The 72089-nt window shown below is 37.8% G+C and overlaps 1 protein-coding gene across 1 annotated transcript; it reads right to left on the reverse strand.

The window, feature by feature from the left end:
• Positions 1-10846: 10846 nt before the first annotated feature.
• Positions 10847-53175, reverse strand: DAW1 (dynein assembly factor with WD repeats 1). Its single transcript, XM_036757681.1, has 13 exons — positions 53100-53175; positions 45035-45107; positions 37646-37790; positions 33487-33545; positions 32003-32125; positions 29730-29829; positions 24193-24300; positions 21279-21385; positions 19171-19273; positions 18257-18371; positions 17058-17134; positions 13744-13906; positions 10847-10881 (listed from the first exon to the last, which is right to left on the reverse strand). The coding sequence occupies exons 1-13, from the start codon at positions 53173-53175 to the stop codon at positions 10847-10849; spliced, it is 1284 nt and encodes a 427-aa protein (XP_036613576.1).
• Between the last annotated feature and the right edge of the window lie 18914 nt (positions 53176-72089).

A 72089-nucleotide genomic window follows, 5' to 3' on the forward strand; every position in this document is an offset into this window, starting at 1 on the left:
AACTATAACTACAAAAATTTTCTTAATAGTTGTATATTAGACCATAAATGATTATAATTATGACTATAAATCATTTTGATTTCTTCATCTAAAAACTGCCTGTTCATAACCTTTGGCCATTTATTGATTGTGGAATAACTTGAATTCTTATAGATCTTACAGTTCTTTATACATTTAAGATATGAGACCTTCATCTGAGAAACTTTCTATAAAATTTTTCTCTGTTTTCTGCTTTTCTTATGATCTTTGCTACATTTGTTTTATTTGTACAATTAAAAAAATAATTTAGGCTAGTGGTGGGGTGGAGCCAAGATGGCGGCTGAAAAGCAGGGACTAGCATGAACTCCCCACCGAATCCCTCCAAAAACCTGTAAAAAATGGCTCTGAACCAATTCTAGAACTGCAGAATCCACAAAAACAGCAGAGGGAAGCAGGGCTCCAGCCCAGGACAGCCTGGATGGTCTCTGGGTGAGGTGTATTCCACACGGAGCCGGGAGCTAGGAGCTGGGAGCTGAGCTGAGCAGAGCCAGCCAACCAGACCAGAAGTGGGGTGGAGCAGGCCCTAGCGCCCTGAATCAGTGAGCTGCAGCAGTTACCAGACTTCTCAACCCACAAACACCAAAGACAGCGGAGAAGGTTAGTGGGAAAAGCTGCGGGAGTGGAAGGAGTTTGCGGTTCGGCCACCACCCCCGGGGCAATGGAAGTGGGGCAGCTACAGCTGCTGTTGCTTCTGGCTCCAGGCCCACCTGGTGAGAGGAATTAAGTGGCAGATCAGAGCAGGAGTGAAGAGCCTGCTGAAGATCTAAGCCCAGTCCGGGTTGGGGGTTCTTGGGAAAGGAGGAGTGCTGGTGTGGCAGAGCTGGCGCATCCCCCCCAAACGTGGAACATAGAACTCTTTAGTCTACAAGCAGTCATACCCCACTGAAAAACTCAAGGGTCAAGTTAGTTGGTTGGGAATATGGCCAGGCAGCGAAAACTCACCCATATTCAGTCTCAGACTTTGGATTCTTTCTTTGGTGACAAAGAAGACCAAAACATACAGCCTAAAGAAGTCAACAAAGTGCAAGAGCCTATACCAAAAGCCTCCAAGAAAAACATGAACTGGTCCCAGGCCATGGAAGAGCTCAAAAAGGATTTGGAAAAGCAAGTTAGAGAAGTAGAGGAAAAATTGGGAAGAGAAATGAGAAGGATGCGAGAAAACTATGAAAAATAAGTCAATGACTTGCTAAAGGAGACCCAAAAAAATACTGAAAAATACACTGAAGAAAACAACACCTAAAAAAATAGACTAACTCAAATGGCAAAAGAGCTCCAAAAAGCCAATGAGAAGAATGCCTTGAAAGGCAGAATTAGCCAAATGGAAAAGGAGGTCCAACAGACCACTGAAGAAAATACTACCTTAAAAATTAGATTGGAGCAAGTGGAAGCTAGTGACTTTATGAGAAATCAAGATATTATAAAACAGAACCAAAAAATGGAAGACAATGTGAAATATCGCATTGGAAAAACCACTGACCTGGAAAATAGATCCAGGAGAGATAATTTAAAAATTATTGGACTACCTGAAAGCCATGATCAAAAAAAGAACCTAGATATCATCTTTCAAGAAATTATCAAGGAGAACTGCCCTGATATTCTAGAGCCACAGGGCAAAATAGAAATTGGAAGAATCCACCGATCGCCTCCTCAAATAGATCCCAAAAAGAAATCTCCTAGGAATATTGTTGCCAAATTCCAGAGCTCCCAGATCAAGGAGAAAATACTGCAAGCAGCCAGAAAGAAACAATTTGTGTATTGTGGAAACACAATCAGAATAATCCAAGAGCTGGCAGCTTCTACATTAAGAGATCAAAGGGCTTGGAATACGATATTCCGGAGGTCAATGGAGCTAGGATTAAAACCTAGAATCACCCACCCAGCAAAACTGAGTATCATGCTCCAAGGCAAAATATGGATTTTCAATAAAATATAGGACTTTCAAGCTTTCTCAGTGAAAAGACCAGAGCTGAATAGAAAATTTGACTTTCAAACACAAGAATCAAGAGAAGCATGAAAAGGTAGTCAAGAAAAAGAACAAGAAAAAGAAATTGCAAGGTCCTTACTAAAGTTGAACTGTTTTGTTTACATTCCTACATGGAAAGATGACATTTATGATTCATGAGACCTCAGTATTAAGGTAGCTGAAGGGAATATGCATATATATATGTTTATGTATATATATATATATATATATATATATATATATATATATATATATTTATATAAGTGAATGTGTATGTATGTATGTGTATATGTATATATGTATATATATATATATGTATATATATATGTATATATATATATATATATATATGAAGAAAGAGAGAGAGAGAGTGGACACAGGGTGCGTTGAAGATGAAGGGAAGATATCTAAAAGAAATAAAATCAAATTAAGGGATGAGAGAGGAATATATTGAGAGAGAGAGATAGGGAGAGATAGAATGGGGAGGATTATCTCGCATAAAGGTGGCAAGCCATTCTGTGGGAGGAGGGGAGAGGGCAGGTGAGGGGGGAATGAATGAATCTTGCTCTCATCAAATTTGGCCTGAGGAGGGAATACCATACGTACTCAATCCGGTATCTTACCCCACAGGAAAGAAGAGGGAAAAAGATAAAAAAGGGGGTGGATGATGGAGGGGAGGGCAGATGTGGGTGGAGGTAATCAAAAACAAACACTTTAGAAAGGGGACAGGGTCAAGGGAGAAAATTCAATAAAGGGGGATGGGTTGGGAAGGAGCAAAATATAGTTAGTCTTACACAACATGAGTATTGTGGAAGGGTTATACATGATGATACACATGTGGCCTATGTTGAATTGCTTGATTTCCTAGGGAGGGTGGGTGGGAAGGGAAGAGGGGAGAGAATTTGAAACTCAAAGTTTTAGAAACAGATGTTCAAAAACAAAAAAAAAAGTTTTTGCACACAACTAGAAAATAAGATACACAGGCAATGGGGCGTAGAAATTTATCTTGCCTTACAAGAAAGGAAGGGAAAAGCGGATGGGAGGGGAGTGGGATGACAGAAGGGAGGGCTGACTGGGGAATAGGGCAACCAGAATATACGCCATCTTGGAGTGGGGGGGAGGGTAGAAATGGGGAGAAAATTTGTAATTCAAACTCTTGTGAAAATCAATGCTGAAAACTAAATATGTTAAATAAATTTAAAATAAAAAAATGATTTAATAAAAATTAAACATTTTACCCCTCACTCTGATCTCTATCTCTTGTTTATTCATAAATCCTTCACCTATCCATAAATCTGGCAAGTAATATGTTCCATGTTTCATTTATAGTCATACAAAAAATGCTCTAAATAATTATTGATTAGAGAATTGCAAATTAAAACCACCTTGAGATATCATTTTACACCTATCAGATTGGCTAAAATTAGTGAAGAGGAAGGCAAAAAAAATGTTGGAGGGGAATGTGGAAAACTTGGGACACTAATTCATTGTTGGTGGAATTGTAAACTGATCCAACCGTTTTGGAGATCAATCTGGAATTATGTCCAATGAGTTATTAAACTGCCTGTACCCTTTGACCCAGCAATACCACTACTGGGTCTATATCCAAAGATGATTAGGAAAAAAGAAAAGAAACTATATGTTCTAAAATATTTATAGCAGCTCTGTTTGTGGTGGCAATAAACTGGAAATTACAGGGAAGCCTGTCAATTAGGGAAGGGCTGAACAAATTGTGGCATATGATTGTGATAGAATACCATTGTGCTCTAAGAAATGATGAGCTTGGTGATCTTAGAAAAATATAGACTTGCATGAAATAATGAAGAGCCAAATGAGCAGAACCAAGATCATGTAGACAGTAACAACAATATTATTTTGAAAACATATTTGTGTCTGATGTTAGATGCCTTGGATAGGCTACTGATGTGAAGTAAGTGATATCGTGATTATCAACCACTGTGAGTTGTAAAAAGAAGTTTTAAAAGCATAAGCAGATAGATCTTTTCCTATTCTCCCCCTCCAACTCATTTGCCTATTGAAATCTGTCCCCACTAGTAAAGATAAAAATATTTCTGTAGACCCTCCATATTAATTACACTTGTTTCGTGCAAATCAAGGATTCCTTAGTCACATTAGAACTGCAACATTTTATCCATTTCCCCCATAAAGACAATCTCTACTAAAAGCTTTTCTCTATCATATCAATCCCAAGCAATGTACAAAGGTACACTACTCCATTAAGAGCCTACCATGATGCCAGTAGATAAACAGCGCCACCTGGTGAGACGAAAGGACAAATAAAAATGATGGGTGCATCTCATTCTTTAAAATTTTTCTTTATCTTTTTAAATAGAGAATAAGTGATTTTATTCAATGTATTATTTTAAAATCTTGACTCATTTTTACAGGATTAGAATATGGTTGAAAGGGATAAGAGGTTCAGAGATAAAACTCATTATGTTTCACAGGCAGCTGCTGTACAGAAATATCAGTTCCCTAAAACTCTTAAGCTCCAATTCAGGCCACATAGCGAAAAGAGAAGAGTGATCACATACATTTGTTCCTTTCAGATATACTCTCTTTTACACTTACCTTTGAAGATAAGCATATAACAAATGAATTGTTGGAGGTATAGTTAGAAGGAAATATATTAATGGGAAAAGGTAATATTGAAAATAATGAAACTATCTATACACCAGGTAGCATTTGGAAAATATCTCCACTTCCCACTGGCAAAGGTTATATAATAGAATCCCCTTAATTAAGTATATTTCTCTATTTGTCACAATTCTCATTACATAAGTCTCCCAGAGACCTGTAGTGCTCTAGCATATAGGAGCCTTGTCTTCTGCCAGACAGCTCCAAGTTATGAAAATCTTGCTGTAAAAGCCTTCTGCTTCCCAGTGAGGTTGAGATGTAATTAATAAGGCAGTGGCTGATGATTTTACACGCCATGCCTGGCATGTTGATATCTGTCAATGACAGATATTCCAAAGTTATTTTTGAAAAGCTCCATTGGCAATGCTTTAAAATCCCTAAGTGTTAATACATTTTGGGAATCTGAGGCAAGAATGTTGCAAGAATTGTTGGATTGTCAGTTGCTATAGTTGTACTTCTGGCAGGGAATCAGCTTCACCTTGATTCTCAACCAGAAATAAAAGTCATTTTCTAATTTCGATGAAAACTACACAGAGCTAAGATCATTTCACCGCCCAACTCTTCTCCCCTCTCTAAATTTGCCTTCTATTTATTTTGCATATATTTTAAATATAATTCTAACAAGGGACTAACCACTAAGCTAAGTCCTTAGGAAGAAACATACAATGCCACTGGTGCAATTCCCCGTGTGGAATGTGTAATGGAAGGGCCCAGGAGATCTGTGGGGCAGGTACAGATGTTCAGTTAATGTTTCCAGCCTGCTAACCATGTGGTGGAAAGGGATCTCTCTGAAAGGCTCTGCCTGCATGTGGGGCATTTGAAAGGCACTAGTGGCTCTTACCTTTTGAGACCTGACTTTTTCCCAGTCTGGCAGCATTCTAGTGAGAAGTGATGCCATAGAAGGGGAGGTTATCTGATCCACTGCAACATATGGCCTCTGAACACATGGCTTGTTTTGTTTCAGTTTGCCTTCATCTTTTTTCTTTCACTTTATGTGAAGGAGTTTGGAGATGATTACAGCCTTGTGAGTTTCAAGAGGTCAGGATGGTGAACCACCAGCAGATATAGAAGTATAGTCGTTGCCGAGGTTTGCAGCCAGCCAATCCAATTTTGGGACCCTGTGAAGCTAGGAGCCATAAGACTCAACCGAGTAGTAACTGAGATGAGGGTTCATCCAGAAGTTATGCCTCATTTGGACATGAACTTGGTGAAACTACATTAGGTCTCCCCATAGACCAAGACATTATAAGGGAGAGTGTGATTTATACTTCTTTTCTTGCTATGCCTGTGACGTAAATATCCCTCTGTAACAGCTAATTGATATTAATTGGTTAAACTGAACTGACAAGTTAATCACTGGTGGCTAACAGGGCAGTAGGACACTAGAAGGGGTCATGAGTCAACAGCATTATAGAATGGCACCCAACCTATCAGTAGCAGCCCTAGAATCCTGAGAGGGAGACATAGCTGTACTCTAGTCCAGATAGTGAACAAGAGACCCTTTGCTACACTGTTTATATGTAGTCTCCCTTATAGAATATAAACCCTTTGAGGGCAAAAACAATTTCATTTTTGTCTTTGTGCCCCTAGCAGAGTGCTTAACACAGAGTAGGCACTTAATAAATGTTTGTTGATTATCTTTGTGCAGAAATATAAACATAATCACCTTTTAAATTTTTTTGGAGGGGGGATGGCAGGGCAATTAGGTTTAAGTGACTTGCCCAAGGTCACACAGCTAATAAGTGTGTCAAGTGTCTGAGGTCGGATTTGAACTCAGGTTCTCCTGACTCCAGGGCCAGTGCTCTATTCACTGTGCCACCTAACTGCTCCAATATTTTTTAATTAATTTATTTTTAGTTTACAACATTCAGTTCCACAAGCTTTTAAGTTTTAAATTTTCTCCCCCTCCCTCCCCTTCCTCCTCCCCAAAACAGTGCGCAATCTGATGTAGGCTCTACGTATACATTCATATTAAACATATTTTCACATTAGTCATGTTGAAAAGAAGAATTATAACCAATGGAATGAACTACAAGAAAGAAGATACAAAACAAAACAAAACAAAAAAGGGAGAGAGCAAATAGTATGCTTCAATCTCCATTCAGATTCCATAATTCTTTCTCTGGATGTGGATAGTATTTTCTGTCTTGAGCCTTTTGGAATTGTCTTAGAACCTTGAATTGCTGAGAAGAACCAAGTCTATTAAAGTTAGTCATCGCACAGTGTGGCCGTAATTGTGTACAATATTTTCCTGGTTCTGCTCCCCTCACTCAGCATTAGTTCATATGTCTTTCCAGGTTTTTCTGAAGTCTGCCTGCTCATCATTTCTTATAGTACAATAGCATTCCATTACATGCATATACCACAACTTGTTCAGCCATTCCCCAATTGGTGGTTTGTTTTTTTTTAAGGTCAGGAAAATGACTTTCTATATACTGTGCTTATTTCCTCTCTTTGCAACCCCTCACCAAATTTTGAATGTTAAAAAGGAGCTTCAGTGTATGTTTTCCACTGGTCCTCCTGAGGTAAAAGATCATTGAATGACAGTGGCTAGGAAAACTGACACTTGTTTGGTTTAGACATAGTGCTACCAGGAAGCAGGGGTGCTAATTAGAAGACATCTTGAGGAACTGGATTGGAGGAACTGAGGTCTACCATATTGAAGAAAAGTAGTACTATATTATACCAGAAGGTGGCATTAGGTGGACAAGGCAATAATAGGTCCACTTCCAGGTTCCAGGAGCTGTTCTTCGAATTCTTCTCTAAGATTTCCAAGTCTTCAATGCCCACAAGGAGACGCTAAGATCTATGAGGGCGAGATTATGTCTCAATTGTGCTCCAAGGAGACACTTAATATTTAACTGAATTTAATGAGCAATGAGGTAGATGCTAATTGCTTAGCACAGTACCAGGTGCATAATAAACATTTAATGATTCTTGCTGACTAATGTTTTTCTTATTCAGCAACTGTGGCATGGCCTACATCCCACGAGTTAGGGGCATATTTGGGAATAACACAAGTATGAAGGAGTTGTTTCAGCCTTCAACTTACCCAGGCTTGATACATGGAGATTCATGGAGAATTGAGACTACTTAAATTCCTAATCTATCCCTAACCCCACTACTAATCTTGGGGGAAGAGTTGCAGGGAATGAATATAGAGCCCCAATCTGAAAAGGGGAAAGTGAATGTAAACTGAGGCAAACCACCCTGCTTAGAGGAATCTAGGGGCAGTTAGGTGGATTTGAACTCAAGAAGATGAGTCTTCCTGTCTCCAGGTCCAATAGTCTATCCACTGAACCACCTAACTACCCTAAAACCAAGAGCCAGAATTTAGAAACAAGGGAACAAACACTAGAAAGTCAACTGAAAAGAGAGTCGGGTATTCCTAGAGGTAGAAGGTGAAGATGGAGATCATTCTAATCTTAGGTGCAAAGGCACTGAGGTGGGAAATGGGATATCATGTATGGAAAAGAACAATTAGGCCAATTTGACTGGAATGTAAAAAATGTGTGTGAGAGGGTGGCACAGGGTAGGAAATAAAAAGTAATTAGTGTCAAAATGAATGAAATATGTAGAAGGGAAGCAAAATAATTTTGTTCAAGTGGTTTTTCTGTCATCCAGAAATGTTCCTTTCAGGTTTGAGTTCAATTTCCCAGCTGTGAATTGTAGAGGAAATGAAGGAAATTTCCATTTCGATATGTTAAATTGCACTTGTTTTTATCTCTCAATGAAAAATTAGATGATTCTCTAAAATGTTACACTTAAAGAAAACCCAATCTATCTGAAAGCTTGCTTTCTCCTGAAAAGAACTATTTAAAACATTTAAAAAACAGAGATTAGATTAGATAAAGCATTTTCTATGAGCTAGGCACTGTACTAAGCACTAGGAATACACAAACAATAAAACAAGATGATCTCCACTCTCAAGATACTTGCATTCTAATAAGATAAGACAACAAACGAAGGGAAGTGTAGTGAGGGTAAATTCTATAATCTTCATAAGACAGTTTGGCAATTTAGCATAACTGATAACGAATAAATTCTAATACCTTCTAGTAAAATAAATTATATAACCTTAATAAGATAGTTTGTCGGTAGCATAACTGATTCCATTTTTGCTTTATGTCTCCATTTTGTGATTAAACTGTCTTACATATGTTCTTTTTCAACAATGAGATAAGCATCTCTATGCTATGATGTAGTAAGCCAGTTTAAACTGGTTTGAACTGGTTTTGGTAGGTTACAACTGGCTTTAACTGGTCTAAGCCAACTCAGTTTAAACCATCCAAAACCAGTTAAAACTGTTGAGACAAGTTCAAACCAACCAAAACCAGTTTAAACCTGTTCAGAACAGTTTAAACTGGACAAAACCAGTTAAACCGGGCCATAACCAGTTTAAATGAGTTCAAATTGGCCAAAATCAGTTCAAACTGGCCAAAAGCAGTTTAAACCAGCCAAAAGCAGTTTAAATCAGCTAAACAAGTTTAGACCATTTCAAACTGGCCAAAACCAGAGAGACTACCAATAAGAAAATATTCTTAAAAACTTGAACAATTATTTTGAACAAAATTACCAAGTTATATAGTGAGTGACTTTGACTGAAAGTATAAAAACTCACCTACTACAGTATCTTTAATACAGTATGAGCACAATAAGTATTATACGATTGATGAGTGTAATTCAATGTAAAGTTAATAGCTATATAGCTCCAGCATTTCTCTTTTTAATCCATCAGAGAAATATTATTTGTTGGTAATAGGCATCTAAAAGGATGTTAAAAAGCACAAGGCCAAAATTCAATCTCCATGTTCCTACATGGGAAGAACCCTGGAAAATGACCTATGAGGAACTGGGTCAATAGGGTGGCTATTATGGTTCTTACTGTAATATTGGTAGGCATACCTGCCCATGGGTAGTGCAAGAAATTACTAGCCCTTGGACAACATACCATTTCTTTTGTAGCCAACTTAGTGGTGGTTCCCCCGAGAACACTTAACCAGAACTTGAATTTCTTGGTCTAAGGTATACCACTTTGCAAATTACTGGGACTAGCTCCCAGAAGGAAAGGCATCCATGGTCCATCCAAGGCTCAATTCTTTCCCTGAACCATACAGAATTACTTACCACACAGGATTCTTATGGGTAAAGGACTTTGAAAACCTTCAAGTACAATATAAGTATGAATTATTATGATTATTTCAGTAAAAGCCATTAAGATTGGCGAGAATTTTCTTATTGTAGGTAAATCTTGCTTAATTAAAAATTTCCTTGGTGAGATTCCAATGTTCCTGTCTTTGTTTTTATGTTATCACTTGTCTTAAAGTGGGCTTTGTATTTTTATTGCAGAAAAAATGCTAACTAGCAGCTCTGGAACTAGAATCCAAATGTCTATCTTATTAGGACTCTAGTTTGTTTGTATTTTAACAGAACTCATCTGATGCCTGCTTATATTCATAAGTTAACCATTTATGTCTCTGGATAATTGACCTAAACGTTTAGGTTTTAATGTCATGCTTCTCAAATTCTATTCACGTCTATACAGCTGAACCTTCCTATATTCTTACTGATCCACTGTCAATAAAGAGTATGTTTACTTAATAATGGAGAATATTCTACTTTCCATATACATATTATCCTGAAGAGAAACTGAAAGGTTGGAAACCCCTGCTCTCTATAGGCTGTCTGACTAACCTAATATTATTTGCAGAATCCCCGGCTCTTAGCTGAAAACTGCAAATAAAATTCCCTACTTGCAAATCAATACCTTTCCCCAGTGACCACTATGAATATACGCATACAATGTTTTCCTTAAAAATTTTATTAAACAAAGTGTTACAATGGTACTTGAAAACAGAATCTTGGAGAGACTCAGCTAAATTAGCCAGTTTTCATTGAACAGTAACATGATACTATTCCTAACTTTTTTTAAAAAAGAAGAAAAAGAAAGTAGTGACCCATGTCAAAACATTCCATTAGTCTTGTTTTCAGTAATTCCCATCCAATAATATACACATAACTACCAAGCCTACTTATTTAGTCTTTTTAGTTATACCTGTCAAACTAAGTACAATACACGTAAGTAGCCTGCTTCAGAGAAATACTGAAAAGAGAAAGTCAATGATGCATCAGAAAACCTTGCTTGAATTTTGAGAAGCTTACGTTCTTAAACACAGATTTCACCAGTCAGCGCCATATCCTACAGGTATTATCCTTGCTACCTGTAATACAAAGGCATATTGTCATTTATTGTTACTTTTCACAAGTTTATATTCTTGTTTTCTTTTACACTTCAGACTTTTTCTTAGCTATGATAAAGTATACTATACTAAATACCACCAGGGCAGCTAGGTGGCACAGTGGATAGAGCTCCTAGCCTGGAGTCAGGAAGCCTCATCTTTCTGAGTTCAAATCCAGTGTCAGACACTTACTAGCCGCGTGACCCTGAGCAAGTTATTTAACCCTGTTTGCCTCAGTTTCCTCATCTGTAAAATGAGCTGGAGAAAGAAATGGCAAGCCAATCCAAAAAAAAAAAGAAACCCAGCGTCATGAAGACTCAGACACAACTGAATAAATATTAAATGAGCCAGAGCTTCAAAGCCTAACTATTAATTCCCTGAGAATGTCAGGGATTTGTGACATATTAAATATTTTGCATGATTTTAATCTAGCTCATTTGTTCAATACTAACAAAACCAAAACCATGGGGTCAATTTCTCTATAGACCAGTTAGGTGGCACAATGGATTAAGGGTTGGGTCTGGAGTCATAAGATCTGAGTTCAAAGCCAGTCTCGGACACTTACTAGCTGTATAACCTTGATGAGTCACTTAACCCATTCGCTTCAGTTTCTTCATCCATAAATTGGGGATAATAATAGCACCTGCCTCTCTGGGTTTCCGTGTGCTTAGCACAGTGCCTAGCATATAGTAAGTGTCATGTAAGTGTTAGCTATTATTATAAGTATTAGTTATCAGCTGCACTCTAAACATTGACTGAATTTTAAATCCTAGCCAGAGTGCTCACAAAATTCATGGTGTTAGTCAATATAAGCCTCAGTGTTTTCCAATACCCCCCTCTTAAATATGCATAATTTCCAAAGAGAGAAATCTTTCCCTTGCATGTGTTCCTGGTATACTTACCTGTGAATTAGGTTTATCTTGTTGATCTTTGGCATGTCTCTCCTGAACCTCTCTTTCCCTCCGCTCACCCACCCACCTACCCACCCACCAGAGGAGGCCCAAGGCACCCAGTATGCTCTCATTCTCTTGTATCCTCTGACCCAGAAAGTCAAAACTCCTTTTAGGAAAGGAGCTCTTTTCTCTTTAAGATGAAATGTCTATGCCTCCTGCCCTAAGGCTATTTATTACCTGGTGGTGGTAGTAGTAGTAGTAGTAGTAGTAGTAGTAGTAGTAGTAGTAATAGACAAAAACCTTTATACTAAAAGAAGCAAGTTTCTAGGTGCTAGGAATGGACGTTAGTGGCCAAGGCCTCATTTCCACTCTGTCCCATGGGCAAGGACCTATTCTACCTTTCTGTGAAGCACATCTTGGGTTTAAATATACAAAAATCCTCAATTCAAAGGCAATATCAGTCACTAATGATTTTCAAACCCTGATAAAATGAAGAATGATCCACATTATCACATAGCTAGGTAACTGAACAGAGATCAATGGGCATAGGGCCTAAAGAGATTAAATCACATCCAAAGAAATCGATCTGTGGCTATGTCTATACCAATGCTTGTTCTGAATGAATTCCATACTTTAAAATGTATTGAAGGTTTTTAAAAATCAAAATAATAAAAAGGAAATTATTTTCTTGAATTGCTCACATTTTAACTAGTTAAACATGTGACTAGTGAATGTGCCACTGGCCTTGAAATGAAGGAGAGCTTCGTTCAAGTCCCAGCTTTGACACGTGGGACCCTTGGCAAGACACTCAATTTCTCAATGGCCCCAGGCAATTCTCTGAGATTAAAAGCTGCAGAGAAAGTGCTGATATACATTGGGAGAGGTTGTTTGCTGGGAGCTCAGAGCTCCCTATTCCCCTGAAACCAAAAATTTGAAAAGAACAAAGAAAAAAGCAAGTTGGAATCATGAAGCAAAGCCTAGCCTCTACTCACCACACGCACCCCACCAAAGCTACCAGGGCTCTTATAGGACCCTTTCTAAATGGCCAGAACCCACTAGGGGAGGGACACCCCTCCACCCCATATATCTTAACATTACTTTTCTTCATAAAAATTGACCCTTTCTAGGTCCTTTCCCCTTAATCCCTTGATAATCTGATAAACTGATTCACATTCATATTATATGACCACTGGGAAGAGCCCTGGACCTAGATTTAGAAAGCCTGGTTTTGAGGCCTGAGCAAGCCACGAAAATGTTTCAGCTTCATTTTCCTCATTTGTAAAATGAGGAAATCTCTTCTAGCTTTATTGTCATGATGGCTTAATATGTCACCAACACTTCAGGTATTTATTTGTACTTTCACATAGTACTTCTGGGGGAAGATTCTGTCATCCCAGTGATGGAATTTCAGGAACTATAACAAGCCAGCAGGAGTGACAGTTGTGAACTGAAAGGCTGTTTGACAGCTGCCCCCAGAGCACATCAGATAAGCCATCCTCTGCTTTGTCTATGCGTGAGGCTGGTTGCTAACATGGGTACCATACTACTACTTCAGGGAATGAATGTTCATCAGCATCAGGTGAGGAATTCCCATTAGATTAGTGGAATTTGGAGAAAGGTTTATGAACATTAAAGTAGCTGACAAAAGTTAGGGTAAGCCAACTTTTCTATGTCAGGGAAATTTGCCTTGTAAATAGTTTAGCCAATGTCATGCAGTGAGCCAGTCATGAAAGTTTTCCCCACTTCAGCACTTTAGCAACCAGACCATGGTGTTATTAAAATTAACTCATGGAATTAAAATGGCATGTCATGCAGGTATATTTATGGGGAAGGCATTTTAGCTAGTTCCTCTTGGAAATATACAACATATTTCAGTCAAGGACATCATAATGTTGATTGATAAAGAAAACTTATTTTAAAATTAAATCAATGATTTGTATTCTTAACTTACCTGTAATGATTATATTGCCTTTATAGTTGAAAGCACAAGAGAAGATCTCATCTGTGTGGCCCTCTAGAATCTGGAGGCACTGTCCTGTGTGAGAATCCCATATTCTAGCTGTTTTATCAGAGCTGCCTGTCAGAAGACGATTTCCTTGAGGATTGAAGGAAATCTGAAAAAGAAAAAAAAAAAGCACTTAATGTGATATTACTAATGAGAGCGCATACTATGCTCCTAATAGCAACGTTCCAAGTTATGAGGTTGAGGTTCTAGTGTCCATGTAATGATTAAAAATGTTTTTCTAATATGCATTTTGATAACCTAAAGATTACCAAACCTAGGTTCTCTTCCTGACTGTATTCTCTTAAATGGCATACACTATTGCTATGAATATTACTTTTGTCTCTTTATATTCCCACCAGGCTACAAATGAAAGTGAGAAAACTATATGCAGTTTTGAGTTCTAACAAACACTTTCCATTTTTTCCTATATTTTCTTTTAAATATAGACTAGCATAGACAACATTCTACTATTATAGCTATGTAGTGCATTAAAAATATATATTTTCAACTTGAAAAATAAAATGAAGATGGATTAGCTGTAGTTCTGGTTCTCAGACCTCTAACTCTTAATTTAAAAAATCCTTCTCTTATAAATACTGTCAGATGCATTTTCTCTATTAATAACAGCTATTAAGGTTGTTAAGCATTTTTATGTTTTGTTTATTCTATCTTTATTACAAATACCAAGTTCATGCATATTAAGAAATATTTCTGGTATTTCATTGCAGAATAATTTTTTTAAAAACATCAATACTAATTTCCACACACAATAAGAAGGTAAATGTTATGGAATTTTAAACTTGGGCCAAGGTGAAATTATTTGCATTTATAATACAGCAGAAAAACCTGGCATACTTAGCATAACTTTTTAAAGGAATTTGGTCATTATTTCTTACTCCTTCAACATAAAATTTCAGCGAGAAATACAGATATATACAACAAAATACTAGCAGGATAATCTGTGGCAAGCATATACAGATAGATAGATAGATAGATAGATAGATAGATAGATAGATAGATAGATAGATTGATAGATACACTGAAAAGTAGTCAAACTGTCTTTTACTAAGATAGTTGTAATTCAGTTATAAACATGAAAAGGAAACGTGAAGAGTGAAAATATTTGTATTAGTCCACAAGAATAGTGCTGTTCAGCAACTTTGGTCAGACAAACTCTATATGTATAAAATATAGAACTGACCAGATCTTCTGACACATGGCTTAGGCTCTCCTATGAGCTACTTTGCATAGTCACATTTTCCCTTTACACTCAGATGTTGTCCTTTCTCAAACTGATCACATACATTTGCTCAGTTCTTGCTCTAAAACCCCACCCTCATAACATGGAATGCTATTATTAGGAGCAATGATTGTGACCAACAATCTGAATCAGGGATTGAGAGGTAACCACACTGGCACACCCAGAATGTCTGGTAGTGCAGGTTCTTTTATCTGCTTTGCTAAGGAAAGCAACTTAAAAAGGGTCAATGATCTTCTTTAATTACATAAAATATAAATGAGAAATATAGAGAAGAGAAATAAAGACCAACAGACAGGGATCTACTGCCTGAATCAAAACAGTATTGCTATATATACTTTACATTCACCACTGGATCAAGAGAGTCTTTACTTCTGAGCAATTGGGAGGTCTGAACAAACAGCTACTCAGTCTCCACTGGGGAATCACAAGGTCCTTCTCACAAAGACCAAAGCAAAAAAGCTCACCTCTCAGAATATATACTCTTTCAGCTAATGGGCTCAGAGCCAGAAGGCATCACAGCCCTCCTGACTCAGTGCCTAATTAGAAATTAGAAAAAAGGTGTGTAGGCCTTCCTACAAGCAATCAAGCTTCCCTTAATGGGCCCCACATAAGCTTATTGATGGGCAAGGAAGATCTTATTCCCCATTAACCTCATAGTATTCAAGGTAACTGGCTGGGACCTGTGGAGAAGCCCTCAAAGAAAGCAAGAGTGTTTGACCAAGACATTGTCACAGAGGTTCAATTAAATGTCTCAGGGCAAAACTGAACCCACAGACAAGGGGGCAGAAATCAGGATGAGCCTAGTTGGGGATAAGCATCAAATGCTAAACCATAATAAAAATCTCCACGGACCTGGACCATGGTTGAACAGACAGACAGCAAAATACTATGACACATGTTTTACTTGGTTTGGTCATTAGTAGAGAATAAAAAATAAGTCTTTGGGATTTCTGAAAATTGGAGAACTTGAGGATTCCTATTGTTATAGCTTACTATCAATTAGTGGTTATTAGTTCAATGATACAATATTAGTTCAATGATACAACGATACAATGCAGTATCAATTTGATGAGCAGAATATTTACCACATGGCATGATTTCTATAAAATTATTCCATAATATATTTACTATAAATGGAAAAAGCTGCATGAGAGCTCATTAAATTTCCTTACCAAGCACCTTTGGTACACCAATTTTTTAAAATTAATTTTTATTGTTAACTTTTAGTTTCATATTGCCTAAATTTCTCCTTGCATCTTCTTCCCTCCCCCTCCTAGAGAGCTATCTCATAGAACAAAGATTTTTCGAAAGAAAAAATAAGAAATGGAGGAAGAGGAGACATCAACAAAACTGGTCAATACATAGGAAAAAAGACATTAAAAAATACAATGTTCCACAGATATGGACCTCCTACCTCAGCAATAGATTCTGGGAGGAGAGGGAGCTGTTGTCTTCTCTTTGAATTCTGCAAAATTCCTTTTAATTGTTTCATTGTGGTTATTTTTTCAGTTTCCTTTGTCATCGTCGCTGTGCATATTGTTTTTCTGGCTCTGCTCACTTTACTTTGCATCAGTTCATGTAAGTCTTTCCAGGCTTCTCTGTATTCATCATACTCATAGCATAGTAATATGCCATTACATCAATGGACCACAATTGGTTTAGCCATTCCCCGTTTGTTAAGTAACTACTTTGTTTTCAGTTCTTTGCTGCCATACAAATAATATTCTACAACTGATGTGAATGTTGTTTTATGGAAGAAAATTTATTTTACTTTTCAATCATCATATCTTCCTTGAGGATACACTTATAAAAATGTGTGCCATAAAATACATGTGGTAAATTTCTTAGAAAAATATGAGAAATTGAGCTAAATTTAGTCCCTTTATACCTTAGGATTTTATTTAAGTAATTCAAGATATATGTCCCTCTAGGTTTGTTGGATTATTCTTGAAAGATATAAATTCTAATTAAATAGTTGTAAAAGAAAAAGCCAACTTACCTTTGAAATTTCACCTTCATGACCTTCTAACTTGGTAATACATTTTCTTGTAGCAGCACTAAAAACTCTTGCTGTTCCTTTATCGGAGGAAGAAACACACATATTCAGTGTTGTGTGTGAGCATCTGATTTTTGTTCTTATAAACCTCTATGCTGGAATGTAAGATAATAATCCTTATGTGCCACATATCAAAGGGGCCCTACATTCCCTTATGTCCTACACCTAGGAAGAATAGGTGGATTTTGATAAGTTTCATCCATTTCTTTAACTATGTACTAGAGAAGTGAGAAAATGGTAAATTGGGGTGGGGCTTTGGTGGTAAAAGCTCCAGCAACTAAGCATGAAAATCCATGAAAGGTCCCGCAAACATTGTTAGCTCTTCCTTTGATTTCTTGAGAGTTCACAGAAATCACTGTTTAGTGCAAAAGCATAATGAGCCAGTATTAAATGCGCCAAAGATCCAGATGACTGGCCCCTGACTCCTCCAGTCTCCATGCCTTCCCTCAGTAACCTAAAGCAGGAAGCCCACTCTCATCTCATGAACAGGGAGACAAATGGCATATATCAAGTTGTTATTTGCTAAGGCTGAGGGAGTGTTTAAAATTGCCCTATTTCTGGAGTATGCGGAACAAGCAAAGAAGCCAGACAGCAAGATATTGCTTGTTTTTGGGCAAAATGAGGTCCAGTGAGAGACAGACATTTAAAATATTTTAAATGAAAAATGTCCTGAAAAATCCTGAATGAAACATTTAATACATACATATATAAAGTCTGAATATCAAGTATTTGGCAAGAGGTTCACATAAAAAGCACTCTTTAAAAAATTCATCATTCGTTTAATTCTTCAGATTTTACCACAAGTATTTTATTTATTGTTGTATTTACATATCATATATTGTCACCTGCCAATTTTGCAACTGTGCTTATGACAAAGAACATCATAAGGCAATAGCATAGTGGAGTCAACAGAAGGTTAGCATCGGAGTCTGAAAGGTCTAGGTTCAAATCCTGCCTCTGAGCAGCTTTGTGGCCATCTACAAGTTACTTACCTCTCAATAGTCTTGGCACCTCTCTGAAACTAAAAATCATAGATGAGTTGTTGCTAACCTACATTGTTGGAGGAAGCCTCTACAATTGCGGATGCAGAGTAAAAACAAACAACTTTTCTCATAAGTAAAATATACGATCAATTTACTTACCATCAGCTGAAGCAGTTGCAATAAGCTGTCCTGTATAATCAAAACAGATATCTAATATTTCATCATCATGACCTGTTAAAGTTGCAACACATTTCCCATTCAAAACATCCCAGAGCTGTAATTTAGTGAAAAAAATAAACAAACCATGAACTTCTATTTAAGAAAACTATATAAAGTCAAAGTCAAAAGCAACCTTAAGGATATAATTGTGATTGCTGGGCTCAGTTGTTTAAAGCACTGTGCCTAGATCATGGATTGGATCCTTCAGTTAGCTTCACTCTGTTCCATGGCCATACATATCTCTCGTGGAGCCAGCTGCCCTTGCACACATCCAAAGGTGCACCAGCTAAATGGTGGGCATGACCCTCTACTACTGGAAAAACTCAAAGTTCATGTCCCACTGTAGGAATGGGGTACTCCATGTGTACTAAATTAGGAGTATTTTTGTCAGATTATCAGCTCATATTTAAAAATATGAACTATAGTATAAGAATATCAGGGTGAAGAGCATTTAGTCCAAATTCACAATCCATTATGTTATACTTTCAAGGTTTTATAAATTTATAAATAAAATGGTAAATAGCCAAAGGAAGTACAAAATATACCATTTTAAATATTTTCTCCTAATTTTTTTAAAAAATGAAAATGATAATATTTTACTTGATTATATTCTTGTCAAGCTTTCCATTTTCCCTTATGAAGGCAAAAAAAATTCAGAAAGAGAAAATATGAAATAAAGTAAAAAATTATTAATGCCATTGGTCTACAGGCATTCATCACTCACTATTAAGAGAGAAGAAATATATTTTAAAAATTTACTTTTCTGGCTTCCAAATTTAATAATGTCTTACGCTGAAAGTTTAGCACACATAGAGTGAGTGAATCTATTAGGTTAAGGCCTTTCTTTAACTCACCATGCATGTTTTGTCCATAGATCCAGTTAAAATTAGAGAGCAATCCCAGTTGAATAAAGCACTACTAATCTCTGCACGATGACCTATTAAAGTATATATCTTCCTAAAAAAAAGAAAGAGTAAAAGTTGATGGCATATTAAATAATGTAAATTCCAGATAGTTAAGCCATTGCAAAAAGACCAAGAATTGTGATTTTTACATGGCCATGACCCGAGTGAACATGGTGACACCTTAGACAAAGGGAAGAGAAATCTATAGCTTAGAACTAGTCAATGAATTCCAAAGTCTTTGTTTCATGTAGGCAGTATGAAAAGTCTAAAAAAAACTATCAACATCAATGAATAAAAGAATCCCTTCATCTCAGAAAACAGCAGAGGCTTGTGAAAATAATGGAGTCATTTTAAAATCCAGAAAGCATGCAAATATCCTCATGATTGATTAGTGATGTATTGCCTATTCAGATAATGAGTAATATATTTGTGGACTATGAAGTCCCTTTGTTTCTCTTCTCATCTTTTGGTGGAGGTATATTGTACAATTCCTTGCTCTTTAGGCCTTCAGCAGATTAGCAATTGCAGTCAAGGCTTTTACAATAGAAATTAGCTAATTTGGTTAACTTCTTTGTGACTCAGACCAAAAAAAACTAGGAAAAAACTGAAATGATTGGATCAAATCAAATTTAGTGAATTATCTATATATTTCTTCGAGATATGTTGATATTCTTAAAATACATAAAAAGTGGATTACATAATACAAAAATAAACAATTAAATGAAAGCATTATGGTACTCCTACTGTCCTTTTTTTTTCTTTTTTCAGTTTTACATTTTTCAGTGAGTTTATAGAAGAAACAGAGAATTCATAGGAAGAATGGGCCAAGCAAGGGAAAATGAAGATCACAGAAGATAAAATTGTCCATTTTGACTACATAAAAAGTTTCACAGAAACAAAACCAATGCAGCTGAAATTATAAGGGAAGCAGTTAACTGGTGAAAAAATCTTTGCAAAAAAAAATTTCCTTGATAAAAGCTTCATTTCCAAGATAAATAAGAAATTTATTCAAATTTATAAAAAGGCCATTTCCTCAATTGGTAAGTGGTCAAAATATATGAACTAGCAGTTCTCAGAGGAAGAAATCCCAGGTGTCAATAGCCATATTAAAAAAATACTCTAAATTTCTGATTAAATTAAAGAAATTCAAGTTAAGGCAGCTCTAAAGTACTGCCTCACACTCATCAGGTTAGCAAACATGACAAAAAATCAAAATGACTAATACTGGAAGGGCTTCAGGGAAAAGGGCACACCCATACTCTATTGGTAGAGGTGTGAATGGGTCCTGTCATTCTACCAATCAATTTGGCACTATGTCTAAAATATCTAAATGTGTTATGTCCTTTCCTGCAATGACATCACTACTAGGCTTATTTTCCAACAAGATCCAAAGAATGAAGGGAATGAACCCTTACTTACAAAAATATTTATAGCAGCTCTTTTTGTAGTATCAAAGAACTGGAAACAAAGGAGGTACCTATAATTTGGGGAATGATTGAACAAATTATGATATATGAATGTAAAAGGATACTACCATACCAGCAGAGATGACAAAAGGGATAATTTCAGGAGAAATTGTGAAGATTTGCATGAAGTTATACAGAGTGCAGTGAGTGAAAACAAAACAATTTATATAATAAACATCATCATAAGGTAAACAGCTTTGAAAGACTTATGAACTCTTATTAATGCAATGACCAACCACCATTCCACTTAACTAATGATGGATCATGCTATGCAACTTTTGAGAGGTGATGCACTCTAGATGTGGAATGAGATATACGTATTTTTTTAAAATGGACAGTGTGGGAATTTGTTTTGCTTGACTATGAATGATTGTTACAAGGTTTTTTTGTATCTTTCTTTTCCCTCCAGAGGTGGGAGAAGGTAAGAGGAAGAAACTGTTAATTGAAACATACTTAATTTAACTTTTTTTAACTGATATATGAGTCAGTGTATTCTATTCCTATATGGTAGAAGCCATAGGTTAGCATTAAATTCAGGAATAGCTTCAGTGTATCAATTTAGTACCATAACAGAAAAACAACTACAAATACCTTCCAGTCTCAACATCCCATACAGAAACTGTATGATCAAAGGAACCAGTGATAATTCTGTTTCCTGTGGTGTTAAATGACAGGGAGATGATTTCAGCTGAATGTCCCTAGAGAAAAACAGAGCATTTATCATCATGAACAAAAATCTCTTCAAACAGTTTTCCCTTATTGACTTTATAATGCCCCAAATATGGAAATGCTTATCTAAACATGGCAATTGACACTTGATAGCATTTTGGTTTATTTTCAAATCTTTAAACCTCAGGAGCACTTTGTTTCACTAATTGCAAGATGAAATTAGAAGAAGCTATCATATATGTAAACTGAAACATCATGCTCCTGCAGTACTTAGGCCTAATTTAGTTGTATTTCTGTATTACTCAAATTACTTTTTAGTCTTTTCCATTGCTATAATTATTCTTTTTAATTGTGCAGAAAATAATTGGAAGAAACTTAGCTTTTTAAATTAGTTATATAATTCATCTTAAAACATAAATCTCATACTTTGAAAGTCTATTTAGGCTTAATAAACTTCAAAAATAAACTTTTAAAAATTTGAACACTCGATTCTATAGTTCAAAAACAAAAGAATTCACTCCCTTGAATAGGTAGGCAAGTATGTAACATATGACTCATCTTTTCAGATCCACTTAGGTAAAGGAAATGAAAGCCATATTTTTAGGTATTGATGCAGAACTTTAACTTCCTCTTCTCTTGAAAACAAGTAGTGACCCATAAAATAATAAGAATTAATGGCATTAAGTTTCTACCAGAAGAATAATCACAAGGTTTGGAGGAAAAAAAGAGCAGTGGAATTAAACTTGGCTTCATGATTTCTAATAAACAGCAAATTCTTTTTTTAGTCCAGAATTGAAATCAATTTGGTTGGAAGTTGTATTCCTCTTCAGCTTGTGTATCACTTTTTGGGGGATCAATGACCTCAGGGAATCACCAAGCCCAAATGATCCCACTTGTTGCCAATATTAGATCAGCATGGTTGCTGGAGGGTAGTAGAACACAGAAAGGGGCTAGAAGAGTGTAATATCAGGTGATTAATTCACCCTGTAGAATACTGTCCTTTAATCTATCCATGCTTCATGCTTCAGGGAAGAGGAGTAAGGAATCAAAAGTGAGATCCTAAACATCAAGAGTAGAACGGCAAAGGGGGAGAAAGAAATACAAAACAGAGTGCCATATACCAGTTTTAATAACGTTTTCTGCACTCCCCTCCTCCCATTTCTTCTTTTCATGTATTTAGGAAATTTGCATTAATCTGAAGGAGGGAAGCTGGGATCCAATTATTTTGCTAGTTATATCCAAACTGGCAGCTGTGGTAACTTTGCAGCAATATCTGTCGAGTGGAGTCAAAGGAAAATGGCTGTGTTTAATTTAAAAGTATTGAAAATTAAAATTACTCATCATGAATGGTTCTGGCTTCTTTCTTTTCTTGTTTTAGATTTACCAGAACCCAGTATATTTGTTTTTCATTCTGAAACAACAGCCAACAAGCTGGAGAACCTTTACAGCCTATACTTTGAGCAATTACCCATATGGTCTGAGAGTTGGCGGGATGAGACCCTGGTGAGATCTCACAATAACATGGTCCCAGGAGAGTCCCTGAACCCAGAGTTCTGGATACCAATTACCGAGAGGCAGTGGTGATGGATCTTTCAGCCTGAGATGTGGCAGCTATGGAGAGGGGAACCATGTGGCTCAGTGGAGGGGATTCCTGAATTCCAGCCCCCTTGGTTGACAAAGAAGGGGTTTCCTTGATGATAATGAACTTCTGGAGAGTTCTAGGACCTAACCTCCTAGAGAGAGTAGGGAAGATCCCTGTGTGTTGAGCTCAGGTAGAATTCAGGGACTCAGTCTTTGAAAAAGAGAAAGGGAAGTCCTTGATCAGTGCCAGTCTCTGCATGTGGCAACTCATCTGGAAGAGCAGCAAGAGACTAAGGCAGACTATGAGGAATCAAAAGATCTGGACTTTGCCCTCTATAATCCCTATAAATTATTTAGATTGAAAAGATAGAAAAGAGTTTGCTTCTCTAAGTAACCACAAATTTGTTTCCTTCTAGGGGAAGTGGAAGCGCTTAGGATAATGCTAAAAGGCTTGAGGTCTGAACGGGTCATGGGAGAAAAGCTGTGATTCACAAGGATATCAGAAATTGGGAATCAGAGGAATATCTTTAGTAACTAATACCAAAATTTGTTTTATCTGAGGGGAGTCCAAGCCCTTAGGGTAGTGCCATGAGACTGAAGGTCTCTGAGATAAAGAAGGGGCTCAACAAAATATCAGAGGACTGTCTCTTTCAAGATAGCCAATTTTTTCCCCTCTGAGGGAAATCCAAATCATAGGGTGATGCTATGAGTCTTGAAGTAGAACTTGGCAAAAAGGAAAAGGCAATTGTTTCAAAACGTCTATGGGCTACTGAATGATGTTTTCTTCATGCTGTTTGCCAGGTGGAAGAAAGCATGTAATGTAATAAAAACTCATTATTACCTTGAGAGCTCCCAAAAAGGCTGGTGTTCTTTTACCATCTGTGGGAACCTAGATGCAAGCTCTATTTTGAGATTTACACAAGAAATTTTAAGTAAGAGAAGAACAAGACAAAGATGTGTGATTTGGGAGATCAGTCTAGTCCTTAAAGAGTCTCTGTATATCCAGACTGGGAGGTGCTGAGCCATTGGTTACACATTTTGTATTTACTAATCTGTGGCCATGTTATATTCCATCAGGCAAAATGTAAACACTCCTGGAGGGCAGTAACTCTTTTTGTCTTTGTATGCCAGGTGCCAGGAACAGCACCTTCCATAAACTAGGAGCTTGTTGAATTGAGTTGAATCTAAAACTTAGAATACATCTGATAACATACTTATCTTAGTAACTACTGAAGAGGTGAAATAATCAACCTACACTTAAAGTGACAACTTCCTCTCCATTCTGAATGTCCCACAGTTTGGCTGTTGTGTCCATACTTCCAGTAGCTACCAATGTACTTTGAGGGTTAAATGATAAACACACCTAAATCACACGAAAGGGGAAAAAATAGCAATAAGTTTGCTCATTTAGGAAAAGGCTTCAAGATTCAATAACATCATCAAATTCTGGTTGTCATCTACGAAGGAAAGAAAAGCCAATTTATATAAACAAAGGCAACCAGATACCCCCACATAAGCAGAAAGTCCCAAAGCGGCAACTTACCATGAATCCTTGAGTACAGGGGCTCATCTAGTTTTTAAAGTATTTACAAATTATTATTTATGAATGAATACTTGGTGTGTAAAGTGTTTTTATTCAATGTTTTAAAAGAAAAAAAGCATTGAAAAAATTAACTATAATTTTGAAAGAATAACTAAATAATAGTGCAGACCTACATAAATATTGAAAAATAGTACATTTAACCAAAATAAGATGAACAGCATTTGTGAGCAATAACAATACCAAAAGAAATACTGACGCAAGCATTTTAATCTAAGAAGTGTATGTGTTTCAAGAGGTGACTCATGTTATACTGGACATAAGAAATCCAATTAAATTTAGTCTTGTATCCAAGAAAAAGACATCAATTTTGGGTAACAAAAGCATGAATTAAAGTCCCTTTGATTTAACAGAGCAATGTTCTTATGTTAAATTGAATCTCATTTCAGAAAATATTTACATATACACAAATACACACACACACACACACACACACAAAATTTTCTAGTATATTTCTTCTCCTAGCAAAGATAGGCTGTGTGGCTTTTCAGTCATTGATTGTAGCGTAGAATCTCAAGCCAAATCTATAAGGCATACCTCAGTTAATATATGGATCAGAAGTTCTAATCAAAATTGACATTTTTATTAGAATACAACCTGCTTCCCACAAAGGTGGCTTTGACATTACCTGGAACCCTACATGCAGCATTAATGACTCTATGCATTGTTGTATTTATATTCCAAATAAAGGAATTAAAATTATTTAGAAGATATTTGCTAACTGCTTTACTCCTGATTCCTTTCTGGTACATTTTGTCCAGTTAGGCACACCTACAAAACATTTAAAGAACAACTAATCCCAATACTATATAACCTATTTGGAAAACTAGGTGAAGAAGGAGTCCTACCAAATTCCTTTTATGACATAAACATGGTGCTGATACCTAAACCAGGAAGAGCCAAAAGAGAAATAAAATTATAGACCAATTTCCCTAATGAATATTGTTACAAAAATTTTAAATGAAATATTAGCAAAAGTATTATAACAATTTATCATGAGGATGACTATGAGAATCCCACTATGACTAAATCCCACTAAAACAGCAGTCATCAAAACAATTTGTTACTGGCCAAGAAAGAGAGCAGTGGATCAATGGAATAGATTGGGTACAAAAGACACAGTAGTGAAGGACTAATCTACTGTTTGATTAACCCAAAGACTCCAGCTTCTGGCATAAGAGCTCACTATTGCTCCTGGGAAAAATGGAAAATAGTATGGCGGAAACTAGGCATAGACCAATATGTCAAACCCTATACCAACATAAAGTCAAAATGGGTACATGATTTAGACATAAAGAATAATACCATAAGCAAATTAGGAGAGCAAGGAATAGTTTACCTGTCAGATCTAAAGAGAAGGGAAGGATTTTGACCAAACAAGAGATAGAGAATATTATGAAATGCAAAATGAACAATTTTGATTAAATTTAAAAGTTTTTGCACAAACAAGATGAATGTAACCAAGATTAGAAGGAAAGCAGAAAGTTGAGAAGCAATTTTTACAGCCAGTGTTTCTGATAAAGGCTTCATTTCTCAATTATATAGAGAATTGAGTCAAATTTAAAAGAATATAAGTCATTCCCCAAATGATAAATGGCCAAAGGATATGAACAGGCAGTTTTCAGATGAAGAAATTAAAGCTATGTATAGTCATACAAAAAAATTCTCTAAATCATTATTGATTAGAAAAATACAAATTAATACAACTCACAACTCACACCTATCAGACAGGCTAGTATGACAGAGAAGGAAAATGATAAAGGTTGCAGAAGTTGTGGGAAAGTTGGAACATCAATGCATTGTTGCTGGAGTTGTGAACTGATCCCACTATTCCAGAGAGCAATTTGGAACTATGCCCAAAGGGCTATAAAACTGCTCATGGTCTTCAATCCAGCGACATTTCTACTAGGTCTGTATCCCAAAGAAATCATTAAAAAAGGGAAAAGAGGCCACATTTACAAAAGTATTTATAGCAGCTCTTTTTGTGGTGGCAAAGAATTGGAAGTTGAGAGGATGCCCTTCAATTGAGGAATGGCTGAACAAGTTGGGATATAAGAATGTAATGGAGTACTGTTGTGCTATAAGAAATGATGAGCAGACAGATTTCAGAAAATCTTGGAAAGACTTACATGAAATGATGCTGAGTGAAGTGAGCAGAAACAGGAGAACATTGTGGACAATAACAGCAACATTATGTGATGATTAACTATGATAGACTTAGTTCTTCTCAGCAATATAATGATCCAAGACAATGCCAAAAGACTCGTGATAGAAAATGTTATCCACATCTAGAGAAAGAACTATGGAGTCTGAATGCAGATCGAAGAATGCTATCTTTACTTTTGTTTTTTGGTTTGTTTTTCTTTCTCATGGTTTTTCCGTTTTGTTCTGATTCTTCTTTCACAACATAGGTAATGTGGAAATATGTTTAACATGATTGTACATATGTAATCTATACCAGATTGCTTGCTCTCTTGGGGGTGGGGGAGAGCAGGGAGAGAGAGAGAAAAATTTGGAACTCAAAATCTTACAAAAATGAATGTTGAAAACTACCTTTACATATAATTGGAAGAAAATGCTGTTAAGTGCAAAAAAAAGAAAGGAGAGTCCTGTGGACTCCCTAAAGATTGTGGAACAATAGTAAGAAACTATAGAATGACTCAGAAGTGAAAAGAAAAACTCTTAAAATAAGAAATGAGGGAAGAATTTGAGTAAGAAAGCAGAATTCTTGATAAAAATTGTAAAAATACAAACAGGAGCATAGGAAAGATTTAATACATGATGGATGGAGAATCTGTCCAAAGATGCATAAGCTCTGAAAGAATAACAGATTTGAAACAGAAAAATAATGAAGTTGAGAAAAATTTACAAGTAAAAGGAAACAATATAAAACCATGACCAATCAAAAAATCTGGATACCATAACACAGGAAATAACAGAAGAAATGTCCAAAACATCTGAATACAGGCCACAAAGCACTGGTAGAGAGCTATTCACAGATTGTTTTGGTGGAGGGTTGGGGTGGAGGTGGGGACAGGGAATAGGAACCATGCTTTGAATTCCAAGGCTTATATGCAGGTGAATATAATTTTCAATAATAACAAACTTTGCAAGCAGTCAGGAGGAAAACCTTCAAGCATGACAGAATGGCAATTCAATTAACTTAGAATTATTCTGCATTCACAAGAAATTATAAAAGAGTGGAATCCTATTTCCAAAAGAAGAAAAGGAGCTCAAGCTGCAACCCAAAATAACATATCCAGCAAACCTGAAGCTAATGATCAATGAAAAAAGACAGATGTTCAACAAAATACAGGCATTTGAGGCATCCCTGCATAAAAGAAACCAGAGGTGAGTAGATTTGTAAAAGAGTCACAATTAGGCTGCTAAGTAACACATCATTGACCAAGAATTGTCTTTAGACAACTTAAGGAGGATTGATGTTTAGAGTGCAGTTTTAAGGATATTAAAGTTACTGATGCTGTCTATTACTAAAACCCATGGCCTTTCCTCTGTCCTCATTCTACTGATCTTTTGTAGTTTTTGGCACTGCAGACCACCCCCTCTTGTAGGATAATCCCTCTTGTCTCAGCTTCCACGATTGTGCTCAATTACTATCCCTCTGACTGTTCCTTCTCAGCTTTCTTTACTAGATCTTTATCCTTTCGCCTCCCTTTTCTGTTATCACTATACTTCAATCATCCCTAATTAGATGACATCCAAATAAATGTGTATAGCCCTAAGCTCTCTCTTGAATTCTAGTCTTGCAAAAACAATTGGCTGCTGGAGATCACCTGGATGTCCCACAGGCATTTCAAACTCAACATGTCTGGAACAACTCATTCTGTTTCCCCCTAAATGCGTTCCTTCTCCTCCAGATTTCCCCAACTCTCCTGAGGCCACCAGTACCCCCCCAAGATCCACAGTCTCAAAGTCATCCATGTGTAACAGCAAGCACCCTAGCATACCCAGGATGGCCTGCTAGTACAGGTTCCTAGATCTGCTTTTCTAGGAAAGACTGCTCAAAAGGGGGGTTAACAATCCTACATTTAATTACATTCACTAGTTCAGGGGAAGGGTCAGCACCAAGAAATTAGCACAAAGACCAACAGAGAGGGCTCTGACTGCCTGAATGAAAGCAATATTGCTATACACTTTACATACACCACTGGATCAAGAGAGCCTTTGCATCTGAGCAGTCAGGGAGCTCTGAATATACAGCTACTCAGAGACTCAACCAGGAAATCCCAAGATTCTTCTCATAAGCGAGCCCCCAAAGCAAAGGCTCACCTTTCAGAATATACATTCTTTTGGCTAATCGGCTCAGAGCCAGAAGGCATCACAACCTTCATGACTCAGTGCCTAAACAGAAATTAGCAAAAGGTGTGAAAGCCTTCCTACAAGCAAGCTTCCCTCCCCCAACAGGCTCTGTGACTCAGGATGTATCAAAGTTGTGAGCTGGGCCAGAGCTCATAGCAGGTCGCATAGGCCTATTGATGGATGGGGAAGATCTTTATAACCCATTAACATTACACCTTGACTCTTACCTGTCCTTTAAGAACCATCTCTGTTGACCTCTACACCTCCCATCTATTCCTTTACCTTCACTGACACAGGCTGCATCACATCTCACCCCTTTCTCCTAGGAAGTTTCTGAAGAAGGATTCAAACCCAGTTCTTTCTGACTCTGCAGTCCCGTTCTCTATGTATCATGCCTTGCCACGTCACTTAACTGTTTATATAATTAAACTTTTTTGAATAACAGAACAACTCATCAGGGAACACTTTTGATAGGCTTTTTACATAGTCCATAAAAAGTTATTTTAATAATTTAACCTCCTGAAAACCAGCTGTCTACTGAAAAGAAAGATCGAAAGAACATATTCTTAGGCTCATTCACTATATATTGTAGAGCTCTTTGAAAGATAACAAGTGATGCTGACATAAAAATGAATGAGCTCTAGATGGTGTTAGCATCAGTTAGCTGCAGTTTGCATTCATACAAAATGTTTATATGAAAGCTACTGCACAGAATAAAAAAATCATAAAGGTAGAAAATAGAATGTTAGAGTTGGAAGGAGCCTTAGAATCATTAACCATGTTATTGTAGTGCAACAACATGCTAATTGCCATGGGAACCTCTAAAAAGATCACAATGTTTAAAAATACAGTGGAATTACAAGTATACTCACTATTTCTGCTGTATGGCCTCTAAAAGTATGATAACATTTTCCAGTTTCTGCACTCCATAGTTTGCAGGTCTTATCAAATGATCCAGTGGCAATTTTGTCACTAAAATTGAGGAAGTTTTATTTAATAGCAAAAAATTAATTTTGGTGTCTATAAATTATTTAAAGATGGAGAAATAATGTATGATTCTGGAACTACTAATAAAACATTAGGAAAAGTACTTTACTCATAGACTTATAAATAGTACCCTAGATTTGTATCTGACACATAAATTAAATATCTTTTATAAAAACAGGTCTGCTCAAATATAAAATCTATTATTTGTTTTATGTAAAAAGACTACAAATTCTTTACATAATGACTCCTATGATTTTTAAATATGCATGAATGTAAAAATACTATCTGGAAAGCTGATACTAGACATATATAAAATACGGTCAGTGTAGACATAAAGGAATATGTTGCTCCCAAATGCCTAAAAGAATGATAAATAATTTATTCAAATAAAATGAATCAGAATTCAAAGAATCAGAGGACTGAACAAAATTTTGAGGTATTTCCTACTTTCTCCCCTTGAGACAAAACTGTCAAAATTACTATTTCCTATTAAATGTCCACCTATTCTACTTTTAAATACATCTTGAGGAGCTTACTATCCAATAGGGAAGCCAAAATGTATAGGTCTATATACATCACAGACATCAAAGGAATAGTTTGAGGAGAGAGTGCGTTAGCTTCGTGTGTGTGTGTGTGTGTGTGTGTGTGTGTGTATGTGTGTGTGTGTACATATTTCCTCCCTTCTCCATACCCAAAAAGGTGTTTTACCAAGTACAAAGAAAAAAGAGTCAAATCTATTAAGATGAATGATGATGGATGTGGTGTTGAAGTCTAGAGAATGCACAATCAAACATTTAAAAAGATATTATAATTGAAATAATAATTATATCAGAAGTTATGAGGTATCTGCTATCATTTCAACAATACTTTCTTCTACAATTTGGTGTAATAACATCATGAAAAATTGCTTTTCTCTGCTTTAACAGGAGCATAGATAGATCAGAATTAAATTATCTGAAATTTAATTGAAAGAACTTAATCATTTTTCAAATACACATTAAATATTGACACACCAATTAAGTTTAGGTGGGCCTGATTTCACCATTAATATCATTACATCAGCATTTGAGGTATACAGTTTCAGAAAATGGGTAGTAGAAAATTTCCACTCTAAACACATCAAAGATTACAAAATTCTTTGCCATTTTCCACTGTCCTTAGCTAATGCAGGCCCTTATTATCAGATATGTATTGTTCACCAAAGTTTCCTAAGTGGCTTTCTTGTTTTCAGGCTATTTCCACTATACTACTCCTTACTGAAAAACCTTCAGTGGCTGCCATTCCTACAAGGTAAAGTTCAAACCTGTAAGCCGACCACATTTAAGGCTGACCACAATACAATTCAAATCTATACTTCCATCATTGTTTCTCAACATTCAAAGCCCTCCACACTCTAACCCCAAATCCATCTTTCCAATCTGGTCTCCCCCTGTTCCCTGACAGGAATCCTCTATTATATCTAGATGGGTCTGCTTCATTTCTCCCAAACATAGCTTATTGATTCCTCCTTCCCCAGCCTGGTTAATGTTTTCATCCTACCTAGACTGCTTTCCCTACTACTAACTGTCCAATTGTATCTATTATGTAAGTCCAAACTCAAGTGCCCCCATTATCAACCCAGTCTTCCCTGACCGAAACCAACCAGAGTGATAATTGTATATGAACTTGCCATTTCTTACCATTACCATTTCTCTGGCCCTTAATCACACACTACTTTGTATTCTTATTTAACTTTTCATTTGTCATATCTCCCCAGGTCCTCCAGAGGGTGGATGGGTGTCTCATATTTCTTTGAATGCCTAACAGGCCCTATCCTAGGATCTATTGGTATCACACCCTGCCACCCCACTCTCAAAGCTAGTGGCCTCTCTCCTCAAATATTCCTTTGATGTCTGTGATGTATATATAGACTTAGAGATAAGACCATTATCCCTATTAGACTGTAAGCTCCTCAAGGGCAGAGACTTTTCTCTATTTTGTATTGCTAGTGCTTAGTACAGTATACAACCCATGGTTGGCTCTATTTACGAAACTGAACAAAGCTTTACCTTTACCAGGTCTAAGTATCTGTCATTTACATTGCCTTTATACAGCATCCCAAAAAACTTAATGTAATTTTAATTCAAATATATGAACGTTTGAATAAAATTATATTTACCCATAAGGATTATTGAATGCTATGGCATACACCACATTCCGGTGACCCTCCAGCGTGTGCAGCTCCTCCCCAGATGAAGTGTCCCAGAGCTTGCATGTTCTGTCATAGCTACCAGTAATAAAGCTTTTAAAAAAGGAAATAAAAAGAGATTAGGGTGAAAATAATATAACATTCCATTTAGCTCCTTTTTAAAAAATCAGTAGGTCATAAAGGTATTTTTTCACTTTGGTTCCTCAATGGAATTGGTTTAATTAGCTGCATGAAAGAACCAAAACTAACTCCCAATTTCATATCTTATCTGAAAAACACTATTAATACAAAAGATAACACTACCAAAGAAAACATCACCTAGAATTCTACTTATGATTGGGAGTGGGGATAGGAGTCCAATTAAGAGGGGAATAATTAGCACCAATAAATCACTATTTCCTAAAATATTTAGATACTTCATAAAGGACTATGCCTTCTGCTATCATTCTAGATAAAGATCCATGTAAACTTTCAGTCTGGAAAGAATGAAGCTGGGAGGGACTGATCAATAAAACAAACATTTCCTACATATATGCAAGATACCAGGCCAGGGGTTAGAACATCCTGAAGAAAAGACAGAAAACAAACCAGCCCCTGCTGTCGAGGAACTCCCATTCTACTGGGGAACAGAGAATGTGCGCAGATAAATACAATGTTTGTACAAAATCATTTCAGGAGGCAGAAGGCACTAACAATTGGGAGGATGAGGAAAGGTCTAAGTCAGGAGAACACCTGAGTTGGAAGGGAACACACATATACGTTCAACACCCTACCAGGACATGTTGATAGCCTCCAATTCTCTCTCCCATATGAGAAGGAAGGACAAAACAATCATAATCTATACATGTTTTGTTCAGATCCAGCATGTGAGCATTCTTCCAAAGAAATGCTTTCCCTCCTCATCTCTGCCTCCGAGCTTTCCTGGTGGATTTCAAATCCCAGCTAAAATCCTACCTTCTAGAGGAAGCTTTTCCCAATCCCTCTTAATTCCAGGGACTTCCCTCTATTGATTTTTTCCAGTTTATCCTGTAAATAGCTTGTTTTTACATAGTTATTTGCATGGTTTCCCCCCATCAGACTGTGAGCTTTTTGAGAGCAGAGACCGTCTTTTGCCTTTTTTTGCAACCCCAGGGTTTAGCACAGTGCCTAACACATAGTAGGTACTTAATAATGTTTATTGACCGACTGGCCAGGACTGAGGGAATCTAGTCTGCTTACCTTAAAGGTACATCATTATAGTCCCCTCAAGGTCAGCATTAAAAATATTATGAATTATATGTTACAAAAAGAGTCATTAAAACAAGTACCAGAAGATATTTTTTTAAAAAAAGATGTTTAATGTAAGAAACTGAAGCACATTTTAATATAATGTACCAGTGAAGAATTTACTTAAAAATGGATAATCTTATAACTATAAATGACAAACATATTATGAACTAAAAAGAAAAACTTACCATGAACCTGATTTGTTAAATGCAACATTAGTCAGTGGTAGTATGTGTGCTCTGAGTACCTTCAATATAAGAAAACATACTTTATTCTATAACAAAATCAAACCACTAGAAAGTCAACACATTCTTTTAATTATGACTAGTAAATATAAAATAATGAATGCCTGAATAAATAGAAATGACATATTGTGATTTTTCTAAGACCAATAATATATTTTCCAGGTATAACACAAACACAGTGAGCTCACCTGAAATTGACTGCCAAATGTCAAAAAAGAAATGATGGAGTCATCTACCAAATCTTGCCACTAGACTGGCTTTACAATTATATACATGCATGCATATATATATACATGTGTGTATAAATATATACATATATAAATATGTACATATTACAAATACATACACACATTATATATATATATATAGATATATAGATATATATATATATATATGTCACTAGACCAAGAATGGGAAGGTGACCTTAAAGATGATCGTATCCTTCCATTTTAAAGATGAGGAAACTGAAGTCTAGAGAGACTTTTCAGATACTGAGAGGTATAATGATGGAGTGGAAAAATCATTGGACTTGAAGTCAAGAAGAACCTAGGTTCAGATCATGCCTCGAATACTTACCAATTGTATGATCATGAGTAAATAAATACCTGAATCTCAGTTTCCTCATATATAAAATAGAGACTATAATAATACATATAATCCTTAGCTCAAATATTTGTTGGATGAAATGAGCTCCTCTATGGAAGACCTCTTGCAAAACTTACATAAATACCTATTATCGTTATTAAGTAGCAGAAATAGAATTAAAACACATCCTCTGACCCATTTCTATCATCAAATTCCATTATTATAAATAAAATTGACTATAGCTATTCATTATCCAGAAATCAACATCAATTTTAAATTTTTTTGTTTTGTTTTCTAAGTGTGTCTGTGTGTATGTGTTACAAATAAAAAAAAACAACTTCAAGCTCATTGCCACTTACAAATCCCTCTGTGGATTTTATTCATCTCTGTATCTCCTATAGCATCTAATACGTCTCAATTATTAGAATTTGTTTAATTAAGAACTAGGACAGAGAGACATGTTCCTAAATCTGATATCTGAAGTTGAATGCTGCCACCTGCTGGAAAGATCATGTCAGAAAAAAGAGGAATGAAAAAATATATTAATTTACAGTTATGTGTCTTCATAGATTTATTTTTATTCTGCTGATTTAAATTGTTACCTGTATCTGGAAAAACAAAAGATTGTTTGTGTGTGCTATACCTGAAAGAACAGGTTTAGTGTGTAAACAATACTGTTACAATGAGTGAAATCTATCCCCTCTTTTAAAAAAATTGTTATATAAATCAATAAATAAACAAGGCAGAAACAAAACTGGGAGTACATTGACTCATGTAGTCTTAGAATTTGGAGTCTGAAGGCTCTTTGATATAATCCAATCCAACATGCTCATTTAGGTCAAATTATTTGCCCTAAGTAGGAAGTAGCAGTTACCATTTGAGTCACAAGTCATAGGGATTCTGATTGAAAATCCAGTGCTCTTTCCAGTAGACCCCACAGACTCCCCAAATCTCCTTGCCACTTGCATGTTGTTATATTTGTATGCAATCACTGTATTTAGGATCCCTGTATTTAGAGCTAACCCACTGATTTTACAGATAAAGAAACTGAGTCCCAAAGAGTAAGTGACTTGCCCAAGGTCACACAGCTAATAAGCAGCAAAACCCAGCCCTGTCATCAGTCTATTGTGCTCTTTCTGCTATCCATCATATCCACTATATACAGTAGAATAGATCCATCTACTATACATTACATGTTTAAAAATCCCCGTGGAAGGGGCAGCTAGGTGGCACAGTGAGTAGACTGGCCCTGAAGTCAGGAGGACCTGAGTTCAAATTCAGTCTCAGACACTTGCCACACTTACTAGCTGTGTGACTTTGGGCAAGTCACTTAACCCCAATTGCCCTGCCAAAAAACAAATACAAAAAAAAATCCCCGTGGAAGAAGGGGAGGGCAAGGAAGAGGTCTGGGGAGAAAGAAGAAAATGGCTGTGGGGATGGGGAAGAAGAAGAAAAAAAGGCATTTAAGTCTCAGGGATACAGTATAGATATTTGTTTTTACCAGAATTCCCTATAAAATGGCATATATTAATTTAATCATTTTCAAAGCTAGACAGAAAAGGACATGTTAAAATTTCATTAAAACATTTATTGTTATAGGCAAATACTATCCAGAGAGAATACAGAGAGTATGGAAGTAGGAAACATGAAGTTTTAATGAGTTAAGAATATCTATTCAATATACTACAAAAATTTAACTTCTAAATATAACTAGAAGACCTTTGGCCTGGTTCTCCTCCCCCCACCCCCCCCGGCACACCCCTCACCTCTGCCACCTGGCTTCTCTGGCTTTGTTCAAGACCCTCCCTTCTGCATGAGGCCTTTCTCAGTCACCCTTCTTCCTTTCTTATTGCTCCCCACTCCTTGTGGGGGCCTTATCTTACCTCTGAGGCAGCTAGGTGGTGCAGTGGATAGAGCTTCAGACTCACAGCTTTAAGTGTCTGACTTTCAGAGGTACCTTGATGAGATCTCTCTAGTAACTGCGATTTGTTTTTAACTTTCAAGTCAATGGTGTCTGTCCATGGAGCACAATGAACTTTAATAAAACTAAGCATGTTAACATCTATCCATTTTGAGGTAGTTAATTTATAATGTGTTGAATTTTTCCATGAGTATTTGTGGACAATCGGATAATCATATTTTTGCATGTAAATAATGAGTACTGTAAGCTTTCCAAAATGTTAAATCTGTATTTCTGCACAAATACATTACAACTTTAGCTTCTTCATATTTAAATGGGGATAATAATGCTTGCATCATCTACCTCAATGGGTTTTAGGTAAAATATTTATAATTAGAATGAGCTGTTATTATAACAATGATATATTGATATTATTATTATTAATAGCATTCATAGAAATTACAATAAAATTGTTAATATTTAAATCAATAGAATGGGGAATATGTAATATACTTATTGAAAAGTTAAAAGGATACTTCCTTTATTTTTGCTGTGACAATTTTTTTAAATGTCAGTTCTTCCAATATCCTAATCCAATCTCTGTGCAAGCCCCGCTTTGTAATCATGTTCAATTACCGCGCCTATTGTTACTATTTGCTTTGCACCTTGTGAGCACTCATCGAGGGCTTGTTGGACTGAACTGAATCATTTGAATGCTTGCTAGCAGCAGGACGACCAGGCAGGCCACGCCTAGGGTGCAGGGGACAAAAGAGAGGCCTAGTGAGCAAGGACAGTTGAATATAGGAAACAGAAGTGGAAATAAATAGACAAGGAAACCTGAGAGTGACTTCAAGGGAGGTCCAGAAAAACTATTATGACATTGGATATGTTGAAATCATATTATTTAAATGTTAGGTGTCAGAGCAAATTCGGCTGCATTGATGGCTGATGTTCACTTTATAAATGAAGATTTTAAAAGAAAAATTAAGAGTTCATTAGTGCACAGTCTCAAGCAGTACAGGTATATATGGATGGTTATAGAAATAAGGAAAGGAATTGCTCTTGTTAGATAAATATTTCTGGTCCACCTTTAGTCTAATAGACAGCAAACAACAGCAAGCCCTTGGAAAAGCAGCCACTCAAGGAACAGACTTCAAAGGTGCTCAAAAGGAATGAACGAGACACTGATTTTGACAGCCATATTTGAATACACAGATTGTAATGCACCATCAATTAGAATCGTGCATGCATTCATTAACATCATTTTAAAAAGAAAAAAGGGATATTACATATTTTAAGCCACAGTATTATTGTTATCTATGGAATGCTAAATTTGCTAAAATCTAATACGATCAACAATTCCCAAAACTCGACTCAAATTGCCGGGGGTACAGGGCTGCTAAAAGCCCGCTACACTCTGAAGAGCTCCTTATCATATTTGATAAAGGGTAGAAGAAGGTGGAAGAGGTGGGATAACATCAACAAATATAAACTGAAGGTGAAATTCACCTTTGTTTCGTTCATCAAAATGTGGCTCATTTCAACTGAAACCTAAATAATAATTCCACAGTCAAAATCTCATCGAAGATATTAAAAGTATTTTAAAATATTTATTACCTTAAAAAGATAGAACTTGTGGTCACCCTGCTGTCCAAGTTTATCTTGTAATTTCAGTATTAGGTGTTTGACTTGATCTGTTCGCGAAGCTGTGATGAGAGGCTCTGCTTTCCGGATCTCTTCTACTAAGGCACTCACGTCTGTACTGTAATACACAAGAAAGTATTGAGTATTCTATATGAAAATGGCATTGCACATGCACTAAGTAAATACAAAATTAAATTATTTTATTAAGCAAAAATTTGACAAAATGAGAAATATACAATCATCTTGGAAGGCAAAGATTCTAAAAAATCTATTAGTAACAAATCATATTATTCTTCCTATAATTATCTCTGCCATGTTAATAATACAAATAAGATGAAGTGATGGCATTGGAAAATGCAACATTGGTGTAGTATGATCTTACTTTCAGTCTTTACTGTTGATGGCAAGCACCTTGAGCTACCTTTCAGTAACCTTTTTATTTATCCGTGCTCATGCAAGTCAAGTCCATCAGTCTTTTTATGTCATTGGTCCCCTTTGGAATGAAGGACAAACAACAACCCATACTATCCACCTGGTAGCCAATCTAGCGCAAGAGTCACCTACAAACTGCCTAATAGTAATATAACATACAATGGTATCCATTCAGCATAGCATATAGTGGATAGGGAGCTGACCTCAACACCAGGATGACGCCAGGACCACATCCCACGTCTGACACATCCTGGCTGAGCACTGTGATCATGTTACCTCAGGACTCTAGACAACTCTACAAGATTATATAAAAGCTGGAGAAAAGGTGCAGACCTGCACTGGTAGAGAAAATTTCCTCCCCTGGAAGGAATCAATGAAATCACTAGTCCTGTCCCTATCCATACAATGCAGGATCATGGGATAAAGAATTGGGAAGGACCTAAGAACTGAGTCAGCCCAGCCTCACCCCTTCAATTTACAGAAAAGGAAACAGAGGCACAGAAAGGTTAAGTGACTTGTCCAAGGTTACACAGCTACTACATAGGAAAGTCAGGATCCAAACCCAGGTCTTCTGGTTCTAGATCCAGTATTCATCCTACTATCTCATGTTCCCTCTTACCATCAACACATACCAACTGAACTCTTACCATGTGCAAGGTACAGTACTACTGGGGATGTGAAGAGGAGACCAGTGGAGCAACAAAGAGTAAGTCTGCTCTGTTCTAGAAGTTGTTTTTCAAATATTTTACAATAGTTATTTTTTTTGTTTCATATTCTCCAAGTCAAACATTCCCAGCTCCCTCAAATTTTGCTCAATCTGAGATGACTTTCAGATATTTCAGAAATCTAGTCACCGTCTTCTGGGTATTTTCTGGTTTACCAATGTCCTTCTTAAAGAACTGGACACAATATATTATACCAATCTGATCTGCACAGGGTACACACTGGGATTCATTCCCTCCCTCTTGGTATTTGATGAGCTGAAACTAAGGAGACCTGACTGGTAGTCCCTCCTCTTCCCTTACCTTATGACCTTGGGCTACTGCCTCTATCTAGGTCTCATATTCTCGGAGTGAGGATAAGGAAAGACCAGATGCCTTCTAAAGGGCAGCTAGATGGTACAGCGCAGTGTTAGGCCTGGAGTCAGAAAAATTCATCTTCCTGAGTTCAAATCTGGCCTTGGACACTTACTAGATGGGTGACCCTGGGCAAATCACTTAATCCTGTTTGCCTCAGTGCCCTCATCTATAAAATGAGCTGGAAAAGGAAATGGCAAACCACCCCAGTATCTTTGCTAAAAATAACAAACCAACCCTCATGAATAGTCTGAAACAACTGAACAATATGACTTCTAAAGGTGCCTTCCAACTCCAATCATCCAATTTCTGAATATTATACTTATGTTAGTATATATACACCCATACATATATACATGAACATGTATATATAAAACATATTATATATATATGTGTGTATATATATGTATGTGTGTGTATATATATATGTACATACACACACACACACACATACACACACATTAATACTATAATTGTATTTGCCCTTCATTCTCAAAGAGGACCATGCTCATCAGGGAAATGATGACATGACTTGCAGTTGACTTTGATTTGAGTGAGGGAGGGCTGTGCAAGGTCACCAGCCTCACTTTCTTCTCCAGACCCATCTGGATCTGGCCTGATATTCATCAGGACTACTGAGGATGATCCAGGATGCATTGGGAAACCCTGGCCCTTTCTGGCTAAGGCCTTTTCAGGTTCTTACTTTGAGTGGTGTCACCCATTCAGTGAATAGGCCTCTTTAAGAAGTTACTCAAGGGATGGCCCAGATTGTGTTTGACAGACAAATACTATAATTACATTCATTGTTGAATACTATACTTATATTACAATTGACTAAAATTACATTGGCTTTTTCCCCATATTTTTGACAAATATTGAGCTTGTGGTCAACAAAGGCTCCCAAGTATTTTTCACATGAACCAGTGTTACTCCGGTCTCATATGTTCCACAGATATGTAACTGATCTATTTGGCCTAAATAGAAATCTCATCTCCTCAGTTTTGGCCACTGTTTTCACTTCCCAAAATGATTTTGGGTGCTGATTCTCTCATTTAATTTAATACACATCCCTTCCCATCCTTTATCTTTGGGGTCATCTACAATTTCACAAATACACCTTCTAGACCATCATCCTATTCTTTGGAGGCAGCTAGGTACTGAAGTAGATAGAGCACTGGGCCTAGAGTCAGGAATGTCTGAATTCAAATCAGGCCTCAGACACTACGATCATGGCCATGGACAAGTCACTTAACCTCTGTCTGCCTCCGTTTCCTTAACTGTAAAATAGTCATAGTAACAGAGCCTAGCTTGCAGGCTTGCTGTGAGGAACAAATGAGATAGTTTTTGTAAAGCATTTAGCAAAGTACCTGGCACATGGTAGGTTCTATATAAATGCTTTCCCCACTCCCAACCCCAGTGACAAAGTTGAATATGGCATGGCCAAGGGCAGAGAACCTTGTGACATGCCACTATCCAGCCTGGAGAGAGGCTATTAGTTAATCAAAATGGTTTGCCAACTCATTATCATGTAATCCGATCATCCATCACATACATTTAAAATGACTTTGCCAATTTTTGTTAACTGAAATCAAAATGTTCTGTGTCTTCAGCATTTTTTTTAACTACTCTCTAACCTTATCCAAAAAAGAAGAAGAAGAAATGAGGTTTGCTTGGCATGACACTCTCCAATTACATATAAAAATAATTTTAACATTCTTTTTTTAAATTTTGAATTCCAAAGTTTCCCCCTCCCTACCATTGAGAAGGCAAGCAATTTAAAACAGATTATATAGCCTGACATTCTCAATGTCCCCAATTCCTAGTGATTAGTTCTTTTTTCCCACTAAGTGACTACAAATCATATCTTTAATCTAATTTTGAATTTTGCTGAGGACTAATTTCCAATATCATGCTCATCCCTCTCTTTCACGGAAATGATGAAAGCTTAATAGGAATTAGTAGTTCTGTTTTCTCTCTGTCGTCTACTAATGTTTTTCATCTTCCCCAAGTAGTGGTATATCTCTGACTTGGTTTGTTTGAAACTGAGGCTTGAAATACCTCATATTTTGGTTGCCTTCTACATTTTCTAAAATCCCAGCCTTTGTAACAGGGATTTGTTCTGTTATTTGCGCTTCCTTCATCGTGGGTGTATGTGTGGGTGTATGAGTGTGTGTTTTTTAATCTGAGCTCAGTAGAGAATTATCTATTATTATATTATGTACTATTTTCTTAGCTTCCTTCCCCTTCTTATCCTCTTTGAGATTATTTGCAATTGTATAGTCAGAATTTCATTCTGTAGAATGTCTCATTGTTTTTAAACAACACTCTTTTGTGGAGTCAGGGCATAGACATATCCAACCTTTCATTATTTTTTTTGAAATCTGCTTGTGTAATATCTCGGGTACCTAAACATTAAAATACAAAGTCTAGCAAAACCCAAATTTCTTTCCTTCACTCTTAGAAACTTTGAGACCTTCTTCAAAGGATGGATTTTGATCTTCATATTGAAATGGTTGAAGGACAAGCTGTGATAGGGAGGTTAGAACCATTCAAATTCAGGGAATAACAAAAGTTAAACATGCCTCTGGTCAATTCCCTATCACACTTCAGATACCAGCTGTGTTAAACTTGCTCTTCTCTCCTCAAGCTCCCGAATCCACCCTCAGCTCCCTCTCTCACCACAAACAACTCTGTCATCTGCTTTACTGAGATCAAGACCATCCATTTCATCATCCCTTAGCTTCCACCGCTTAAAAGCCTCTCTACTACTTCACTCATTCTCTCCTTCACTCCAGTTTCAGAGGTTGAGATAGCTCTTCTGTTAGCTAAGGCTAGCCCTTTCATTTGTGCCCCTCCTTGGTCTTATCTCCTCTTTCTTCTTCAGGGGCTTACTATAACTGGTCCCTTCTCATCTGGCTACAAATTTACAAACTTGTTCAGGTCTCCCATTAAAAGAAAGAAATCTTCCCTTGACACTGCCATCTCCTCAAGCTCTCATTCTATATCATTTCCCATTTCCCTGAGAAACTCCTACAAATAGTGGTCTGTACTCCTTGACTCAATTTCCCCACTATCCATTCACAGCTCAGCTCTTCGCCCTTGTCACCCAGGTCCTGCCTTCTGGACTTCAAAAAACTTGCCTCGATGCACAGGACTTGCCTGTTGACCCTGGAACATTCAACCCTCACTGTGACTTGCTCAACCAGAAGCATCTCTCAGCAAATCCTACCCCCTTCTCCCACTGGTGAGCTCCTCCTGGGGCTTCCATTATGTGTAAGGGCTTAAGCTAGCCTTCATGGTCCTGTTCCTGATTTCCTGTACACTTATCCCTTCCACATCATGACTTGCCCCATTCCAGTTTTGATATATTGTGGGACAGCACAAGAAATTAAATGGAAATTTGAGGGGAGTTTTGTGGAAACCACAGATGACATGTGAAGGCCAGCAGACAACACAGAGCCTATGAACAATAGTCAACCCAAATTTTACAATAAGGTATTGTAAAGGCCTCCTAAAAGAAAAAGAAAGACTTCAGACTTCTCCGGTATGAAGGAAAGGCCAAAAAAATTTATGCAGATTTTCCAGATCATGGGGATTCTCCATCCCTAACACCAGGGATGTGGAAGGGATAACTATCCTTAAAACTATGCCCTTGAGGCTGTACCTTCATCTCCCAAGTTCTCTTGCTAAGGTATTAAAAAACCATGTGGGCAGGACAGAATTATTCTTTATATCCCCTACAGCATCTGGAAGAGAGTGTTGGATGCAGAAATATTCTGCATTAAGTATCTAGATTAGGGGAATACCTACTGAAATATAAGCGAAGAGTCATACTACAAGGAACCTTCAGGAAAACAGAATGAATTCTGAATACAACATAGTGACCAAAAGATGCAAAGCAAGGCTTCCTATCCTTTGGGCAGATCCTCTATGGAGGGTTTAAAAAAAAAAGACACAAGCAGGAATAGCACAGCATGGTAAGGCATGTGTGGGCTGTAGTATGCCCTCGTAGAGGGAGGATCCCCATGAGTGGGAAGAAAGATAGACTAATGTATAAACATGTGGCCCAATGAGTGGGCCATAACAGAAAACTAAGTTTTGTAAGTTAATGAGTTATTAATTATGTTAGTATTAAAGGCATAATTACCATATCCTTAGAGTTTTTTCCCTCCTCTCCTTTCTGCTACCTACCCAGTTAGGATTTCCCACTGATCATTAGCAAGACTAAAACCCTGACCTCATCACTAAGTCAACGCTAATGAAATATGACCTCTTCGTCAGCAGAAAAACAATCATGCACAATTCAAGCTTTATTCTGTCTACTTGTCCTTCAATTTTCCCTATACGTTCTGCCAGTCAGCCAATGTATGCTGGTGCTGAGTAGGAGTTTCTTGTAAACCCTTTGTGCTCTGGGGGATTCCAGAAATAAGGAGGAGCCCTAAAAGATACACTTATAGTGAGTAAGTGCCTTTCCCTGAACTGAGAGTCAAGCACTGAGAATAACTCAATTTGATTCACTTCAGTTGGCACCCCAGCTATATGATGATTTGGTATGATACGAGGAAGAGGTGCTATGGAGAGGATGATGTCATTATCTATGAGGTAGACATACTCAATGTATACTCACAGCACAGCCCCAAAAGGAGATACGGCCAGAGAAATAATCTTCAGCATAATTATAATGATTTCCTAGTTCAGCAGCCAAGTTTAAGCCCTTTTTGGACAACTCTAAGAAGATAATAGGTGCTAGCAATAATGATGTTTGTCAGTCTCTCCCTTACCCCAACCCTGAACATGGAAAGATCAATATAATTACAGAAATGGCTTTTCCCATGCTGCCTGCGATTCTTGGAAGTGGCCTCTGCCCCTCCCCAGATGTAGAGCTAGTGTCTACAAAGCTCTCGTGGAACAGCAGCTCCAGGGACTGGGGTTGGGGGGCATCTATCATTACTCTACAGGGCTTAAAGGCAATGTGGGTGAGGAGTCATTTCTTTGACAGATCCTACTCCTCCTGGTGTTCTCATCTTACTTATGGAGGTGCGACTATAAACTAATGAAACACATTCTCATGTCTGTAGTGTGGAATATGAAGGTGTAAACATTCATATTTAAATCCACTATGTCTCTCACCTAAGTTTCATTGATTGTTGGAACATTAAATCTCTGTTTTATGCCAGATTTTTCCTAGAGATCACACCTTAGACAAGCTTACCTCCAAGTAACAAGGTTACTCTGAGTTATATGGGATTCATGGTTTTTCTTAGGAAGTACAGCAAGGTATAAGGACCAAATTTATGTCTCCTTATGATATTTTTAATGATCCTAGAAGCCATATTTGCACAGAATGTTGACTTTTCAGGGTCTCTAAACACCAGCTGGTACAAGCCCATTATTTTATAGTGATGAAACTGAAATCCAACGAGGCTGTAACTTGGTCAAGGCCATAGAGCTAAAGGAGCAACCCCAAGTCTCTGAAATCCCAGGACAGTGCTCTTTCCACGTCTTGACTAGAAAGTCATGCAGAAAAGTCAGATTTTTGTTTTAGGGGTTTTTTTTGTTTTTCGTTTTGTTTTTAGCAGTTTATTACTTGTAGTCAGCAAGAGATTGAACAGATATGAGGCTATCAAGGGACAGACACAAAGAGTGCCCCTTCTCCTATTGATCCCTAAATAAGCCCCACCCATATCAAAAGAGGAAAAGTGAGCCGAATATCCCCATTTGGATTTAGTTTGAGGTTTATTCTGTATGCCTATGGCTCACCCAAAGACTATTAATTAAAATAGTCAACAAGGTAGGAATTTGGGGGTAAGTATTACATGAACTTATATGCCATCATATTAATTAGATCACTTACTTGGGACTGAGATCAAGTAAGTCTATGGATTTGGTCTTTAGTTCTCCACCTTTTTCATATTCCAAAATGATACCTGTAAAAACAAATAATCACAATTTAGAATATCGCTGATACGGCAGTAGATACAGTCCTTGACTTGGAGTCAGGAATAGACAAGTTCAAATCCTGCCTCAGATACTTATCAGATGTTGGGACCCTGAGCTAACCACTTAAGCCCTTTCTGCCTCAATTTCTTCATCTGAAAAATGGGGATAACAGCACCTACATCACAGAGATGTCATGAGGATCAAATGATATAACATAGCAAAGTACTGTGTGAACCTTAAAGCACTAGGTAAATGCCAACTGTCATTATTATTATTATTATTATGCATTTTCATTACTAATTACTCCTATTTCAAAGTGGAAGTCTGTACTAGCATGGCTTCTGAAAATCAGGGTCATTTCCATGTGGCCATGATGGGAAACATGCTAGACTAGGGCAAGTAAACCCAGAAGGCCATAATAGAAGCGATACATTTTTAAAGCATCAAGGGGTCAATTTTAAAGGAAGATACAAAATGTGTGGGGAAAAATCTTAGGCCTTATGGTTACCCTGACACCTCCCAAAAAAATGACTGAGAAAACACCAATAAGCAGGAATCCTTTTTCCTACCGCAACATTTCTTTAAAAAAACCTTTTTTCTAAGAATAATCTGTAAATTACCACAGCTTCGTTTAAGTTCCAAAACTCATTTATGACCCCCAGCTTCTGAGGAAAGCCAATATTAAGACTAATATTCTCCTTCTGTGGCTGTATGGTAAGTGCACATAGAATACAATGTTTTCCAAAGAATTAAAATGAGCATCATACAGAGGGCAGTGCGTGGATGGCAGCATGGTAACATACGAGGGAGTTCAAAAGCTATGAGTAAAAGATGTCATCAACCCTTAGAACATTGTAGAATGAGATCTATAATTACTCAGGTGTTTGGTTTATCTAACCCAAGTGGAAAAACCAAGTGGATAAAGGATGCCTATTGTCTAGACATTGGCATGCAGTTGGCTGGACAAGCTACAGAGGTTAGCTATCAGTATATATGCACACACACACACACACACACACACGCACACACACACACACACACACACACACACACACACACCAGACATTGTAAATAGATGATGAGTTGGACCCAGAATTGAATAGAAGAGTAGGATAAATTGTCTTTACAAAATTGTTAAGTTTTTTTAATAACCCCAAACTTCTCCCTGGCACAAAGGCTAAACTTTTTAATGTCAATACCTTACAGGGATATTGTATGGCTGAAAGTTATAGATCAGTCACTCTTCAAATAATTAAAGTTGAGTATCACCCAAAGGACAACAAATATATTAATGGTGAGTGTGAGCAGGCAGCAATGCACTATAAAACGACCTTACAAAGGAGAAGTGATGTAAAAGATGCCACTATACACTGGTATCCTTGTGAGGACATCAGGAGGACCTGAAAAGGGCCCTCAGCACATCAAGTGAATCCTGCCATGGCAAACTCACAAGTAGACACAATGAAGAGTCACACACAGGAATGTGTGGGCACAGAAGGGCAAAATGCCAATCGATGAGATCACAGATCCACTTGCGAATTTGAGCACTGATGTACACTTTCAATGGGACATAATAGGAACACACCTTGAGGAAAGTGTCTGGAAACCAAACATCTGAAGGAATTTTGAATGTTTAGCCCCGAGTGATAGACACTTAGGGGATATGTATTACATTTATACTTTGAAAATATCACTAAAGGTGAAAATCAGTGGCAGGAAGATATTTCTTTGTGATCCAAACAAAATAAGGAATTCCAATTCACAGTTCCTATTCAGTGATGACATAAAACCCCAGAATATCACAAAATCTCCTCAGTCAAATCCACAGTAGTTTAAAAAATATTAGCCTATCTAAAATGGTAAAAGAAAATGGATGAAAAACACATATTAGCTTAAATATTATATCATGGATGGGGAGTGTTTTACAAATGCTATCTGATTTCATTCTCACAACAACCTGGGACCTAGATGGGACAGATGAGGAAAATGAGGCAGGCAGAAGTTAAGTGACTTTCCAAGGGTAACATCAGTAGTAAGTTTCTGAGACTTGTCTGAGGTCATAGAACTAGTGAGTGTCTCAGGCTAGATATGAAATTAGTTCTTCCTAATTCCATCCTCTGCGTAGGCTCTATTCATTGTGCCATCTAGCTACCTCTACTATCGGCAATAAATTTTTATGCCAAGCTAATTGTCTTTTGCCATAAAGTACCCTCTTGGAGCATTTCACACCCCCATATTCATTATTCATTCACTAATTAATTTATCCTTCTATAAGCATTTATTGAGCACTTACATGCACGATGGATGATGTACAAGGAAACCAAAAAAAAAGAAAAAAAGGAATGGACTCTACCTAGAAATAATAAGGTTAGTAAGGAATAGCACAAAGAAGAGGGAAGTTAAAGTCAGTAGCCTTGGGCTTAATTACTTAGCTCTGCCATAAATCAGCTGTGTGACACTGGGTAAGTCATCTAACTTGAGTCCCAGAAAGTGTGAGAGCTGGAATAATAAGACTTAAGAGTAAATGCTCTTTATTAGAATGAAATGATAAGGGTAGGGAATGAATAATTCAAGGATGATTGTTCCTGTTCTTATCTGATGCTATTATTTCCACAACTGTTTGTTCCACAAGGGTATCTTCTGAAATATACTAGAATTTTACTACATTATTTTTAGTTTAATGAAGACATTCATTACAAAGAGTTTAACTCTTGAAATACTGAAAGTACTTCATTCAAAGGCATTTCCATAATATGGACCCGTAATCTTATTACAAAAGTTTAAATTTGCCATTATTTATAACCATTTTTATTAATAAGGTTAGTGTGGCCAAAGTATTTTTAAAAAGCAAAAACTTTTAACAGTAGTTACTAAATTGTTATAGATGTAGAGATATCAAAAAATTAGAAATTAGTATATTTAGATTGAGAGTATAAGTTTGTAATTTAGAATACAAGTATAATTTTATCTTATATGAAAAATTTTTTACTCAAAAACTTATACAAAATTCTCTCTTGAATACAAGAGGTTTGCATGTAAGCCATAAAATTTGTTTGTTTCTGACATTAAAAGCAGAGATACAAACTTATTTATCTGATATAATAGACATGAAAACAACCACTGCCACATCCTGAATACTAAAGATAGCTATGCCCTAATAAGAACCATGCAACAAGAAGCCTGAATGTCAGAGGCACCAATAAAATTTTATATCCAAATGAAAATGTTGAAATCCCAATGACTTTGAAAAAATGTTTTTATATGTACAAACTATTATGAAAGTGGTATGTTTCATTCTTTATAGCCATTGTTGACTTATATTTTGTGTCTCTTTTCTGCCTTCTGCCTCTAAAGTATGGATTTTTCTCAAGGTTAAGGTTCTTTTCCTTATGCTTTTCATTCTCTAGAAACTCTCCTTTCAAGAATTCACCAACTCTCACAGACTCAACTATTACCTCTATTTGAAAGACTCTCAAGCTGCATCTCTAGTCCTGCCCAGTCTTTTGAACTCTAATCCTATATTTCTGCCTTGATCACCACAAATTCAACAAGTCCAAAGTGGAACTCTCCAATTTACTACCACTACTACACCCGCCATCTTGCTCTCTTGACTATCCTAATTGCTGTTAATGGTTTCTTATTTTCTCAGTCATGCAGCCTCCAAACTTGGGAATCATCTTTGATTGTTCCTTCTAACCACCCCCCACCCCCACCCCTTAGCTACTGTGGCTGAACATAGACCAAATCCTATAAAATTCTTCCCTTGAAAAGTCTCTAAGCCATTGGTCCATGGGTCCATGGACTCCCAAGGAGTCTGTGGATAAATTTTAAGGGGTCAATAAATTTGGATGGGAAAAAACCTACATCTTTATTCCAATAGGATTGGTTTCCTTTTTAATTCTGTTAACATTTTATTTTATTTGTTTAAAACCACTCCCCTGATCCATAGGCTCCACCAGACTGCCAAAGGGGTCTATGACATAAAAATGATGAAAAATCTTCTTTAGGATCTATCCCTTGCAATTTCCACCACCCAAGGTCAAGCCTTTGTACTCCACATTTAAACCACTACGGTAGCCTCTAGAATGGCCTCTTCACACTAATCGACCCAAAATACTCACATCCTAAAAACAAAACATGATATGTAGCAAATCACCGGACTTCAGAGCCAAAGGGAATCTTTCAAGATAATCTACTTCAGCTCCCTTTATTTTACAAATTAGAGAATTCTGGTCAAGTGAATTGAGCAAGAGCACACAGAGTCAGGACTACTCTATAAAATCCGTTTACCTGACATTCAAGGCCCTCCACAATCTGCCTCCAAACTAACTTCCCAGCCTTATTTCTCAATCTTCACTGTGTCTTCTCCTATCAGAATGGTCTACTCACTCTCCTATCAACTAGCCTCAGAAGACATTGATATTACAACCAGAATGTCCGTTGAATTTTCCTACCTTTGTTCATACCATTCTTCATACTTGGAATGGTCTCCCTTCCCACCTAACTAAATATTCATTCTTCAAGTCCTATGTCATTGGCAAAGCTTTCTCAGGCCAATCCGACCTACACAGATCTCACCCTCCTCTGAGATCATAGCACTTGTTTTCCCTATCACTCATTTGGCAATTAACTAATCAAGTCCTGCCTGGTGACATAGTGTGTATCATTGTCTTAGGCATCATTTAAATCTTGTGTTAGTAAAACTTTTCTTGTAAGCACTGAACCTAAGACTTGTGACATAGCTTCCTCACTCTCTGTATGACTTTGGCCTTTAATTGCTCTGGGACTCAGTTTCACAACCTATACTGTTCAATCCAAGTAATTCACACTTACTAAAATTAGATTTAATAAACTTGCAAGAAGTTCTAGAAAGTTCCTTCAAGCTCTAAAAGCCTGTTGTTATTGTCTGTGTAGATGTCTTCTCTCCCTAGTTAGCTTGTAGTCTTATTGAAGATATACTTCTTTTCCATTTTCCTACAAAACCCAGCACTGTGTTGTGTACATATATAGGTGCTGAATATATGTTTGCTGATCGATTACATTTAGATCCCACATTATAACAAAGCACAGATTGATTAAGCACCTACCAAGTGGAAGATACCGTGCCGTGAATGTAGTAATTATTTTTTTTACGAATATATACATCTATGTATACATATATGTAAAAATGTGGGTATATCATGTTCAACTTCACTCTATAGCTTGGATGGACAACAATCATTCTTCATCTGCCTGTTTGTTTTTTCTGTGTGAAAATAGTTAGGCAGAAGACTCAAGTACATCCTCAAAACATCAGGAGAAAAGGAGGAAGGCCTCCACCATGTTAGGTGGAGCCCCTGATGAAATTATGGGAGACTCTGGACAAGGGAGGCCTAGGCATAATGGGTTGCAATCTGCATCATTGGAAGGCATACCCCCATGGGATGTCACAGACATATTTGCATACATGCATACATATGTATACATACATACACATATATATTTTCATATATATATTGATGGGTGGATGGATGTGTACTTAAGCAGCATGGAAGTGGCTAGAGAGACTGGTCTTGTAACATAGGAAAGCCAGGATTCAAGTCCCACCTTTGGCAATGGCTATCTGACCCTGGCCAGGTTGTTTAACCTCTCCATTCTCTAGGCACTTTGCTAAGACTAAGTTGCAGAGGAAAAGGTTCCTAGTAGAGGTTCCTGATCATGCATTCCTTATAGCACAGATGCAGTCCCAAAATATACGTATGTCATTATTTTCTTATTATGCTTGACAAGCACTGGCCTAGGGAATCTAGCCTGATTTAAACAAGAATGCATGCCAACCCTTTACTCTACTTGCATTTTTGCAGAATTGATTGGTTCTTGGTGCTGGAGCTGGAGAGATCTCAGCATCCGTCTAGTCAACCTCCTCTTTTTACAGATAAGGACCTGGAAGTCTAGGGAGGAGAAACGGCTTGCCCCACGGTGTCATAAGCAGGATTTGAATCCAGTTCCTCTAGACTCCAAAGTTAGTATTCTTTCCATGATTCTTTGCATCACCATCCCATAACCTAAATGCTTTATTTCAGTTCATCAAATAAAAGGATGTGTCATTGAGTGGAATGCTGAAATAGTGAAGCCCCCTCAGTACGGGATAAGACCTTACCCCTCTTACCATCCACCCCCACCCTGCACCCCTTCTGTATTTTTTAGAAACTGCTCTGCTGAGAAAGTAGAGACAAGAAATTACATCAGTAGACAGACACCTGCAAGGTCCTGTTTATCTAGCTTTTACTCCCTTTTTGCTGAATACCAGTCTCTGCTCTCACGCCTGTCTTTTTGCTCTTTGTTCTCTGTTGCTGGGAAAAGATTCCACATTTAGAATGTGAGCTCCAAACCCAATCAATGGAAAGAGGAGCCGGTAGGGAGTGGGGGAAATCTGTGTTAGGCTCTATATAACTTGCTTTAAGCTGTATGCCACACACACATACATGTGCTGGCATCATCTTGGGCCACACTGAGGTGTGTCCTTTCTCATGAGAAAGCAATACATTCCTTTTTTCCTTTTCTCAAGAATGGCCTCTGTCTATTTTTAGTGTGAGTAGTGGTCTCTGACCCACACAGTTATACACTGTTTTTTTCTTGTAATCCCATCTATTTTGTGGTCCTGATTTCCTCATTTGAAAATAAGGAGGTTGGATGAAACCTCAATTTCCCTTCCAGTTCTGAATGATGCCATTTTATGAGCCCCCAATTCCGAGGCTTGGGTGTCTGTGTCTGTTGGAAGAGGGGAGGAGTGACTGGGCAGGAGAACCACCTTAAGAGGAGACAGTAGAGCCTCTTCACTCCCTAGCCTAAAGAGTGAATTGGGCACTTTTAGTGCTGTGTAGAATAAAAATGATACCATTTCTCTAGATTTTTCTCAGCTCGTCAGCTCCTCCACCTCCCCAGCAAGATAAGGAGCTCAGGACTTGAAATCAGAGATATCTGAGTTTAAATTCTGCCACTGACATTCACTGGCCCTGTCAGTGAATCAGTCAAGGACCATTTATTTAAGTGCTCACTATGCACCAGGCACTGTGCCAACCAAAGTTGATACAAAGAAAAGTAAAAACAGGGTACCTACCAAGTAAATAATGTTGTATATACAAGATTTATTTAGTGTAAACTGAAGGTAATCACAGAAAAAAGGCTCTTGAGAGAAGGAGGAGGAGGAGGAAGATGAAGAGGAAGAGGAAGAGGAGGGGGGTGGAAAAGGCCTCCTGGCAAGATGGGATTGAACTGAATCTTGAAGGAAATCAGGAGTCAGTGGTGAGGAGGGAGAACATTCCAGGCACCAGGGATAACAAGCCAAAAACCAAAACTCGGAGATGGGAGTTATGTGGTGTTCAAGAAACTACAAATAGATGGTCTTTGTTGGGTCATTGAGTTTGCAGAACGAAGTATAAGAAGACTGGAAAAAAGGATGGGGCCAGGTTGTGATGGGCTTTTTATATTTATGGAAGTAATAGGGAGCCATGGAGATTATTGAGGCTGTGGGGAGGGGCAAGGTTGACATAATCAGACTTTCGTTTTAGGAAAAGAGCGGAGGCTGGATTGGAGTAGGGGGAGAGACACGTGAGGCAGGAAACCACTGGGTATGTCTCAGCTTAAGCTTCCTAATCTAGAAATAAGGAGGTTGAACCCAACAACCTCCCCAGGGCCCTTCCAGCTCCGAACCTATGAGTTTAAGTCCCTTGATTTCTCTGGGACTCAGTTTCCTAGCCTAAAAAGAAGAACTTTGGGTGGGGAGAGCCCCTTGTGCTTTCCTGCTTCCAGTCCTAAGTTAGGGGGCTCCCCTCCTCAAATGCTGCCTCCACTCCCTCCCTACCCTCCTACCCCATCCCGCCTCCCATCCCGCTGGGGACGCGACTTTGTCCTTTAAGTCCCGGTCGGGGACCGTCCAGGACGATTCCCCTGACAGGTGAGACCCCGTCTAGGGTGAGGAGACTGAAGAGAGCGGGTACCTGGTGGGTAATATCGGAGCAGGAGCCTTTTAAGCTTCATTCTCTCTCTCACGGAGCACCGGCCAGAGGCCTCCATCACCTTGGCAACCGCCTAACAGAAGCTCCCTGGTAGGTCAACGCTTGCGCATGCGCTCACAGGAGCGCCCCTGACTGCGGGTGGTGGCTCGTAGGGTCTAGGGCACCTGCCCGCGCGGATTCCCTTCCTGGGGCCAGCGGAGAGCTCCGGGGACTGCGCAGAGCAGGGCGAAGGGGAAGGGTCGGCACCTGTTTTGGAGTCCAGGACCCCTTATGACATTCCACTACTACAGCATCATCTGGACCCCTTCTTAGAATTCTGTTTTTAAATGCATAAAATAAAACGCATGGAAACCAACTATGTTGAAACAGTTTTCAAAATGTTACTTAAAATAAGTTCACGGATTCCAGGTTAAGAATCCGCTAGCCTAGAGGTTGCTGAGGGAAGCGTCCTGAACGCTGTCTACCTGTCCCTACCTCTCTCCCTAGAGAGGAAAATGATTTCCTCTCCCCGACCCCGCTTAACCCTCTGCCTAGCCTAGCCTAAGATCAGAGTCTGGCAGTGTTTGCTACGCCCTGGTCCGGAACGATTCCGCTCACTCTGATCACCGTTGTCTGAACTTTGCTTATCACCTAAACTCTGTACTTCAGTCTCCTCCTCTGTAAAAAAAAGAAATAACAATACAGCGCCTATTTCACAGGGCAGTAGGAAGAATCTAACAGATGATACAGGACGTCCCAAAAGTCTTAGTGATGTTTGAGTCTATTAAAACTCCAAACATCACTAAGACTTCTGAGGCATCTTGAATATTTACATAGCGCTCTTCAGATCTTAAAGCTACATAAATGCTAGCGGCTATTATTTTTGTTGTTGCTATCCCAGCTTCTTAGATGAATCATCTCATTTTGCAGAAAAGGAAACTGAGGCCCAGAGAGAGAATGGTGTCAGAGGAACGATTTAAACTCTAATTTTTTTTTTAATTTCACCTGCACCTCTCTAGTCACTCCACCTTATTGCCTGCTTGGCTTACTTAACTGGGCTGCCTACACCCAAGACTTGGGAGTGAGACATCTGAGTCTCAGATCTCTGAGCTTTGGATCGTCACTGAAAATTAATCAAGCTTATTTGGGTACTTATTAGGTGTGCTGAATTTTTAGAAGCAGAACATATATAGAGAAGAAAATTTAGAGAACTTATTTCAACCATCCCTCATTTAACAGATGGAGAAGCTGAGACCAAAGAGAATAAATCAATTTTCCATTTTCATTCCTGAGCAACTGCCTTTTTTTGGGGTAATCCCAGTCCCTACTCAGCTTTCTCTTTCCATGATAAAATAAAGCCCAAGTTTAGACTTGTGGAATAATCAGAAATAGACCCTAAGGATAGGAAAGGAATATTGTAGTCAAATCAGTACTAATTATTCCATTCATTTATCTTCCTTTTACAAATTACAGTCTGTATTTTGGCTGACTCACAGCTCATAAGAGTTTGGGAAGATACTCCTGGCAGGGAGAAGGGGAAGATAAAAAGAGGATCCAGAGATGTTTACCAAAGGATGTTTCCTTCTCTATAAGATAAAAAAAAAAAATATTGGACTATGCTCTCTTTGAGATTAATTGATTGTGTGTGTGTGTGTGTGCGTGTGTGTGTGTGTGTGTGTGTGTGTGTGTGTGTGTGTGCTTCTAATAGCATTCAGGTCAAAGGTGTGAATGGTGGAGTGTGAGGTGATGAAACTCACCTGAAAGAAAGTTTAAGATTTCTTTGTGGTTTTAGGATTTTTTTTTTCCTGTAAACTTCTTAAGTTAGATGACCGAGGACCATAAGGAATTGTAGTAACCAGTTTGTGTGCAGACGTGATTAAGAACCAATAGAAGCATAGTTTGCAAATCCAGAAGACTTTCCCTGGTGGCCTTGCTTTAGATTGTGGTTAAATTGTGTTATACTGACTCACTTGCTGGTTGCTATCCAAATCCATTTGCCCATTGTTTTTAACTGGCCCATCCACTCTCTGCTTCATTCTTCATCTAAATAGAGTCATTCACTAAGAATGTCTGCCAATTAGGAATGAAAAGTCCTTTTACTATTCTAATCTCCACATCTCTAACAGGAATCAGCAACATTTATTTTGTAAATAAACTGCAAAGCTTGAGGAGAATTAGTCTCTCATGAAGTTGCAGGTCCCAGGTAGTACTTTGGCAATTTTCTTTTTTTAAATAAATTTATTTTTTATTTTTACTTTATAACACTCAGTTCCACAAGTTTTGGGGTTCCAAATTTTCTCTCCCTCCTGCTCCTCCCCCCAAAACCCCAAGATGGCATGTAGTCCAAAGTAAGCTCTACATATACCTTCACGTTGAACTTATTTACATAATAGTCCAATTGTAATGAAGAATTATAACCAATGGAATGAATCATGAGAAAGGAGAAACAAAACCAAAAAAGAAGGAAAAAGAAAAAAAAGAGAGAGCAAAAAGTTTGCCTCAATCTGCATTCAGACTTCATAATTCTTTCTCTGGATGTGCATAGCTTTTTCCATCATGAGTCTTTCGGAGCTGTTTTTGGACCTTGCATTGATGAGAGGAGTCAAGTCTATTAAAGTTAGTCCTCACAGATACCATGTGTCTGTAATCGTATATAATGATCTCCTGCTTCTGCTCCCCTCACTCAGCATCAGTTTATATATGCCATTCCAGGTTATAATGAAGTCCGTCTGCTCGTCATTTCTTATAGTGCAATAGTATTCCATTACATTCATATACCACAATTTGTTTAGCCATTCCCCAATTGTTGGGCATTCCCTTGATTTCCAATTCTTTGCCACCACAAAAGAGCTGCTATAAATATTTTTGTACATATGGGTTCCTTTCCCACTTGTATGATCTCTTTGGGATATAGCTTTGGCAATTTTCTGCACATCATTCTTTGCTATTCATTGGAAAAACTGGGAACATCACAAAACAAACAAACAAATAAAACCAAAACCGAGGTGCAGAAAATTTCAAGGGTTACCTGAAGATTCACAAGGTAAGGCTTGTCAACCCCCTTTACAGCTAATTCACTAGGTGACCTTAGAATGTTGTTGATTTCCTTGAATACTAACATATTGAGGGTTCCAGGGAAGAGTTACAAAAGCACTTTTAATCATTTGTTGACATGATTGATCTATTTCCTCATATATTGTGAGGAAGGTATGTAGATGTATATTAAGCACTCAGGTGGATCTATGAGCTCATCAGTTTGGGAGCTTCCTCCAATGAATGAATCCTACTCATGTTGTCCATCTCCTCCCAAAAGTTCACCACAGGGAGTCCATCCAACAAGCTAGAACTGGGTGGGGAACATGGAGCCTCAAGGCCACATGTGGCCCTCTAGGTCTTCAACTGCAGCTCTTTGACTGAATCCAAATTTCACAAAACAAATCCCCTTAATAAAAGGATTTGTTCTATAAAACTTGGACTCAGTCAAAAGGCTGCACCCAAGGACCTAAAAGGCCACATGTGGCCTTGAGGCTGCAAGTTCCCCACCCCTGATAGAACCTTGCCTTGATTTCCCTTTCTCTTCCTTCCCCAGACCACATACCTCTACTATGACTATGACTACCACTTCTACTAGCTAATATTTGTATGGCACTATATGCCAGGCACTATGCTAACCACTCCACAATTATTATCTCATTTGATCCTGTTAGCTGAGAACAAAGTCCAGAACAGAAATATTTGAGAAAGAAGTAGAGAGAAGAGATGAAAAAAGGGCGGCACACTCTCCCCAAGTGTCTGTAAGTTAAGGAAACAGTAGCTGTTTGGTCAGTTGGGAGGCAGTCTCCAGATAAGACATGTGGGTTGTGTGTGTATAATGGGAGAAAACTCCTCACATTTCTTCTATCAATCTTTGGGTCTGTCTGGGTTTATAGTCAGCATAATGTAGGTCCTCAAATCTGATCTCTAAGCAACAGGTCTGGTTTCTCTTTCATACAGGGTTAGGTTCAAGCAATGCAATACACTTTTCCCACAATCCTCACAGCAACCCTGGGAGGTAGGTGCTATTATCATCTCCATTTTACAGATGAGGAAACTGAGGCAAACAGCGGTTAAGTGACTTGCTCAGGGTCATATAGCTAGTGTCTGAGGCTTAGGTGTTCCTGATTCCAGGCCAAGAATTATATCCGTTGATCATCTAACTGCCATCTAGGTCATTTGACTGCTCATATGTGCTAGATGAAATGGGACTCATCAACTCTGTTTCTTCTAGTGAAATAGAAGACCACCAGACCTTACCACCTCTATGCCTTTTAGATCCTTGGGCACTTTCATCTGACTTATTGATGCAACCCAAGGAGAGTCCAGTCTTGCCATCAGCCCTGAGGACTTCCAGGTCTCTCCATCTGCTCCCCAACTGAACTCTCTTTTATGTGTTGCCTCTTTCAGGTAGATTGGGGGCTCTTTGAGAACAGAAACTGTCCCTTTTTTCTATTTGTAGCCCCAATGTTTAGCATTGGGCTTGGTACACACTAAGTGCTCATTAAATGCTTTTTCATTCATTCATTCATTCAGAGACACACATGGAAACACTTCAGGTTCCTTGTTTCATCCCTCACTCTTGCCCCTGTGACCAGCCCATCTTCTCTTCTTATCATGCAGTTCCTTACATAATAACAAACCTTGATTAGTGGCAGTATTTGGGCAGAAACTAAACCATCTCTGAGGTATTTAATGAGGATGACCTCCAATGTTACCTGTAACCTACAATTTCGTGATTTTTATTGTCATAGTAGTATCTCACCTATCTGGAATGTAACTGAAAAGTGAAAAATAAGAACACACATACCCGCCCACATCATAGGGACACATATCCACCCATAACCCCCCACCCCACCCCCACATACAAGTATCTGAAGAGTCAAAATGTCACAAAACTCACGTTTAAGTACATTCATGTACTTTGCTCAGAGGAAAGTTGCTATGATCCTCATACATAACCTACTACTACTACTACTATCATCACCACCACCACCATTACTACTACCACTGCCATTGCTACTTCTACTACTATGACTACTACCACAATTACTACCACCACCACCACCACCACCACCACCACTACCGCCTACTACTATACACACACAAAGACACACACATATGTTGTATTGGGTCTTATTCATCTTTCCATCTTCCTCGGGACCTATGCTTTTCACATAATAGGCATTTAAAGCAAGAATTCTGTGGGACTTGATGCAAGCTTGATGATCTGGCTTCCTAGCCCACAAATTAAAAGCCAAAAGCCAGAAGGGAGAATAGAAGTTTTCACAGCTGGGTATACAGACAGCAATGGGACACAGCAACTTACAGCAAATACAAGAGGAGAGGGAGGAAAAAGTACAAAAGGAGCCAAAAAGAACCAGTGAAGTCCAGCAATCCGGGACCAATTAATACAAAGACAAATAGCTCTAAAATAACTTCAAAGGCCCTGAGGACAATAACTGGTGTTGAGAATGACCTTCAGCCATCAAAAAAAAAAATCAGTCCACTCTGTTCCATTCAATTCAATAAACTTTCAAAAGAATTATATGCCAGACACCATGTTAGCTCCTGAACCTGCAAAGACAAAAATGAACCATCCCCTGCCCTCCTGGGGCCTGTATTCTGCTGGAAGCAGAGAAGTCTGTAATACATTTTTAAAGGGTTTTAATTCAAAATATCTAAGCCTTTTGAAGTTGTAATGCTTAAGGGGATAAACCCTTGACCATTCACAGCGATTTATTCTTTCAGAGTTCCATAGAGCAAGTCAAGTCAACATCATATATTAAGTACCTACTATGAGCCAGACATACTCAGTACTTTTTTGCTCCTGATCTTTGCTCATGTCATCCACTATGTATAATATGTCCTCGTGCTTCCTCTTTTTCTATCCTAATATATATCACTTTTAAAAGTCAGTTCAAAATCCACCTCTTCCAAGTTGTTCTCCCAGACTATCATGTTCCTATGATGTTTCTATCCTCTGTACCTCTCAGCACTTATTTATGCATCTTGTGTAATGCCCCTGTGATGCTAGGGGCAGCTAAGTGGTTCAGAGGATAAAGCACTGGTCCTAGAGTCGGGCAGATCTGAGTTCAAATCCAGCCTCAGATACTTACCAGGGGCTTGACCCTGGATGTCACTTAACCTGTTTCCTCAACTCAAAATGCAGATAATAATAGCACTGACTTCAAAGGGTTATTGTGAGGATCAAACAAGATGAGTGTAAGAAGTGCTTAGCACACTGCCTGGCCCATAGTAGGTGTTATATAAATGTGTATGTTCCCTCCCTAGGCTCCCCACCCCCCTGCCCCCACCCCACTTGTTTGTCAGAGTGCTTTTTGGTAGTTCTCTCACAGGATCACATGTATGCCTTTTGTCACAACAACTAAACAAATAACAAGCATTTACATTGGGCTTTAAAGTTCACAAAACACTTTCTTCTTAAATAAATAGGTAGTTCAAATACATTCCCATTCACAAATGAAGAGTGACTTTCCCAAGGTCACAAAGCTAGGAGGAAAACCCAAATTCCTTGACCTTGAGTCTACTGATCTCTGATGGGTAAGTTCGATTTTAGTACTCAATAAACAGTTGTGAAATGAATGGATAAACGAACCAAGGAGTAAATGAATAATGAATAATGGAAAGGAAAAGTGCCCCAAGAATGTACTTCACATCAGGAAAAGGTGTGTCTGGGATGAAACATTCTTTGCCTATAATAATCAACAAATTAAACAATCAGTATTAGACTAACCGAGGCTTATCTATAACTGAGCTGCTTACTAAAAGCTTCGACTTCTCTTTTGTTTCTTGAAGCCCATGGCTTCCTTCCAATTTTATCCAAATTCAGTTAATCCAGACCAACACAATCCTTAAGTAATAATATGCTTCCTTCGGTGGCAGCATTGGAGCAAAAGCTGGATGACCTCATTCAGAACCTATTATCCCACAGACATCTAACTATGTAATTAGGTTTTTTAAACCTATTCATGAATGCAAAAATGTCTAAGAAGTGTGATGCTCTTTCAGTAAAGGCCAATTTATTCTATATGTTCTAGCCTAGCATAGAAGACCCTATACAACTTGCACCTACCTTTCCAGGCTTGTTTCCTATTACTCATGCAACTCCCATTTTAATCAAACTGCCCACCTAGTTACTATTCCCTACATACAATATTCCATCTCTTACCTTGAGCCCTTTGCATAGGTGGCTGCACATGTCTAGAATTTGCTACCTCCTCCCCTCATATCATAGAATCCCTACCCTCCATCAAAGCATAGCTCAGCTGGTGCCTCCTAGACTAGTTTTTTAATCACCTTAATGTTTAACACCTCTTCTCTTTCTTAAAAACTACTTTGCATTACTATATGTATATTATATATTAACTTATCTGCCCATCGATATCCAAGCAGCTAGGTAATACAGTGACTAGAGGACTGGACCCAGAGTCAAGAGGATCCAAGTTCAAATCTGACCTCAGACACTCGCTTAGTTGGGTGACCCCGGGCAAGTCTCTTAACTTTTCTCTCCCTTGGTTTCTTCATCTATAAACTGGAAATGATAATAGTACCTACCTGTCAGGGTTGTTTGAGGATAAAATGAGAAAATATTTGTAAAATGTTTTGCAATAATTAAAGCACTGTCTAGATGTTTATTATTATCATTATTAATTATTATCTCACCAGCAAGTTCATTAAAGGCAAGGACTGTATGATTTTCAATTTTGAATCCCCAGCACTGATCACAATGACTTATACGTAGCAGATGCTTGGTATAATCTGGTTAAATTTGTTGAATGAATATTGAGGGAATTTGACTAAACTGGATTATTTATTTGCTGAATGACTCTATGGCAGCAGGGGGCAGCAGTGTACACACTAATAAAGGGATTTCCCGGGCTCTAGAGAAGCAGATCAGCAAATGTGCCTTACAGGGCAAAGTTCAGAATTGCATGGATCTATGATAACATCCTTGTGGCTTCCTGCTGTCTGTCTTTGAAGATAATAATCCTTTAGTGGTTCCAAAATAGGAAATAGGAGAGTCAAAGATTCTTGATTTGTTTCTCTAAAGCATTTTCCATTCATTTGCTGTTAAGAGGTTTTTCCTTTGTTGATTTGATTTTCTTTGATCTCCCCTCTTTATCTTTGGCGTTCCTAGCTTGTGAATACTCTATTCCTATTTATTGTTTAATATGTTTGAGACAGAAAACAGAAAATCCTTATCCCTTTTCGAAAGTAGGTGCTGATGAAGATGTTTTTGAACAATCAGATCTACTGAGCACATTCACATTCTAATCAATATTTGCCCTTATCTTTCATTTCCTTCATTGTTTCAGTCTTCCGCTTTTATTTGTCATTGGTAATTCCCATAGCATGTTTGCTTTTCTTATACTTTGTCAAACAATATAAAACCAATTGAAACTGTCTTCAGAATCAGTACTCTCTTTTTCTCTTTAAAAATGATAGTTCCTTCTTTGTCAGCAAACATTAACCATAACACTACTTCCTCACTTCCAGTTTAGTGTACATAAGCCATAGAACTCTATTGCTCCCTCCACAATTGTTCAATATTTGTATATATGCTGATAGCTTGCCCAAGCTATCTGACATATATCTGAGTTTATCAGCTGAACAGAAAACACATGTTCAGAAAATAATATGGGAAAAAAACCCTGGCATTAGTTTTATTTCCTTGACAGGATTATAGGACCATGAGATTTGAAGCTTATACTCTAGAGATGATTTAGTTCAGCCTTCCTTAGTTTAAATCTGAGGTGCCAAGGGTTTTGTGTGAACATGTTCTAAAATATATTGAGTTATACAAATGAAAATTATTTGTGTGTATGTAGGTTTGTGTCAGTGTGCATGTGTTTGTGCACATGTGCATGCATGTGTGTGTGTCAGTAAAGGGTCTAGACCTGTAATTTCATTATTGTGAAGAGTCCCAATATGAAAATTTCCTCCATTGGTGCCAATTATCTACTATTCTATAAATTATAGTCTTAAAGTATTACCTGAAGCCCTAAGAAGTTAAAAAAATTTGCCCTGGGCTATAAAGTCAGTGTGTGTCAGATGTAAAATTTGAACTCAGGTCTTCCTCAGGATTCTGCGATCATCCCTCTGTCCACTATGCCAAGATGTCTCCTTTATAACATATTATTATTACATATTTGTGTAGGTTTTAAGTTATTTCAATTCCCCAGTGTCTGAAAACTAGAAATTTTGTTAATAGAAGTGGGAAGATAGAATTGAGAAGTGCATATTAGAAGACATAAGATAAGAAGGATCCCTACTTTTCCTTCAGGTATCATCCTTTCTTCATCATCACTTGACCTATCTAAATCATTTGACCTCCTCCTTCTGGCATTCTTTCATCCCTTTGTTTCTGAGACTGTGCTCATGATTCTCTTTTAAAGGCTCTCTCTCTATTTAGTACCTTCACTTATTCCTTCTAACCCCTAGATATGAACATTCCCCCTATTTTGTCCTTTGCACACTTTTCTCTCTATACTTTATCCATTGGTGACCTCCTCCACTTCCATGGTTTCACTTGTCTTCTCTGAATGATTAACAAATATTGAACTCCAACCCCAAATATCCTCTCAAATTCTCATAGAAGCATATAATTTATTAAAAGAGTTGTAAGAGGCATTAAAGACCATCTGGTCTAACCTGTACCTGAACAAGAATTCCTTCTACCACATCTTTGAGGCCATTTACCACTCACATAAAATTTGACTTCTTTGGACCTCAGTTTCCTCACCTGATAAATGAGGGGGCTGGATTAAATAAACTCTAAGATCTCCTCCAACATTAAGTCTATGATCCCATGAAATAGCCAGCAGCTTCAATAGTTTGAAGATCAATGAAGGCAAACCCCATTGCTTCTTGAGGACACCTATTGCTCTTTTGGATAAACTCTGATTGTTAGGAAGTTTTATTTAATTCAAGCAGAAATCTGCCTCTCTGTAACATCTATGCATTACCCCTGGTGCTTAACCCAACTTCGAACAGAACATATCTAATCCCTTTTCCTCTGCAAGGTGTAATCTCAACTTTCTCTACGATGCCCCCAGGCCAGGTACCTTTACCTCTCCCCAACCTTACTTTCAGCTCCCTTTTATTTGTTTACCCCCATTAGAATGTAACAGCAACACCTAATAAAGGCTTGTGGACTTGACACCACAGTCCTCCAAACACTTGAAGTCTGGCAATAGCTGTCCTGAGTTGTCTCTTCTCCAGGCTAGCCATCCCTGGTTCTTTCAACTGATCCTCTCATGTCATTTTCTCAAATTCTATCACCTTCCTAGTTCTCCTGTTTGTACAAGTCAACAAACACTTATTTAAGCAATTACTATGTTCGAGGCACTGTTTTAAGCACTGCAGATGGAAAGGTATTCATTACGGATACTGTTTATCTATTTCCTAAACTATGCAGTTCATACAGAGCACCATGTTCCAGATGTAGCTTCACCAGGTCAGTGTGTAATGGCACCATTACTTCCTCATCTTGGACACTATGCTTCTCAATGTACAAGATTACATTCAATACACACACACACACACACACACACACACATTTGTCCCACACACCCAACTCTCCACTGAACATTTATACCAGGATATTCCACCAGCACTTTAACCTCTACACATCTAGAAACAAATTCATTATCTTTTCCCCTCCCCATCCCCCAAACATCCTGGCTCCTCCCAAAAGGTGTCCCTGTTTTTGTTAATGATTCCACCACTCTCTCAATCCCCAAATTCAAAACCTCACTCATAGCCTTTACACAACTTGTCTCCCATTGACAATCACCAAGTCCTAGCTTTCTTACTGGAAACCATTTCTCATTTCTTCCAGGCCCAGAGATGTTACCCTAATGAAGACGGACTACCTCATTCCTTCACAATTAAAATAAGGGAAAAGGATAAGCATTTATTAAGCAACTACCACGTGCTAAGAACTGTGTTAAAAATAGCCTTCTAAATGACACCTTCATCTTCGATCTATCTCTGCTCCAAAACATCCTCCTGCCTAATTCATCTTTCTGAAATAGCACTTTGTGATCAAGGGAGATAATGTATGTAATAGCTAATGCTTTGAAAACCATATAGGGCTTTTAAAAAATGACAGTTATTACTCTCATTTTGTAAGGGATATGTATGGCCTGATGTTTCTCATGTCAGGGACAACATTAATAGAGGAAGACACTTTATGCTCCCTATTCTTACCTCTCTCTTCCCTCTCTCCCAGTTAACTGATGCCTTCTTGAAGCTACTTATCCAGAACCCTGGACAATTTGCATGCCCAGGCACTAGTTTCTCGGAAGATCATAATAGAAATGGAAAGGGACACAATAAACATGGCTTTGTCCCCAGCCTCAGAGGTAAGTATAGTGCTCTGGATTTGGTGCCTGCCCAACTCTGGGCATCACCTTCTCTTTCTGGGTCTTAGTTCATTTTTTCATCAAGAGAAGAATTGGATAAAATAATCTCTCACATCCTTCCAGCTCTGAATCCTAAAAGGGAAGGGAAACTACACTGTTGATAAGATGTATTAATAATCTGGGAACAATAGAGTAGCTGCTGAGATCAAGCCCTTTTTTCTGTAGGGGCAGAGTGATTTTATGGGAACTCAGAAAAGAAGGTGGGGCTGGTCATGTGGTAAGGGCTAAAAGACAGACAGCCTGAGTACCCCATTGGCACCTCCAAAATGTAAAAAGTCCTAAAAGAAAGCTTTAAGAAAACATAAGGTGTAGGAGAATATAGCAAGTCACAGAGGGTGGGATATGATCTGCATGAGAGAGTGAGTGGATGAGATCACAGATCTGTTGAATTATTGAACTGTAAGTATGAGAACAAATCCAATGTCCATTAAAACAAAACGGTCATATCATAAAGTCAACTACATTCTATTAAATGACATTCACACTCTGAGGGCTTATGGGCCTGAGAACTCTCTTCTGATGCATTCCCATACTCCTCTTCTATTTCCACTATTCCTCTGACCCTGAAGGAGGAATTTATATTTTCAATAGCACAGTGGTCATCCTAGAATGACTTTTTCAATGTAGTAAACTTTCCAAGTGAAAGCATTGAAAATCTGCTGTTACATGTCCTGTGATTTCATGTCAGAGCAGAATTATTGGAAACTAGCAGAGAAATTTACCCCTACTTTCATTGCCAGAAACCATAAAGAAGACAAATAAAAGCTATTTTTATTCACAGTGGAAAGCCCCACAATTTAAACATTGGCACAATACAGACCGTTACAGATGATTATGCTGCTGCAGTTAACCTGTGTGGGTCACTACCATTCTAGAAATATAGGCATACGATCATCTAGAAACAAAAGAAGTCTGTAAACCCCAATCTGGTCTAATAACATTAGTCACATCATATACAATATCTGCTATGTTTTCTAGTATGCATGACACATTCATTTCCATTACCTTGGCAAGCTAAAAAAGCTCACCTTTTTGAACATGGGTAGGAATTTTTTTTCCTATGAAAATCATTTTTCCTGTAAATCATTTTCCTGTAAAAATGAAAGTAAAAAGTGGGTTTTTTTAAAAAAAAGAGAAATACTTTATTTTAAATTAAGAATAGGGAGTGGTATTTAAAGATAGGTATTTGAAGACACAGTTCAATTCCACATTATGGCTACGTAAAAGGAATGTGATTGGTGAAAGGACAAGAGAAAAAGGTGAAGGGAGGAACAGCAAAAAGACTAAGGAGTAGATCAGTCAACAAGCACTTTTTAAGTACCTACTATGTGTCAGGCACTGTGCTAAGCACCAGAGACACAAAGAAAGTCAAAAAATAGTCTCACAGTCTAACGGGAGAGACATCATGAAAACAACTATGTACAAACCAAGATATAGATTATATAGATTTTTTATGCACTTCTACATTATAGATGATATTATGTTGTCTATTAACATAACTAAATTGTGTTAATAAATATTTTATGTATCTTATATGTAATTCATATTCCTTCTGAGATTACTTCCAATTTATCACATGTATTTATTTTTCAGTGTATAAACAGACACACACATATTATATATAATATATATATGTATATACATGTGATTGGAAGTAATCTCAGAGAGAAAGAACTAAGATTAAGGAGAACTGGCAAAGACTTTTTGCAGAAGATGGGCTTTTAATCGTCAAAGACAAATGAATAGGAAGAAAGAGAGCCACAAAAGAGAAAAAGGGAGATATTCAGTTCAATTCAGAAAAGCATTTAATAATCACCTGGAATGTGTCAAGCACTTTACTATGCACTGGGGATACAAAGAAAAACATGAACCAGTTCCCGCCTTCAAAGAGCTCACCATTGTACAAGGGGAATACAAGACCTATAAAGAGAAATAGATCGTATGGGGTGGGGGTGGGAGAGTGGAGAAAAGGAACCAATATCTGGGTGAATTGGGAATGCAGGGCAGGGTACTTTCAGGGCATGGCATTTGAGCTGAGCATTGAAATGAATTTGGGAGTGCATTCCTGGCAAGAAGACACAATGTGAGCAAAGGCCAGATGCAGGAAACAGATAGGAATAGACAAAGAGGTAAAGACAGGTGGAAAATAAGCAGTAGTAGAGAGGAAGAGAGAGATGCCATTCAAGGAGTCCTCTCTTTGCATTAGATTGTGGTCTACAAGGTCCTTGGTAAAAAAGATTATTTTGAACTCAGAAAAAAACTTTTCTATAAAAAGAAAAAAATTCACAGATTGTGGTCAGATCTCTGGACCAGCCTACCAAACCTCTTTTGCCCACAAAGCAATGATGGTCCAGAGAATTTAGTTTGAGTTGAGTTCTGGGCTTTGGGAGCAGGAGTCTACTACATGGAAGAGAAAAATGATATTTGGGGTAGGGAATGAAAGAAAACAAAATATAAAGATTCCTTTTGGTGGTCTCCTGCCATTTTAAAGTATTGAACCTACAGCCTACAGTGCCCTCCCTTCTCATCTCCCCCTCCTGACTTCCCTGGCTTTCTTTGAGTCCCAGCTAAAGTCCCACTTTCCGTAGGATCCCTTTCCCAGTCTTTAATCTTTCTTACAAAGATTGATTCTAATTTATTCCATATAGATTTTATTTGTACGTAACTGTTTGCATATTGTGTGCTTCATTAAACGATAAGCTCCTTGAGGGCAAGGACAGCCATTTGCCTCTCTGTGCCTGTGGTTCAAATCCCGCCTCTGAACTCACTAGCTGTGTAACCCTGGACAGATCACTTAAAACTTCCTAGGCTTCAGCTTCTCTACTTATAAAATGAGAGAGTTGGATTACATGATATATCCTGTCAGCTCTAATCACTAAGGGAGATAAAAGTAGAAATCACAAGGGATGGCCAGATACAAGGGAAGGTGAAGAAGGTGGGTGCAAAGAAGACTGAAAATGAGAATGCTTGGCAGAGAATAAGGCAAGAACCATGCCACTGAAGGAAAGAGAGAAGAGAGCACCCAGAGGGACAGGGGATGCAACAGTGCTCTGTCTCGGGAATCTGGCAATTAAGAGTTAATCTCTGAGAGAATAGTTTGAGACAAGTGGTAAGGAGGAGAGGCAGGGTGCAAATTGTTTCCAAAAGTTTAGCAATAAAAGAGAGGAGAAATACAGGCTAACAGTTTCTCAGAGAGAGCAGAGTCAAGGAAAGGGTTTTTGGATTGTTTGTGGAGAGAAGAGAACTGAAAATATTCTTATGTCAGGAGAAGGAGCCAGTAGAGAGAGAGGAAGACCTGAATGAACATCAGTCAATCAATAAGCATTCATTCAATACTTAATAAGTGCTTGGCACAGAGCTAAGTGCTGGGAATACAAAGAAAGGCAAACACATTCCCTGCCCTCAAGGAGCCTACATGCTAATGGAGAAGAAGAGAACAACATGTGAAAAACGTGTATATAAGTATATACTTACAAAATACACACAAGGTAGAAAGGGAGAAGTTTAGGGCTAGAAAGAGAGCATGATCTCCCCGGATGAGCTAGGAGGAAAGGGGATAGTGTTGGCCCTGAGGAGAGCTGTCTCATTCTTCGCTCACCTCTGTCCCCTAAATCCAAATTCTTGACAAGTTCTGTGAATTCGACATTCACAATCCCTCTGATCCACTCCACTCTTTCTGCTTCTGTCACCATGTTGGTCCTAGTCCCTTTCATTTCTCATTTGGATCTGTCAACCTCCTAATTGGTCTTCGTGCCTCCAGTCTCTCCCATCTCCAATTCTTGTTCCACATTTATAAAGACAATAAATAAATGTTTGTTTAATTGGATTGAATTAGGATTGTTGGTTGTCTGTACTGTGGAAGTAGAGGGGTAAACATTAGTACTGCCTATTCTTCAATGGGATGCTGAAAAGGGAGAGGGGAAGAAGAATGGATAGAGAAAGGAGAGAGGAAAAGATGGAGAGGATGGATAAGAGGAAGAAATGGGAGGCAAGAAAGGAAAATAGAGAAGATTATAAAAGAAAGAGATGTGGGAAAAGGGAAAAGGATAGTTTCTAAATACTAAGTAATGAGGAAGGAGGAGTTTCTAGGAGTTATCCTTTCTAAGCAGGAGATGAAAGAGAGAGAAGTCCTGCAGATTCTGCAGGAATTTTTATCTAATCAGCTCCTTTTATACTCTGTCCCCTTGGGCTGAGGGCCCAGAGTTATCACCTCCGAGGACTACTCTTAGAAATGTTCTTTGGTTAATTACCCAATTTATCATTTTCTATTATCATTTAATTTTTCCTCAACTGGTCTTTCTCCTTATACTAGTGGTTCCAAATTTTATACATAGATGCCCCTCTTTTATATTAAAAATTGTGCTTGTGTTTTCATAAAACAATCTCTGTGAACAACTTTCTCAGCTCATATTTTGTTCAAAGAAAGTTAAACATTTGTTATAGTTTTATAATAATGCATGATCAAATCTTAGATATACAATAAAAATAATGTAGACAAATATTTATAAAATTTTGGGGGGGGGAATTCAACTTAGTATGTTTTACTTGCAAGAATTAATGACATTGAAAAATATTATAGCTATTATATTACTTTTAATTTCATCACAAATACTGTTTAACTTCATGTTTTCCTATTTCACATTCAAATTGTAGCAGGCATTGGTGATATACAACTCATCCCTAGAGTCAACCTCTGCGATTCATGGCGATACTGGCAGAATTATAATTCTGGAGCCTCCCCTAACATCATATATTATTACAGACAATTCTAAATGTTCCAATTCAAATTTAACCCTATTTGGTCATACTGTATTAAGTAATTGCAGTACTACTTTTCCTGTTGTTTGACATGAATTTGCTTTGGTTTGAACTGTGTTCATTATGAAAAGGAGATGCATTTATGTAAGAAGTAATGTACTCAAAAATATCCAATGACTTTGTCCATTGATGTATGTCAAGCAGAGATTGGGTTGGAATGGAAAGAAATGCAGCATAGGCATGTTCAAAGTCTCAAATGTGAAAGATATATATGGGAAATGCCCAGTAATCCATTTTGGTGGAGCAGAACTTCCATGAAATGGTTCTGTTAGGGAAAGTCTGGAAAGTCAGGTTGGTTGAAAGGGTGATGTTACCCAGACATCTGTTCCAATAGCAACACAAGACAACACTCCCTGGACTATAGGGTCCAAGTAATTACGTAAAGAACCATAAGGAAGCAGATGGACTTGGAGACTAGCGATAGGTCAAGTGGGTAGGGGGCAAAGAATAGTATCAGTATCTGTGAAGGAATCAGAGAGATGAAAGCTAAGGAGTGTGTGGTCAGGAAACCAGGTTATAAACCAGGGAATAGTTCTAGGGGGCAACAACATCAAAGATCTACTTATTCTACTGAGTGGCTGGAGTGAATTGGAGTGTCATTAAACTAAGATTGAGGAATTGTAAAGTTAGAGTATCAGATAGACATTCAACATGGATGCTATTTATGCCCTTCTGCCCTTTGTGGCTAAACTCCCTGAAAAGGTTCCAAATAACCTTGGATAAGTCACATGATTTCTTTTGGCCTCAATTTCTTCATCTGTAAGATGGGGGTAGGGATTGAGTAGCTGCTTCTAAGGTCCCTTCTGGCTCTAAATCAAGCCTTTATGAATTTAAAACAAGGAGTCAAGGTTTAAAGAATTAAAATGAAAATTCAGCAACTCATATGTGGTGGGATACTATAAATATTTGTTAATTTTCTGAATTTTTTTTAGTTCTGAGGTAATACAAAATCTAACTTATCACTTTTGAGAGCACCATCATCCTTTTAGGCCTCTAACTTTGAAACTTAGGTGTCATCCTTGACTCCTCTCTAGCTCCCTATGTCCAATCTGTTGCTGAAGTTTCTCAGTTTAATATTTGCAGCATCTCTTGATGTTGCATCTTCTCTCCTTTTCAGGGCTGCTCAACCACCTTTGGTGTCCACCTGTCATGCAACTCTCACCAGTGTCTCCAAGAAGCTGTAGCATGCACAGTGACCACACCCAAGCAAAACCATCTTGAATGAGGAGCTAAACCAGGCTGAGGGCAACCAATAGGCCTCAAATGCATCCGTCAGTTAGGGGGAGTGTCTACCCCAAGCCTGTGAAGACTTGCCCTGGTGGAATTGGTGGATCAGAACAGTTTGTTCCAATAGCCATGAAGGCAGCTGAAGCAGGTGCTGTGGGGATCTTAGAGCGTGGTCAGACTTCAAAAACGACAAGGTCCTCCATTGCATCCCAGACCAATGGACTTCAATGACTCTGGAAAAGAGAGTGAGGCTGATGACTTCGTGCAACTCTACCTCACTGAAATCCAATTCAAACAGGAGTCAAGACATCACTCCAGGATGTCATTGGTCCTCTTCAAAAAGAAAGGATGGACAACAACAACATCATTGCTGAAGATAGTGCAATAATAGATGACATGGGAGAGAGAAAAATCCGAATAAATAAATACCTAGAGCAAGAGTTTCCCTGTCAACAAAGCTGATCAGTTTAGCTCTGATGAAAAGTTTTGGTAAGGTTAGATAGTGCCACACATCATTGAATACTAGAGTACAGTCAATCAATAAACCTTTATTTTTCTAAGAGCCAGGCACTATTCCAAGTACTAGGGATACAAAAAAGAGACAAAAATAGTCCCTGCCATCAAGGAGCTCACAATCTAACTACTGTAAAGCAGAAAATGTGCGGTAGAAAAAGTACTAAATTTGAGTCAGAGGACTTGGGTTAGAATCCTTGTTTCTACCATTTACTGTAACCTTGGATAATTCACATGTTTTTTGGTCTTAGTTTTTTTCATCTGTAAGATAGGGGAGGGGTTAACTAGATGCCTCTGAGGTCTCTTCTGGCTCTAAATCCATTACTTTATGAATTTAAAACAAGAAGGCTAGATTTAGAGAATTAAAATAAAAATTCAGTATCTTGCACGTGGTAAGGGTACTATAAATAGTTGTTAGTTTTCTGAAGTTTTTTAGTTTTGTACTAATACAAAATCTAACCCTTTGGTTGAATGAAACAAGTTCTATAATTATCTTTGAGGGGGTGGAAGAGAAACTGAGTATTATAAAAAAGAAAGAGAGAAAGAGAGCCTGAAAATTATTTTACTTGAAGGAAAGGTGGTTTTAGGCTTCCTTTAAGAAAAAAGCATATGACCCAGTTTTCAACTAGGTCAATATGTGGTAGACAGAGTTAAATCATCAAAGGCTCAAATTAGCCTAAAGCAGAGGAAGGTTTTCATCAAGTTACTTCCTATCTGATACTTTTGTATGATTGGAACCTGTCTTTCCAGATAGTTCAGTTATGGGTATGTGGAGGGGGGAGAGAGGGGGGTTGGGAGGGGAAAAAGGGGAGAGTCTGACAAGCATGACATTCCTCAACTTGGTTTTCCCCATCCTCCTCCCAGTCTTTACAAGGTTCCCTGTTTTTTCTTGCCCTGTTTGGTTTTCCCTGTGTTGATTATCTTGGAATAATGAAAATAGGGTATCTCTCTT

The sequence above is a fragment of the Trichosurus vulpecula genome, chromosome 4, assembly GCF_011100635.1.
Source record: "Trichosurus vulpecula isolate mTriVul1 chromosome 4, mTriVul1.pri, whole genome shotgun sequence".
NCBI lineage: Eukaryota > Metazoa > Chordata > Mammalia > Diprotodontia > Phalangeridae > Trichosurus > Trichosurus vulpecula.

What these genes read in the sequence shown, in the direction of transcription:
- DAW1 (XM_036757681.1), bottom strand. Translation starts at nt 53,175, where the DNA reads ATGGAGGCCTCTGGCCGGTGCTCCGTGAGAGAGAGAATGAAGCTTAAA. An exon ending in CTATGGACAAAACATGCATG is followed by an intron (nt 18,372 to 19,170) that starts GTGAGTTAAAGA and finishes ACTAAATTACAG; the next exon opens with CTCTGGGATGTTTTGAATGG. An exon ending in AGGCAATATAATCATTACAG is followed by an intron (nt 10,882 to 13,743) that starts GTAAGTTAAGAA and finishes TTTGTATTACAG; the next exon opens with GTAGCAAGGATAATACCTGT.